This window comes from Bombina bombina, chromosome 4 (genome assembly GCF_027579735.1).
Source record: "Bombina bombina isolate aBomBom1 chromosome 4, aBomBom1.pri, whole genome shotgun sequence".
Lineage (NCBI taxonomy): Eukaryota > Metazoa > Chordata > Amphibia > Anura > Bombinatoridae > Bombina > Bombina bombina.
This window is the reverse complement of record NC_069502.1, coordinates 976,001,015-976,073,103: the sequence shown is the minus strand read 5'-3', so window position 1 is coordinate 976,073,103 and position 72,089 is coordinate 976,001,015.

The window sequence follows — 72,089 nt, the reverse complement described above, 5'->3', positions numbered from 1 at the left end:
TATCCTTTGCCAGTGGCTAAATTAGAGTTTTGGGAAACAATCCCTGAGGTTGATGGGGCTATTTCTACTCTTGCTACTAATGAGGGTAAATTTAAGGTGAAAATCATTGATATAGATAAGGTCCCTTTAAGAGGTGGAAATAAGTATAAAATCTTTGATAAAAGAGAGCTATACTGGATTTACCAACTTAAAACCAGAATACCCAATGGCCTTAATTTAGAATGGGATATAAGTTATTTTGTGTAAACAACCCCTGATATACAGGGAGTGCAGAATTATTAGGCAAGTTGTATTTTTGAGGATTAATTTTATTATTGAACAACAACCATGTTCTCAATGAACCCAAAAAACTCATTAATATCAAAGCTGAATAGTTTTGGAAGTAGTTTTTAGTTTGTTTTTAGTTATAGCTATTTAGGGGGATATCTGTGTGTGCAGGTGACTATTGCTGTGCATAATTATTAGGCAACTTAACAAAAAACAAAAATATACCCATTTCAATTATTTATTTTTACCAGTGAAACCAATATAACATCTCAACATTCACAAATATACATTTCTGACATTCAAAAACAAATCAGTGACCAATATAGCCACCTTTCTTTGCAAGGACACTCAAAAGCCTGCCATTCATGGATTCTGTCAGTGTTTTGATCTGTTCACCATCAACATTGCGTGCAGCAGCAACCACAGCCTCCCAGACACTGTTCAGAGAGGTGTACTGTTTTCCCTCCTTGTAAATCTCACATTTGATGATGGACCACAGGTTCTCAATGGGGTTCAGATCAGGTGAACAAGGAGGCCATGCCATTAGATTTTCTTCTTTTATACCCTTTCTTGCCAGCCACGCTGTTGAGTACTTGGACGCGTGTGATGGAGCATTGTCCTGCATGAAAATCATGTTTTTCTTGAAGGATGCAGACTTCTTCCTGTACCACAGTTTGAAGAAGGTGTCTTCCAGAAACTGGCAGTAGGACTGGGAGTTGAGCTTGACTCCATCCTCAACCCGAAAAGGCCCCACAAGCTCATCTTTGGTGATACCAGCCCAAACCAGTACTCCACCTCCACCTTGCTGGCGTCTGAGTCGGACTGGAGTTCTCTGCCCTTTACCAATCCAGCCACGGGCCCATCCATCTGGCCCATCAAGACTCACTCTCATTTCATCAGTCCATAAAACCTTAGAAAAATCAGTCTTGAGATATTTCTTGGCCCAGTCTTGACGTTTCAGCTTGTGTGTCTTGTTCAGTGGTGGTCGTCTTTCAGCCTTTCTTACCTTGGCCATGTCTCTGAGTATTGCACACCTTGTGCTTTTGGGCACTCCAGTGATGTTGCAGCTCTGAAATATGGCCAAACTGGTGGCAAGTGGCATCTTGGCAGCTGCACGCTTGACTTTTCTCAGTTCATGGGCAGTTATTTTGCGCCTTGGTTTTTCCACACGCTTCTTGCGATCCTGTTGACTATTTTGATTGAAACGCTTGATTGTTCGATGATCACGCTTCAGAAGCTTTGCAATTTTAAGAGTGCTGCATCCCTCTGCAAGATATCTCACTATTTTTGACTTTTCTGAGCCTGTCAAGTCCTTCTTTTGACCCATTTTGCCAAAGGAAAGGAAGTTGCCTAATAATTATGCACACCTGATATAGGGTGTTGATGTCATTAGACCACACCCCTTCTCATAACAGAGATGCACATCACCTAATATGCTTAATTGGTAGTAGGCTTTCGAGCCTATACAGCTTGGAGTAAGACAACATGCATAAAGAGGATGATGTGGTCAAAATACTCATTTGCCTAATAATTCTGCACTCCCTGTACACTTAGAATAGTATGAACATAGACATACAGGTTCCATTTCTTGTATGTGTATGTGTATAGATTCAGTTAAATGGTGTGTCATTATATTTTAAATCTGGTGAGGATAGTTAACTTTACAGTATATATATTCTAAAACTGATGTTTATTATGTTTCAAAATTAGTGCTCATTTTGATCCTAGTATTGACATGATTGACAATTGCAGGTCCTTTAGAGTCAAGATACATGCATAGGTAGTGCTGTATTTAGGACCAGTATATTTTATATAGCTCCATTATGGGATAGCCAAGGTACAATCGGTTGGGATATATTGTGCTTAATATTTTAGCATGTTTGACTCAGCATTAATTGAAATTTACTAAGCGATAAGATTTACTTTACAAGTGTTCCCAAAAATCATTTATGTCTCATATCTTTTTTCTTCCTTTCCTTGACATGCTTTATTATGAGAGCATAAAATAATACATACTGTGGCATATTTTATGTTTGCATATACTTTTAGCGTTTAATGATGTTTGTTTGTAATGTGACATTAAAGGGTTAAATATGTATCCGCCCATGACCTGAGTATAAGAGGGCCATGGCTTGAGCACCTGTAGTCTCTGATGAAACACCACTAGGGGGCGTGAAACACGTCAGACGTTTATTCCATTTTATACCTGTATGCCTTAAGTGAAGAATAAAGTTTTCTGATTTTTTATTGCTATTTGCTGCCGGACCTCTCTTCTTTGTTTGGATTCTTATGGCAATCGATTAGTTGCCTTTCGGGCATTGCACCCTGTCACCGTGAGTATCCAAGTATAGCTGATATTACGGAAGCGTCTGTGACGTCATCCTCTTGAGCCTGCAACCGGACACCGACCAGAGAGCTTGGAGCGGCCGCTCCTGTACTATGTGCCTAAGATTGATGGGGCTATTTCTACTCTTGCTAAATGTACTACTAATCCTATGGAAGATAGTAATTTTTTAAGGATCCTTTAGATAGGAAAATGGAATCTTATCTAAGGAAAGCTTATTTACATTCTGGCTATATTCTCAGACCTGTTATTTCTATGGCTGATGTTGCGGCTGCATCAACTTTTTGGTTGGATAGCTTAGCACAATGGTAAAAAGATTATGATTTGTATAGCATTGTTCGTTTGCTTCAACATGCTAATCATTTTATCTGTGAGGCTATTTTTGATATCATCAAGACTGATGTTAAAGGGACACTGAACCCACATTTTTTTCTTTCGTGATTCAGATAGAGCATGCAATTTTAAGCAACTTTCTAATTTACTCCTACTAGCAAATTTTCTTCATTCTCTTTGTATCTTTATTTGAAAAGCAAGAATGTAAGTTTAGATGCCGGCCCATTTTTTGTAAACAACCTGGGTTGTCCTTGCTGATTGGACAGCACAAATAAACAATTGCTGTCCAGGGAGCTGAACCAACAATTGGCTTGCTCCTTAGCTTAGATGCCTTCTTTTTCAAATAAAGATAGCAAGAGAACGAAGAAAAATTGATAATAGGAGTAAATTAGAAAGTTGCTTAAAATTGCATGCTCTATATGAATCACGAAAGAAAGAATTTGGGTTCAGTGTCCCTTTAAATCTATGTCTTTGGCTATTTTAGCTAGAAGAGCTTTATGGCTCAAATCATGGAATACTGACATGGTATCTAAATCTAGGTTGCTATCTCTATCATTCCAGGGTAATAATTTATTTGGTTCCCAATTGGATTCTATTATTTCCACTATTACTGGAGGGAAGGGAGTTTTTGCCCCAAGATAAAAAGTCTAAGGGTGAATCTAAAGCTTCTAATCGATTTTGTTCCTTTCGTCAGAATAGAGAACAAAAAAACACTCCTTCCTCTAAGGACTCTGGCTCAAATTGGAAGCCATCTTCCAGTTGGAATAAATCCAAGCATTATAAGAAGCAAAAGCCAGCCCCCAAGACTGCATGAAGGTGCGGCACTCAATCCAGTTCCACTGGTGGGGGGCAGATTGAAATTATTTCAAGACGTTTGGGCAGGTTCCATTCAGAATCCTTGGATTCAGAATATTGTTTCTCAGGGGTATCGAATAGGTTTCAGAATAAGACCTCCTGTGATGAGATTTTTTCTCTCTCACGTTCCATGAAATCCTGTGAAAGCTCAGGCCTTTCTGAGGTGTGTTTCAGATATGGAGCTTTCAGGGGTAATTGTACCAGTTCCACTTCTGGAACAGGGTCTTGGTTTTTATTCAAATCTATTCATTGTCCCGAAGAAGGAAAATTCATTCAGACCAGTTCTGGATCTGAAGTTTTTGAATTAATTTGTAAGGGTGCCAACTTTGAAGATGGTGACTATAAGGACTATTCTGCCGTTTGTTCAGCAAGGTAATTACACGTCCCCAATAGACTTACAGGATGCATATCTTCACATTACGATTCATTCAGACCACTATCGGTTTCTGAGATTCCCTTTTCTAGACAAGTATTACCAATTTGTCGCTCTTCCATTTGGCCTAACGACAGCTCCAATAATCTTTTTGAAGGTTCTAGGTGCCCTTCTATATGTAATCAGAGAGCAGGGTATTGCGGTATTTCCTTATTTGGACGATATCTTGATACTTGCTCAATCTTTTCATTTAGCAGAATCTCACATGAATCAACTTGTGTTGTTTCTTCAAAGACATGGTTGGAGGATCAATTTACCAAAGAGTTTCTTGATTCCTCAGACAAGAGTCACCTTTTTAGGTTTCCAGATAGATTCCGTGTCCATAACTCTGTCTTTAACAGACAAGAGACGAATGAAATTGGTTTCTGCCTGTCGAAACCTTCAGTCTCGATCATTCCCTTCAGTGGCTATATGCATGGAAGTTTCAGTTCTCATGACTGCAGCATCAAACGCGATCCCCTTTGCTCGTTTTTATATGAGACCTCTTCAGCTTTGCATGCTGAATTAATGGTGCAGGGATTATACTCGGATATCACAATTGATTTCCTTAGATCCGAACACTCAACTCTCTCTGACTTGGTGGTTAGACTATTGTCGGATTATTCAAGGGGCCTCTTTTGTTCGCCCTTCCTGGACTGTGATTTCAACAGATGCAAGTCTCACAGGTTGGGGAGCTGTTTGGGGGTCTCTGACAGGACAAGGAGTTTGGAATCCTCATGAGGCGAGGTTACTAATCAATATTTTAGAACTCTGTGCTATTTTCAGGGCTCTTCAGGCTTGGCCTCTATTAAAGAGAGAATCATTCATTCGTTTTCAGACAGACAATATCACAACTGTGGCATATGTCAATCATCAGGGTGGGACTCGCAGTCCTTTAGCGATGAAATAAGTATCTCAGGTACTTTTTGGGTGGAATTCAACTCCTGTCTAATTTCTGCGATACATATCCCAGGTGTAGACAATTGGGAAGCGGATTATCTCAGTCGTCAGTCTTTACATCCGGGGGAGTGGTCTCTCCATCCAGATGTATAATGTCAGATGGTACAGATGTGGGGTCTTCCCAAAATAGATCTGATGGCTTCCCATCTAAACAAAAAGCTTCCCAGGTACCTCTCCAGGTCCAGGGATCCTCAGGCGGAGATGGTGAATGCATTAGCAGTTCCTTGTTTTTACCAACCTGATTACATTTTTCCGCCTCTGGTTCTTCTTCCAAGGGTGATCTCCAAGATCATAATGGAACAATCGCATGTGTTTATGATAGCACCAGCATAGCCGCACAGGTTTTGGTATGCAGATCTTGTTCGGATGTTCAGTTGCCAACCTTGGCCACTTCCTTTAAGGCCAGACCTTCTGTCTCAAAAGCCGTTTTTTCATCAGGATCTTAAATCGCTAAATTTGAAGGTATGGAAATTGAAAGCTTAGTGCTCATTCATAGAGGTTTCTCGGACTCAGTGATTAATACTATGCTACAGGCTCATAAGTCTGTTTCTATGAAGATTTATTATCGGGTTTGGAAAACCTATATTTCATAGTGTTCTTCTCATAAATTCTCTTGGTATTCTTTTCGAATTCCTAGAATTTTACAGTTTCTTCAGGATGGTTTGGATAAAGGTTTGTCTGCAAGTACTTTGAAGGGACAAATCTCTACTCTTTCTGTTTTATTTCATAGAAAGATTGCTAATCTCCCAGACATTCACGGTTTTGTTCAGGCTTTGGTTTGTATCAAGTCTGTTATTAAAACAATTTCTCCTCCTTGGAGTCTTAATTTGGTTTAAAAGGCTTTGGAGGCTCCTCCGTTTGAGCCTATGCATTCTCTGGATATTTAACTACTTTCTTGGAAAGTATTGTTCCTTTTGGCTATCTCTTCAGCTAGAATAGTTTCTGAATTGTCTGCTCTCTCTTGTGAGTCTCCTTATGTGATTTTCCATCAGGATAAGGCTGTTTTACAGACTTCGTTTACATTTCTTCCTAAGGTTGTGAATTCTAACAACATTAGCAGGGAAATTGTTGTTCCTTCCTTGTGTCCTAATCCTAAGAATACTCTTAAAAGATCTTTACAGTCTTTGGATGTTGTAAGAGCTTTGAAATATTATGTCGAAGCTACTAAAGATTTCAGGAAGACTTCTAGTCTATTTGTTGTTTTTTCTGGTCCTAGGAAAGGTCAGAAAGCCTTTGCCATTTCTTTGGCATCTTGGTTAAAGCTTTTGATTCGCAAGGCTTATTTGGAGGTGGGACAGTCTCCGCCTCAGAAAATTACAGCTCATTCTACTAGATCAGTCTCCACTTCTTGGGCTTTTAAGAATGAAGCTTCGGTTGATCAGATTTGCAACGCAACAGCTTGGTCTTCTTTGCATACATTTAGTGAATTTTACCATTTTGATGTATTTGCTTCTTCTGAAGCAGTCTTTGGTAGAAAAGTTCTTCAGGCAGCTGTCTCAGTTTGATTCTTCTGCTTATGATTTAAGTTTTTTCATTGAAATTTATGTGAAATTTAGGAGAAAGACATATTTTTTGTGGATTTAATTTTTTCAGCGGAAAAAGCTGTTTTTATTTTATCCCTCCCTTTCTAGTGACTCTTCTGTGGTCTTCCACATCTTGGGTATTTCTATCCCATACATCACTAGCTCATGGACTCTTGCCAATTACATGAAAGAAAACATAATTTATGTAAGAACTTACCTGATAAATTAATTTCTTTCATATTGGCAAGAGTCCATGAGGCCCACCCTTTTTTGGTGGTTATGATTTAGGTATAAAAGCACAATTATGTTTCCAGTTCCTCTTTTTGTATGCTTTATTACTCCTTATATAATCACACCACTACTTGGGTATTCGTTAAACTGAATTATGTGTCTGGTGAGGGGTGTATTTATAGGCATTTTGAGGTTTGGGAAACTTTGCCCCTCCTGGTAGGATTGTATATCCCATACGTCACTAGCTCATGGACTCTTGCCAATATGAAATTAATTAATTTATCAGGTAAGTTCTTACATAAATTATGTTTTTTTAAATTTTTTTCTTATTTTAGGTTTTAGTGTAAGGCAGGCTAGGTTATATTTCACAGGTAAGCTTGTATTTATTTTAACTAGGTAGTTAGCAAATAGTTAATAACTATTTACTAACTAGTCTACCTAGTTAAAATAAATACAAACTTACCTGTGAAATAAAAGTAAAACCTAAGCTAGCTACAATATAACTATTAGTTATATTGTAGCTAGCTTAGGTTTTATTTCACAGGTAAGTATGTATTTAGTTTTAAATAGGTATTATTTAGTTAATAATTGTAACTTTAATTTAGCTCTATTGTAATTATGTTAAAGTTAGGGGGTGTTAGGGTTAGAGTTACGTTGGGGTTAGGGTTAGGTTTAGGGGTTAATATAGTTTAATTTAGGTTGTTGCGATATGGGGGGCTAGTGGTTTAGGGGTTAATTGGTTTATTTAGTGTAGTGATGTGGGAGGCTAGAGGTTTAGGGGTTAATAGGTTTATTTAGTGGCGGCGATGTTGGGGAGCTGCGAAATAGGGGTTAATAACTTTAATATAGTGGTGGCGATGGGGTGCAATGGAATAGGGGTTAATAACTTTAATATAGTGGTGGCGATATCGGACACGGCAGATTAGGGGTTAATAGATTTATTTAGGTGGCGGCGATATCGGGAGCAGAACATTAGGGGTTAATAACATTATGTAGGTGGCGGCGATGTCGAGGGCAACAGATTAGGGGTGTTTAGATGTGGGGTTTATGTTAGGGTGTTAGGTTTAAACGTAACTTTTATTTTCCCTATAGACATCAATGAGGCTGCGTTACAGAGCTTTTCATTCCGCGATCGCAGGTGTTAGGCTTTTTTTTTGCCCGCTCTACACATTGATGTCTATGGGGTAAGCGTGCACAAGCACGTCAAAACAGCGCTTGTGTGCGGTATGGAGCTCAACGCAACCATATCGCACGCACAAGCCGGCTGTTTGAAAACTTGTAATGGCTGTGCTATAGGGGGTTAAATAACGCAACTTTTGTTGCGTTCGTTAATTTCCCTATAGCGCGCATAACTCGTAATCTAGCTGTCTGTGAACAGATAAGCTTGCCTTATACTTTGGTGTATGTGTAGAGTGATATGATTGCACACCCTAACTATTTTAATTTATATTTTGGTATTACCTTTTTAGAATTATTCCAGTAGTTACATAATTTATTCAAATGATTTACCTAAACTATGACAAATATTTATAACAAAAACAGAAGAGAGACAGAGCGCAACCACCTCTGAGCGTAAAACTGTTTAATACAAACTCTCAGTTAAAAAAGTACAAAGACTAGTGCATAACGAGCACGTACATAAGACAAAAAAAATGCAGTCATAAAAAAATCACCACCATTCCAGATCCTCCTTAAATCTCCAGAGCGTGCTGTTCAATTCCCTTGTTCCACTGCTCGTCTGAGATCCCCAGGAGCGGGTAGCGAGGACAAACCGGGACGCCACCAGAAGTAGTTCAGGTAACTACTACGTCACGGATCCACCGTCCCACTGTCTGAAGCTGTTGATGGCTACTACACTGTAGCCAGGTTCTGAAGTGCACTCTACGCGTTTCGTCGGGTTGCGACCCGACTTTGTCAAGAGATAATTCAATGCTAATAGGCAGTTCCTTTTAAAAGTGGCGGTTTTGACTCGCCTCCAAAATCCAACGATCTGATTGGCTGAATGTCGTAAATCATATAGTCAATAGAGTTCATCCCCAGAGGGTCCAGACAGTGCAGCTTGCTGGGTCCATAATCCAGACATGACAAATATTTGTATAGTTTCTAATTAGGGTTATGGCCCATTGTGACTATATTAATAAATATATTTGTGAAACTTGACTATCTAATTTCCTATGATGTGATTTTAACAGCTTGGCTCAATGCCAAAAAAAAAAAACAATTTTAAATTTTGAAATATAAACTGTAGATTGTTTCCATTCTCTTTCTGTCTTGATAAAAAAAAATATATCACTTTGTGCATTTTTACACTGTGGACTCTCTTTTTCTCTTGTAACTTAGTTAATCTAAGTAATTATTTGTTGTCTACAGTTTATCGCTGGTTATAATTAACCATAGCTATACTATAACTATAATTTAACTCTTTCTCTCCCTATATATTTCTTTCTTAGTATGTATAGGGAGTGCAAGAGAAGCATACATATGGTATACAGTTAAGGTGACCATATTGCCGCTTTAAAAAGGGACACATATGAAAAATACATATGTCAGGGCTGTTTAAAGAAATGTTTTGTATAAGAACCCTGACATATGTATTTTTCATATGTGTCCCTTTTTAAAGTGGTAATATGGTCACCCTATATACAGTCATAGATTGAGTGGGTTGCTTTTCATAAGACGTATGATAAATCTTCAAAGAAGCAGTTTTGCAAATATAAACATACTGCAAAATGTTTTTAATGGAATGTGAAATTCAGTAGTGTGCACAAGTTTCTACTGACTCAAGTAGAAAGTCTAAATATAATGTTTTTGTTTTTTTGTATTCTGTGCACCTGATATATTATAGGCATATTTGTGACTCAGCCTTCAAAAATATCAGTTAAAAATATCATCTGATTTATTTTGTGCATTTTGGTGATTCACTTTAAAGAATAACAATGCCAAGCCTGATTGTCTTCATGTGTGTAAAGAACATTTGCTGAATGAAAATATTGGTTTTGCCTTCTCACTAGTTCTGAATATTGCTAGTTTTATCTTTGTACTTCCACCCCAGAACACTAATATATCAGCAATGTTGCAGTGGTAGATGTTTGAAGTGACGTAAAAGATAGTGATTGCAATATAAGGTCTCCAGCAAAGTTACATGAATAAATAATTTGACATTGATATTAATTCACATTTTACAGGAAAACAGCAGTTTTTCATCATTCACATTTTTCACTCCCTTCATAAAATAAATATTTATGCATAAGAGTGGCTGCACATGCACAGTGGACCACAGGTGTGCGCGCAGTATAGGCCTCCTAATGAGAGAATTACAATTTGTATTCAAAATGTTATCAGAATTTTTTACTCTAGTGATTGAGAAGGACTTAGATTTTTTTTTAAAGAGGCTACAGGGCAGGCCCATAGTCAGCCCATACAGTGTTATTGTGGTGTGTATATGTGGGACCTCCAATTTTGACAGTTTCAAATAGTAACTAGTCACAGTGATGGCATGGCTCTTCAAAGTCTGGCTTTGCTTGAAGCCAACCCTCGGCTCACAGGATGCAATTAGCTATGCTGTTTATAACTATATGGCCTGAATTATTGAGTTCAGATGTTTTAGCCCCACCCATTACTAAAAGGTGCATACAAGCCAGAATTTGAAATCTCCATAGACAAATATTGGCAGTATAATGGGTTGTATAAAAGACAATGTTACTGTCATGAGATATAGGACACATGCAGGACACAGCAAAGATGGTACAACTCTATTTTATTGCAGAGCATGGAAATATACATCTGGTATCATTGATCTCACTAAGTAACTGCGACACAGACAAACGGGCCTAAGCTCCGCCCCCATCCAGTGATGTCACTTCCCACTCTCATCACATCTTCCCCCTTTTCAAAGGACAAGGCATATATTTTTTTTTCCATTTATATACAACAAATATAAAGTATACAAAAAGCATACAACAACAGTTTTGAACAGTATATAACAAGTAACATGTTAAAGAGAATATTTGTATAAACAACATGAATTACATCCTGACTTGAACATCGGGGTAGACTACCCTAGTCCACAGTGACCATGGAATTATTCTGCCCATACTTCCGGTCACTGCTATAACTAATGTTAATCCCGATATTGGGCCAGAAGTTTCACCACTCTTCCGCTTGATGTAACTCTACATGAACTGTCCTCTGATACAGAAGAAGGTGATTGAGAGTCCACTGGAAGCAAAGACATATCCCTGCTGTGATCTTGCTGAGGGGAAGGCACCCGTCTTAAAACAGGGGATCCCACCGGCGGTGGTACTGAGGCATCCAGTTCCAAACTCACAGGTACAGGCTGAAGATGTTTTCAATTTCGACATGTAACTGTCCCTCCATCAGTAAGGACTACATAAGACCTTGGTTCTGGAGAGTGTCCAATTACCATAGCAGGCGTCTTCCATTTCTTCTCATCATCCAGTTTAATTCTGACACTTTGCCCCGCATTTAGCTCCTGCAAGGCCTTTATAGAATGTCTCCTGTCGTAGAAGAATCGATAGCCCCTTTTTGCCTCTTCATCCCTCCTAAGGACTTCGTCCCGAGGAATAGAGCTAATTTGCTGGAAGACACCCACAGAGGGTAAGGTGGTGTGAATCTGGCGTCCTAGCATCAGCTGTGCCGGGCTAAACCCCATGGCTTTAATGAGAGTCGCCCTATAGGACAAGAGGGCCAGGTACAGCTAAGATTGCTTCAAAATGAATTTTGTTGTTTGAACTGCCCTTTCAGCCATTCCATTAGCCTGCGGGTAATGTGGACTTGACGTGGAATGTATAAAATCATATTCTCTGCTGAAAGAACTGAACTCTGTTGAAGCGAACTGCATTCCATTATCACTCACCAACTCCATTGGTATGCCCAACCGGGAGAACAAACTCTTGAGACGAGTGATAACGGGTTGACTTGTGATTTCATTCAAAGGTGCAATTTCCAAATACCTGGAATAGTAGTCGATCACGACTAGGAACTTCATGCAGTTTGCACAAATCAGCAGCTATTTTCTGCCATGGGCCTGCAGGCAGCGGAGTAGAAATCAAGGGCTCCCTTCTCTGAGTAGGCCGGCGTTCCCGGCAAAAGGCACCTTTAGACACATGGCTTGCAATGTCAGAACTTATCTCAAGCCACCATACTGCCATAGCTGCCCTTTCTCTGCACTTTTTAATGCCTAAGTGGCCATCATGAATCCTGTTTAACATCTCCTGCCGCATGCTAACAGGAATAACAATGCGGTCCTGAAACAGCACCAACCAATCCAGCTCCGTGAGCTGGGACCTTTCTGACTGGTAAGAACTTAAAGACATTCAGGCTGCCCGACTCTCGGGCCAACCTTCTTTTATGTACTTTATAACTTCTTGAAGGTCTGTAACTAAATACTGTATGTCTCTTTCTTTATTTGTTCTAGCTTCCCTGAAGAAATGGATTTGGAGGCCAGAACTGAATCTACATACACTTTCACATCTGATTCTGTTGAAGACTCTTCAGCAGCACCCAGCGGGAGCCTAGATAGTGTATCTGACACAACCAGTTGTTTCCCCGGCACATGCACTGCCTGAACGTTGAACCTGAGCAGCCTCATTAGAAGTCTCTGGCATCTTAGGGGTGTTTTGTCAATATCATAGGAGTTGATTAGAGGGACTAGCGGTTTATTATCAGTCTCCAGACTAAATTTCTCTAAACCCACTAGGTAACACTGAAAGCGCTCACAGGCCCAAACTGCAGCCAGGCACTCTTTCTCAATTTGGCGTATTTTGACTCATCAGCTGTACGGGAACAGTAGGCGATGGGCTGTAGTTTGTTTTCATTCAGCTGCAGGAGCGCGGCCCCTAATCCATAACTGCTCGCATCAGCACTAACCACAGTCTTTTTGGAAGGGTCGTAGAACCCCAACACTGGAGCAGACCCCAGTATGGACTTGACCTGCTTAAAAAATTCTTCCTGTGAAGGTCCCAAGACCCAGGCAACATCTTTCTTTAGCAACTCTGTGATAGGGTGTAGTATTGTGGATAAATCTGGAAGGAACCTGCCCAGATAATTTACATTGCCCAATATTTGTCTCAGCTCATGTACATCAGAAGGACTTTTCATCTGTTCAATAGCACTAATTTTCTTGGGATCTGGCTTGATGCCATCCCCACAGATGATATGCCCAAAGTAACATAACTCAGCTTTCCTAAAATGGCATTTCTCTTTGTTTAGCTTCAGCATACAGCTCAATCGCTGATCATGTTCCTCCAATGTAGACCCATACACTAAGATGTCGTCCATGACGACTGCCGTGCCCATGTGGTCTCTTAGGAGAGAATTAATTTCTCTTTGGAAGATTTCAGGAGCAGAGGATATCCTGAAGGGGAGTCTGCAAAAGCAAAACCGACCTACTGGTGTAATGAAGGTAGTCAGATTGCGGCACTTTGGATCTAGAGGTATCTGCCAGAAGCCGCTAGAAGCATCAAATGTAGAGAAGAACTTCGCCCCAGCCAATTTCAGAGCTATGTCTTCAAGCGTCGGCAGCACATATCTCTCTCTCTTCACCGCCTCATTCAGCCTTTTCAAGTCTACGCAGATGCGTACCTTCCCGTTTTTCTTCGCAAAAGGCACAATGGGGGCATACCAGTCATTCATACGCAGAAGCTATTTCTCCACTTGAGGCATTAGCAGGATCGGAATTCTACAGGGAGTGGTAATACTGTATGGGACTGTGTCACCTTTAAGTGATATACGAACTGGGTTGCAATTCAGTAGGCCCAATTCACCAAACATATCTTCTGAGATCTCATTCACTCTGGCTACTAGGCCCAAACCACAGGCTGCTTTTCTGCTTAATAAATTGTTAACACACTGACCTCTAATCACATGCACCCACATGGTGAATTTCCTTTGCTTGTACTCGCAGCTGACAAGAAATTTCCCCGCACAATCAATGCGGCCACCAGGACTATGGACTTTTCTTGTAACTTTCGCCAGCTGGGGCTGTCGAGGCAGTTTTATGAATGCTGCAATAAACATTACCGTGATGTCTGCTCCTGTGTCAATCTTAAAGGCAACTTTGGCTCCCATTACAGTAAGAGTAACACTCCAATCATCTTCTGAACCCGGCCGTTCAACAACAGACCCCACAAAGGACACTTCTTGACCCTCCTGGTCGCTATCCACCTGCATCTCCTTAATATATTCAGTCTTACACACCACTTCAAAATGGCCCATCCTGTTACATTTTCCACATCTTTTGTCTTTAGCAGGGCATATGACACTCTGATCATGGGCACGGTTGCACCGTGTGCATCGGGCATGCTGCGCCCATCCACTTCTAGGCCTATCTGTTGTCTTATGTCTACCGCTCACTCTGTGCCTTTCACTAGCAGCTCTCCTGAACTGCTGCACTTCATTCACAATACTCTCAGACCTCAGATCAGCACTTTGCTTTTTCACCAGTTCACTCTGGCGGGCCATTCTAATAGCCCCATCTAATGTTAAATCAGACTCTAACTGTAGCTTCAGTGAGACTTCAGCATATGCAATTCCTATGACTATTCGGTCTCTGATTTGCTCTTCTTTAGCAACACCAAACTCACAGAATTCAGCTAGTTCATACAGGCTGCACACAAATGACAGATTCTCCCACACGCTGAGCACGTTTGTGAAAACAAGCCCTCTCATGAATCACATTTCTTTTGGGCACAAAGTGGGCACTGAGTTTATTCATAACTATTTCAAAGTCAAATTCTTCTCCTTCTTGGAAAGTAAAGGCATTGAACACTGGCTCCACATCTTTCCCCATAGAGTATAAAAGAGAATTAACTTGTACTTCACCACTCTCCTTGTCCAGCTTGGAAGCAATTCTGAAGCACTGAAAACGCTGACGCCATGTGGGACAAGCTGCAGGCTGAGAGAAATCAAAAGGCTCAGGTGGGGTAAACTTTGACATCGTCATCGATCAGTATACAGAAGCGCAGGCAAGAACTTCTGACACCATGTTATGAGATGCAGGACACATGCAGGACACAGCAAAGATGGTACAACTCTATTTTATTGTAGAGCATGGAAATATACATATGGTAGCATTGATCTCACTAAGTAACTGTGACACAGACAAACGGGCCTAAGTCCCGCCCCCATCCGGTGAAGTCACTTCCCACTCTCATCACAGTTACTTTTGACAGATGTCAGTTTTTTAAATGTCTGTTCTACTAGATATGCCCCAGTCAACTGTAAATTTAATTATTGTGAAGTGGAATCATCTAGGGGTAGCAATAGCTCAGCCACAAAATGGTATACTACCCAAACTCCTAGAGTGTACGTAGAACATAAAAACCACCTATCATCTGTTGAATCACTCACTATAGAGTTCCAGACTACCTCTGGAAGGAACATCAGCACAAGAACTGTGCATTGGAAGCTTCATGAAATGGCTTTCCATAGACGAGCAGGTGTACACATGCCTCACATGCCACTGAAGGGTCATCTTAATGCTACAGGATACAAATACATTTTAGACAATTGGGTGATTCCAACTTTGTAGCAAAGTTTTGGGAAAGCTCTTTCCTGTTCCAGCATTACTGTGCCCCTGTGCACAAAGTGATATCCATAAATACATGGTTTGAGCACTGTCCTCAACCCCACTGAACATCTTTTGGATGAATTGGAATAATGAATTGTGATGCCAACCTTCTCATCCAACATCAGTGCCTGACCCCATAAAAGCTTTTTTGGCTGAATGGCCCCAAATTCCCACCTTCACACTCCAAAATCTTGTGGAAAGCTTTCCAAGAATGCCTATGGTTTTGGAATGGGATTCCAACAAGTTCATATAGGTGTGATGGCCAGATGTCCACATATTTTTGCTCATATAGGGCTAGCTTACAAGTGGAGCGGTATTTAGCACACATAAACCCAATGAGTAATTTACAAATGGAGTAATAGGATCAGCGCTTATGATAGCAAGGGGAATCTAGCAACTAAAAATAATAGATAAAACAGAAGAGTATTTGTAATAGTAAAAAATATATTAATTTATTTAAAACATGCAAGGATATCTAGCTTTAGCAGATAATATACGGTGACCGGTCACTTACACAGTATTAAAACATATATGTTGTAAAATTATTCTTAAAATGACAATAACAATCTTGAACATATGTTTAAAAGCTGCTTTCTATTTTGGAAGTTTTGCGACTAATTTCCAATGTTTAAATATATAGTATGTCTCTGTTTGTAAGAGTCCTTTCTTTGAGGGAGATACTATTTGTGCGTTTGTGTCACCTTTTAAAACACTTTGCCTCTTTCCTCCAATACAGTTCTAGGACGTTGTAATTATACCCGAACTCCTACTTTTAGCAGGTGGAGGACAATATGTAAAATGACAAGTGTCCAATACGGTAGAGGGTAAGTCTCACCTTAGTAAGCTCTCTTCACATCCACAGCGATTTCTGCAGTAGTTGGGTGACAAATGTCCTCTATAGTACAAGATAAGTCTCACCTTAGCAGGCTCTCTTCCCAGCCTCAGCGATTTCTGCTCACAGGTGTTGTGGTTTACCGGACGCCTCCGTGTCTCCTGTGCGGCTCCACGCTGGTCAGTGCTTCCGTGTTCAGTCACGTGTGTTTAAGCAGGCCAATGAGAGTCCTTTTAGCAGCAGGATAATCCAAATTAGTAGTTTTCCTGGGTATTTCGGCAAAATTCACACTGCGCAGAGTAAGCCTGTTTTGTTAGTTATTAGGCTGTTTGTTACAAAATACCAACACTCATCAACATGTTTCGCCTGACTTGCAGGCTTTTTCAAGATATGTGTTGGATTGTTGCACTGCCTTAAATACCCCTCCTCCGGATTGTCATTGGTTCATTCTTTCTGTTGATTTCTGCAAAGGTGGACTTCCTTATTTAAGGTGGATTGTCTGTTGTTCTATGTCAATTCACATTGGTATTGTTATCTTGATCCACTGTGGGATATCTTTTGGTATTGCACAGCTTTAAACATTAATATGTTCTTTTGATCTACTATACATGCCTTATTAAAATACTAATGTACCATTATACATATATAAAAAACGTGTTGGTTTTTGTTAAAGTTTTTAAATACACTTAAAAACTTTTCGTCTTTAACCATTAACTGTTTTATCTTTACATCTTGCCCATATATAATTAAATTAAATTTTCCTCGTGTTAACTTTATACTTTTAAATACTGTTACTATGGTTGTCCCCCTTTTTTTTATTATTATATACGAAATGATCCTTTTTTCATTTGACATACTCCCCTAGTCTCTTACACTCTACTTATATGGTATGTGTACTCGTAATGGTGGGATTACGGAGTTTACCCCTTCCATGTCAAATTGTTACACAAAACTTTTTTCCCACATATGTCCACTTAATCATCATGTTATTTTGATAGTTTAACAATTCTGTGCGGTATTTTATACCATATTATAGCGTGATTCTTGCAGAGGTATACAACACAAGGGTTGGTGTCTTTATCCATTTTTTATGTATGGAGTGTTTAGGATGTCTTTTTTTCAGCATAAAGTGACTTTATACTTCCTTATAAGTGGGTTTTTTGACTAATTTTATTCTAAGACAAAAGGGGATAGATCAAATTCTGAATTTAAACCCGAAGGGTATAATGTTCCTAGTTCGTGGATCATCTCTGCTTCTTATCTCACAATTCGTTTTTCATATTCCCCCCCTCTCCAATTCTTTTTAATCTTTTTAATTGCCCAACAGGTTATATTATTGGTGTTATTGTTATGAACTGTTCTAAAATGATCATAGAGACTTGTCTCTAGTTTTCCGTTCTTGATGTTGTTAATGTGCTCTCTAATCCTGTCTCTGTATGATCTTGTGGTCTCTCCTAAATACTGTAAATTACAGGAACATTGTAGAATGTATAGTATACCTTTGTCGCTGCACCTAATTGTGTCTTTAATTATGTTTTTTGCCAGTACTGGTAGAGATAAAAGTTTTCACCTTTTTATTAAATTCACATGCCTTGCAGCTGTGACATGGGAAAAACCCACTAACCAAGTTTCCTTTTAAATCTCTTTCTTTCTTTTTCACCTTTTCATTTTTAAACTCACTTGGTTTTTCAAATTTGCTGCTTTTCTATATATGAAAACCGGATTTTCCGAAATTTCTTTCCCTAGGAACATGTCTGTTTTTACAATGTGCCAGTGCTTTTTTATTATCTTCTCCATAATTTTGTGTTGTTGATTGTATGTAGTTATAAAGGGGACCCTTATACCTGTTTTTTCTTCCACTACCTGTTTAGTTTTCTTCAGAATTGTTTGTCTGTCTTTATTGTCTACTTCTGTTTTAGCTTTAGTTAAAGTCTCCTTATCATATTCCCTTTCTAGAAACATGTCTTCTAGCACTTTTATCTGTTCTAAATAATCTGAATTTTTTGTACAATTTCTTTTTATCCGTAAGAATTGACCTTTCGGGGTGTTGCTAATCCATCTTTTGAGATGGCAGCTTTTTGAGTGAATGAGATTGTTGGCATCCACTTCCTTAAAGTGATTCTTTGTGATAAGTGAATTATTCTCTACTATTATGTCTAGATCTAGGAACGTTATGACTTCTTTACTGAAATTATATGTAAATTGCAATCCTACATTGTTATTATTCATATCTGCAAAAAATCCTTTCAGGCTCTCCTCACTACCTCTCCATACAATGAGAATATCGTTGATATAGCGCATGAAGAGTACAAGGTTTGCGCCCTGCCAATATGGTGCTGTAAAATTTTGTTCCCATTTGCCCATAAATAGATTTGCGTAGCTGGGCGCAAACCTCGTACCCATCGCTGTACCTCTTTTCTGTAAATACATTTTTCCCATCAAATACAAAGACATTATTATTAAGGATAAATTTGATTCTTTCAATTATAAATTGATCTGAGATATCCAGCTTTGTTTTATTCCCTTTTAAAAAATGCTCTATTGCTTCGATTCCTTTTTTGTGTTTTATACAAGTATAAAGTGATGTAACATCGCATGTTGCTATTATATATTCATTATCCCATGGGAAGTTGTCTAGTACATTAATAATATTTGTGGTGTCTTTTATATAAGAGGGTAGCTCCTTTACGTACTCTTGTAATTTAAGGTCCACAAATTCTGAGAGATTCACAGTCAATGAATCTATCCCTGAAATTATGGGCCACCCAGGGGGATTTTTTTTATTTTTATGAACCTTTGGCAGGAAATAGAAGATAGCCATTTTTGGAAATTTTTTAAATAGATATTCATATTCTTTCTTTGTAATAATTTGTTTCTGCTTCATTTAGCATTTTGTTTAAAGTTTTAATGTTTTTTTCAGTAGGGTTCATTTTAATTATCTGGTATGTGGTATTATCTCCTAAAAGGTGGTTAGCCTCTTGCAGATAATAGTCCTTATCCATCACCACTATACCCCCGCCCTTATCGGCGGGTTTGATAACTATGTCTGTGTTATTTTTAAGATTCATTAGCACATTCCTTTCCTTTTTGGTTAGATTATGTTTGATATTTTTATTCGTATACATTTTTGCCAAATCTGCTAATACTAATTTCTCAAAAACATTTAAACTGTTTCCCTTCCCATGGGTGGGATAAAAAGTGGATTTCTTTTTAAGGTTTGTACTTTTTATTTGGTTTTGGATGGGGTTTCTTTCCATTGGATTTTTTAGAAAATATCTCTTTAGAGTTAAACTGGGTTACATGTATGTGCGTCTGAAATTTATTCAGTTTAGCTGTAGGTGCGAAAGAAAGACCTAACTTTAGGACTCTCTTTTCTTCTTCTGATAGTATAGTCTTACTTATATTAAAAATACCTTTATTGTTATCTGTTCTTACTTCCACATTTTTTTTTCTCCTTCCTCCTCTCTTTCCTCTAAGCTTCTTTTTCGTGTTCTTATTTTGCTTATTTTGTTTGCACCTACGTCTAAAAAATGATGGTTATTACCTGAATTGCTAGGTCCAGCAATTTCTTCTCTATTTTGGTTGTCTTCATTTATACTCTCTATTGGGTTAAATCTATTTTGAAGGGGTATTTTCCATTGATTTTTATTCTTATTATGTTTAATGGGGGTGTACTGTCTCTCCTCACCTCTTTCATGTCTAATTCGCTGTCTTTTCTCCTCTATCCCTCCTCTGTAATCAAATTGGTTATCAAACCTGTTATAATATTGTCTATCTTCTCTATCTTCTCTATACATTCCATAATTGGGAATATGTCTCTCCTGTCTTTGTTGATATCTATCTGACTCAAATCCTTCTCTGTTTTGATAATACTGATAGTTATTTCTATTATTATGTCTAAAATGACTCCTTTCTCTATATTCTCTGGGTGCATTAGGTCTATCTCTTGCCCTCCAATTGTCACTATGGGCATAAGTTGTTTGATCATACCCTCTTACAGTTCTTGGTGGGGACCTGTTATGGTTTCTCTTTTCCCTCATTTTGTGACCATTACTTTCATATGATCCTTTATTTCTATTTTTGGAGTCATTTTTATTATCGTTTATATTAGAATTTTTATTAACAGTTCACGTATTTATCTCTGAAATTTCTTCTCTCTATTTGTCTATTGGTTGGGTTTCATAGTCTCCCCTGTCTCTGTTGAATTTCCTAATTTTAGTTTTTTGTAGACTTGAATTTAAGTCTGTTATGTGAGTGATAATTACTTGCTGTTTCTCCTTATATTTCTCACTGTTTTTATGTGTAGAAAGTTGGTCTTTTATTTCATTAATTCTCCCACAAAATGAATCTAATGAAATCCTCCTTGACTTTTTAATTATTTCTATTAGTCCAAATGATGTTTTTTCCAGTACTTGGAACCACTCTCCCTGTAGTGTCTCATTAAGCTGAAAAGTACACTTTTTGTCCAATCTTAGTCCTCTTGGGACCATTCTGTGTTCTATATATTTGTTTAAAAATGCAATTTCCGTTTTTTGTTTTAGTTCTTTAAATAGAATGTTTTCTAATTCTTCCATTAGTTCATCAGTGTCTAATTCTACTTCTTCAGATTGGGTTGTATCTGTATTGATGTTAATATTGGCAAGTAAATTCTCTCTTAGGTTAAATATATCCATATTCGAGAAAATTTCAGGTTATTGTATTTATATTTATATTATATGTATATGTATTAGCTACTATTTAAGTTGGGGTGCTGCTATTTATAAAGGGAGAAGTGACAAAGTATGCAAAAGGTGAATATATAAACAGCGCTACCCTGCAGAAACCTCAAGCTGTTCCTAAAATACAACTCTCCCTAAAGGTTGCATATATAAAAAACAATTTACAAATGGAGTAATAGGATCAGCGCTTATGATAGCAAGGGGAATCTAGCAACTAAAAATAATAGATAAAACAGAAGAGTATTTGTAATAGTAAAAAATATATTAATTTATTTAAAACATGCAAGGATATCTAGCTTTAGCAGATAATATACGGTGACCGGTCACTTACACAGTATTAAAACATATATGTTGTAAAATTATTCTTAAAATGACAATAACAATCTTGAACATATGTTTAAAAGCTGCTTTCTATTTTGGAAGTTTTGCGACTAATTTCCAATGTTTAAATATATAGTATGTCTCTGTTTGTAAGAGTCCTTTCTTTGAGGGAGATACTATTTGTGCGTTTGTGTCACCTTTTAAAACACTTTGCCTCTTTCCTCCAATACAGTTCTAGGACGTTGTAATTATACCCGAACTCCTACTTTTAGCAGGTGGAGGACAATATGTAAAATGACAAGTGTCCAATACGGTAGAGGGTAAGTCTCACCTTAGTAAGCTCTCTTCACATCCACAGTGATTTCTGCAGTAGTTGGGTGACAAATGTCATCTATAGTACAAGATAAGTCTCACCTTAGCAGGCTCTCTTCCCAGCCTCAGCGATTTCTGCTCACAGGTGTTGTGGTTTACCGGACGCCTTCGTGTCTCCTGTGCGGCTCCACGCTGGTCAGTGCTTCCGTGTTCAGTCACGTGTGTTTAAGCAGGCCAATGAGAGTCCTTTTAGCAGCAGGATAATCCAAATTAGTAGTTTTCCTGGGTATTTCGGCAAAATTCACACTGCGCAGAGTAAGCCTGTTTTGTAAGTTATTAGGCTGTTTGTTACAAAATACCAACACTCATCAACATGTTTCGCCTGACTTGCAGGCTTTTTCAAGATATGTGTTGGATTGTTGCACTGCCTTAAATACCCCTCCTCCGGATTGTCATTGGTTCATTCTTTCTGTTGATTTCTGTTAAGGTGGACTTCCTTATTTAAAGTGGATTGTCTGTTGTTCTATGTCAATTCACATTGGTATTGTTATCTTGATCCACTGTGGGATATCTTTTGGTATTGCACAGCTTTAAACATTAATATGTTCTTTTGATCTACTATACATGCCTTATTAAAATACTAATGTACCATTATACATATATAAAAAACGCTAATTCTTCATGTTTGCTAGCCTGACATGAGTTATTTTAAGGTGCGTTAAGTATTAATTAAATATACAATATTGAAAAATAGTAATAATTCATGTACATAATTATTATAGATGTCCTTAAAATTTCTAAAAAAACATTTGAATAAATATGTATATTTTTAAGTAACTATAATAATTAGTAGAAAATATACAAAGAGAAGGCACCCATAGCGTAGTAGGTTCAAAAAATGACAAAGTATGATACAAAGTGGTAGAAGTGCACTCACATTTATGAAAGCACTATCAAGTGCTGTACAGGCAGGCCAGGAATTCTAGAGTATGAAGGCTTACTCTCTCTCTCTCAATGGCAACAGCTTATATGGAGTTATTTCTTCCTTAGAATGAATCGAAAACAAACTACCATAGCGTAATATGTTTATGCATATAAAGATGTAAGATAGGAATATTCAACTCACATTTGGTGATGCACTACCAAGTGCTATAAATGCAGGCCAGATATTCAGGAGTAGTCTGGCTAACTTATTCACTGTGTCAGGAACATCAGTAGAAAGTGTCTCAATCTTAGGTGCAATAGGATCCACACAATTGTCAAAGGTTGTTCAAATAATTGTAATGCCAAAAGCAGGATTGCCATAAAAATGTGTATTAAGCTCAGTCTTGATAAAAAATGATAAAATACTTTAATATCAAAAGCTAAGATACAGCGACGCGTTTCTCACTGATACACTGTTTCATCAGGCTGATGAATATTCCTATCTTACATCTTTATATGCATAAACATATTATGCTATGGTAGTTTGTTTTTTATTTATTTATTCTAAGGAAGAAATAACTCCATATAAGCTGTTGCCATTGAGAGAGAGAGTAAGCCAGCATACTCTAGAATTCCTGGCCTGCCTGTACAGCACTTGATAGTGCTTTCCTAAATGTGAGTACACTTCTACCACTTTGTATCATACTTTGTCATTTTTTTAACCTACTATGCTATGGGTGCCTTCTCTTTGTATATTTTCTTATAGGTTTACCATCATAGTGAGTAGCCATCTCACTTTATGAAGAGCTGCCTGTGAATTATCTTTGTATACAGTCTGGGACCATTTAACAGCTAAAGAAGGAATAAAGAGACACTAGTTTCTACCATTTGGCCTACCACACATACATTCACCTAAATTTAGAGTTTTGCGTTAGAAGGGGTGCTTTAGCTACGCGTGTTTTTTTTCCCCCGCACCTTTTAAACAACGCTGGTATTTAGAGTTCTCTGAAGGGCTGCATTAGGCTCCAAAAAGGGAGCGTAGAGCATAATTTACAGCCACTGCAACTCTAAATACCAGCGTTGCTTACGGACGCGGCCAGCTTCAAAAACGTGCTCGTGCACTATATCCCCATAGGAAACAATGGGGCAGTTTGAGCTGAAAAAAAACCTAACACCTGCAAAAAAGCAGTGTCCAGCTCCTAACGCAGCCCCATTGTTTCCTATGGGGAAACACTTCCTAAGTCTGCACCTAACACCCTAACATGTACCCAGAGTCTAAACACCCCTAACCTTACACTTATTAACCCCTAATCTGCCGCCCCCGCTATCGCTGACCCCTGCATTTTATTATTAACCCCTAATCTGCCGCTCCGTGCACCGCCGCAACCTACATTATCCCTATGTACCCCTAATCTGCTGCCCCTAACATTGCCGACCCCTATATTATATTTATTACCCCCTAATCTGCCGCCCCAACGTCGCCGCTACCTACCTACACTTATTAACCCCTAATCTGCCAACTGGACCTCGCCGCCACTATAATAAATGTATTAACCCCTAAACCGCCTCACTCCCGCATCAAAAACCCTATAATAAATAGTATTAACCCCTAATCTGCCCTAAACTCGCCGACACCTAACTTCAAGTATTAATCCCTAATCTGCTGACCGGACCTCGCCGCTACTATAATAAATGTATTAACCCCTAAAGCTAAGTCTAACCCTAACACTAACACCCCCCCTAAATTAAATATAATTTTTATCTAACGAAATAAATTAACTCTTATTAAATAAATTAATCCTATTTAAAGCTACATACTTACCTGTAAAATAAACCCTAATATAGCTACAATATAATGAATAATTATATTGTAGCTATTTAAGGATTTATATTTATTTTACATCACCGATCCGTCCAGAAGAGGGTCCGAAGTCTTCATCCTATCTGGCAAGAAGAGGTCCAGAAGAGGGTCCAAAGTCTTCATCCTATCCGGCAAGAAGAGGACATCTGTACCGGTAGACATGTTCATCCAGGTGGTGTCTTCTATCTTCATCCATCTGGCGTGGAGTGGGACCATCTTGAAGCAGCTGATGCGGATCCATCCTCTTCTTCCGGCGACTCCCGACGAATGAAGGTTCCTTTAAGTGACGTCATCCAAGATGGCGTCCCTCGAATTCCGATTGGCTGATAGGATTCTATCAGACAATCGGAATTAAGGTAGGAAAAATCTGATTGGCTGATTGAATCAGCCAATCAGATTCAAGTTCAATCCGATTGGCTGATCCAATCAGCCAATCAGATTGAGCTCGCATTCTATTGGCTGATCCTATCCTATCCTATCCTATCAGCCAATCGGCATTCGAGGGACGCCATCTTGGATGACGTCACTTAAAGGAACCTTCATTCGTCGGGAGTCACCGGAAGAAGAGGATGGATCCGCGTCGGCTGCTTCAAGATGGTCCCGCTCCACGCCGGATGGATGAAGATAGAAGACGCTGCCTGGATGAACATGTCTACTGGTCCGGATGTCCTCTTCTTGCCGGATAGGATGAAGACTTCAGACCCTCTTCTGGACCTCTTCTTGCCAGATAGGATGAAGACTTCGGACCCTCTTCTGGACGGATCGGTGATACCCAGCGTGGTGAAGATAAGGTAGGGAGATCTTCAGGGGCTTAGTGTTAGGTTTTATAAGGTGTGTTTGGGTTAGATTAGTGGTATGTGGGTGGTGGGTTGTAATGTTGGGGGGGTATTGTATATTTATTTAAATGCAAAAGAGCTGTTTTCTTTGGGGCATGCCCCGCAAAAGGTCCTTTTAAGGGCTGGTAAGGTAAAAGAGCTGTTAACGTTTTATTTTAAAATAGGGTAGGGCATTTTTTTATTTTGGGGGGCTTTGTTATTTTTTTAGGGGGCTTAGAGTAGGTGTAATTAGTTTAAAATTCTTGTAATCTTTTTTTATTTTTTGTAATTTAGTGGGTTTTTTTTTTTTGTAATTTAGTTTAGTTGATTTAATTGTAGATAATTGTAGATAGTGTAGTTAATTAATTTATTGATAGTGTAGTGTTAGGTTTAATTGTAACTTAGGTTAGGATTTATTTTACAGGTAATTTTGTAATTATTTAAACTAGGTAGCTATTAAATAGTTATTAACTATTTAATAGCTATTGTACCTAGTTAAAATAAATACAAAGTTGCCTGTAAAATAAATGCTAAAATAGCTACAATATAATTATTCGTTATATTGTAGCTATATTAGGGTTTATTTTACAGGTAAGTATCGAGCTTTAAATAGGATTTATTTATTTAATAAGAGTTAATTTATTTCGTTAGATAAAAATTATATTTAACTTAGGGGGGTGTTAGTGTTAGGGTTAGACTTAGCTTTAGGGGTTAATACATTTATTATAGTAGCGGTGAGGTCCGGTCGGCAGATTAGGGGTTAATACTTGAAGTTAGGTGTCGGCGAGGTTAGGGAGGGCAGATTAGGGGTTAATACTATTTATTATAGGGTTTTTGAGGCGGGAGTGAGGCGGTTTAGGGGTTAATACATGTATTATAGTGGCGGCAAGGTCCGGTCGGCAGATTAGGGGTTAATAAGTGTAGGTAGGTAGTGGCAACGTGGGGGGGGCAAATTAGGGGGTAATAAATATAATATAGGGGTCGGCGATGTTAGGGGCAGCAGATTAGGGGTACATAGGGATAATATAGGTTACGGCAGTGTGCGTTCGGCAGATTAGGGGTTAAAATTTTTTATTAGAGTGGCGGCGATGTGGGGGGACCTCGGTTTAGGGGTACATAGGTAGTTTATGGGTGTTAGTGTACTTTAGAGCACAGTAGTTAGGAGCTTTATAAACCGGCGTTAGCCCATAAAGCTCTTAACTCCTGACTTTTTTTCTGCGGCTGGAGTTTTGTCGTTAGAGTTCTAACGCTCACTTCAGCCAAGACTCTAAATACCAGCGTTAGAAAGATCCCATTGAAAAGATAGGATACGCAATTGACGTAAGGGGATCTGCGGTATGGAAAAGTCGCGGCTGGAAAGTGAGCGTTAGACCCTTTCCTGACTGACTCTAAATACCAGCGGGCGGCCAAAACAAGCGTTAGGACCCCCTAACGCTGGTTTGGATGGCTAACGCAGAACTCTAAATCTAGGCGATTGTGTTTTAATTGTGTTGAAATTGTGTTTTATACGCAATTTTTTCATTACTTAGTTTCAATTTTTTTTTTTTTACCGATATTCATATACCACCTTTGGCGCACCTATCCACTCTTCCTAGTCTTGGTAGAGCTAGTTTTTTCTATAATAATTATTACTATTTTTCAATATTTTATATTTAATTATTATATAACACTCCTTAAGATTGCTAACACCACGCAAGACCTACAGCATGAAACCCGAAAATGGTTATGCATATTTTACATTCAAATGTTCTTGACATACAGGAAAATTTTCTTTTTCTTTTTAAAGGGACACTGAACCAAAAAATTGTCTTTCGTGATTCAGGTAGAGCATGCAATTTTAAGCAATTTTCTAATTTACTCCTATTATCAATTTTTCTTTGTTCTCTTGCTAACGTTTATTTGAAAAAGAAGGCATCTAAGCTAAGGAGCCAGGCAATTTTTGGTTCAGAACTATGGACAGCACTTGTTTATTGGTGAGTGAATTTATCCACCAATCAGCAAGAACAACCCAGGTTGTTCACCAAAAATGGGCCGGCATCTAAACTTACATTCTTACTTTTCAAATAAAGATACCAAGAGAATGAAGAAAATTTGATAATAGGAGTAAATTAGAAAATTGCTTAAAATTGCATGCTCTATCTGAATCACGAAAAAAAAAATTTGGGTTTAGTGTCTCTTTAAATATGTATTTATATATATATATATATATATATATATATATAAAATGATTTTATTGTAAAATATATATGTATACCTATATGAATATATACAGGTATAGGTACAGTATATATAGGAATATCTATTTAAAAATATAAAGAATATTTTCCTGTATGTGAAGAACATTAATATGTACATTAACTGCATAGTAAAGCACATTATGAAATATAAAAAATGTTTAAAAATGCTTTATGCCGTTTTAAGGTATTTGAGTGGAAAGGGCTCCAAAGTGTATATATGTGTGTATATGTATTTATATATGTATGCATATACATATAAACATATATGAAAACATAAATACATATGTAAATATATATATATATATATATATATACTGTATATATATATATATATATATACCCACATACACCTTGTAAAAAAAACATATACCTTTCAACCCTTATATAAATATATATATAAATGAGTTTAACCGTTTATTTCAATGTATTTATGTTGTTTGGTGGACAATTGTTTTAACCCCTTACCCTTTACGTGAGGCCTTCAGTCACTCTAACCTGACAAGTGCAAATTTAGTTTGTAGTTCAGCGGCTGCTTTTACTTTCCTCTTGTAATATTGAAGTTAGGGCGGTCACAATACTGTTATCATATTTCACGCTAATGATAGCATGCCACTTGTAATCTATCCCATAGTGTATATATAATTTTTTTTGGGGGGACACTTACACTGGGTGCACACCGTAATGCAACATAATGGTTATCCAGCACCTATGCCCAGGACTTTGCTGCTCCCATAGAGCTCACACCTACTCGTTAAATATTAAAATTAAGCATTAACAGTTTAACCCCCCCCCCCCCCCTCCACAAATCCACAAACTTTAAATATGGGTCTGTCCCTTGTTGGCAATACTGAAAACTTGATAAGGACCATCTGACCCTGAGCCGCATAAACAATGCCATTCATGGCACAACATGAATTTAATTCCAGTTACCAGTTTATGATGTGAAGGTTCAGCAAAGGCTCATACCTTTTCTATGTTAAATGTAAACAGAAAAAACTAAGAACAATTCTTAACACCATACAACTAACAGTCTTTGAAAGGGTTGGCGTGTTTGAACACTGAATAGATGTTTTGAGCTTTATTTATTCAAGGTTAGTACACGTAGAGACAGTTCCATTTTTGTATACAAGATAGCCTGGAGTGTGTGAGACAGTTTGCTGTGTACAGCTCAAACATGGAAGAGAAGCTCTTCTCAGCAGTATGAATCTGAAGGCTGACACCTTTTTGGATGTCCTGAATGGTGCAGGGAAGCAATAGCATAAAAAAATATCAGTGAAAGCTGAAACTTAGCTGCAAGGATAAAACTGTGATGAATGGCTCTAAACACCCAGCAAGCATGGGCCACATAACTCTGACTGCCTATTCCCTCTACTACTCTACTCTACTACTCTACTACTACTACTCTTAGTGCTAGTGAATTCTGAAGGGTAGTAGTGGAGGGTGATGAAGGAGTGGTAAGAGATACATCTATTTTCTTTACCATTTCATTAGCTCCCAGCTTGATCAGTACACAGGAAACCTTCAGGTAAAATGTCTAATTCACACTTTCACACTGATTGTAGCTCATTCAAATCCATTACATCTTACTGTCCATTAGATCCATTATTGAGTGTACTTTTGTTGGACCAATCAGGTACTGTTTTACTTTTCTTTGTACAGACTGGAATGCTGTTGACCATTGGAAGCTCTTTGCACAGGTATATTTTTAGATGAAGAGGTTGTGGCAGAGGTGCTTTGGGTTGGATATTTAGAAAGAAATATTTGTAAATTTATATTTGAAAAACCTTGCTCCATTGTTTCAGTTAATACTGTGATTATCTTAATTGATTTAGAAGAAGTTTCTAAGGTTGCTAATAATTTGCTCTTAAACCATATGACCACCTGATAATAGATATTTGTCTATAGAAGGGATTTATGTAGCTTTTACCTAACAACATTTTATTCATAGTCAGATATATTTTGTGTCCTTTGTTATGCATTGTCCTCCTGGGTTGTAGCTCTGTTGTATTTTCACTGTCTTCGATGAGACTTACAGAAATATTACAGGAACATTTTTTATGATTAAATACTTAAAAATGTCAACACGAGTAATTCTTGTCATTATTTTAACTGTAGGTCCAAAACATGAATTGTTTTTTTAGTTAAAAGCATGAGAACTTACCTTAGTGAAAAAGACCCAATACTCCTGTCTGAGAGACAAAGGCCTAGATTTAGAGTTCGGCGGTAGCCGTAAAAACCAGCGTTAGAGGCTCCTAACGCGGGTTTCTTACGCACTCCGGTATTTAGAGTTTATTTACCGCCACTCAAAATACACCTAACGCTCACCTTTCTACCGCCACCTCAGACCCAGTAGTAAACATATACCGACAAAAAAAACATCCACGAATCACAAAACAAATATTACACAAAGTACACTTACACTCATACAAACACGACACTATCTTTATTTTTCATATTTTATTTTTTTTCGTTAAAATACAAAGGATTAAAGTTGCGAGATCTCTGGTGTTTGAAAAAAATCCACACAAATCCATTTTCCCATTGACTTACATGGACATACGGGAAAAGACCCTCATATACCTACATCTAACGAATAACATTATCACAAACATACACTCATCGATGCATACAAACAATATACAACACATGACATACACAAAATATTTATTTATTACAAAAAGAACACGATTTAGCGACTTTTTCACACAAGATCATGACGTCACTCAATTTACGAGGAAAACCAGTCTTAGAAAAAAAAATTAGAAATCTTTTGAGCCTCCATTGACTTCTATTGGGAAGACGTGCTCGTGCACGCGAAACCCTCATTTCCCTAACGCACGCAAATAGCGTAGACTGAAAAACTCCAAATACCAGCGCTAGAAAAGACATGATTTCATGCGTTAGACCCAGCTATGATAAATAGATAAAGAAATGACTATTTCCCTATGGTGGACTTATGGTTTTTAATTATTAAATATTCACCACACCATAAATATTTTTCACACTTTTAGATTACATCAACTACAAATCCACATCACTAGTAACACATTATTATTTAAATAAAATTACATTTACAATTAAAATAAAATTCAATACACATTTCTGGATTCCCAAACACTACACAATGGGAAACATCTCTCATTTACCTTTATTATTGCATTTCAGTTATTCAACTCATATGCTTGCAGCAACTGCATATCTACATAGGCTTAACACATAATCACTCATGGATGCACATATATTACTTTTAACATTCACTCATACATGTGCATTCAAATGATGGGGGACAAACACATTACATTCTCTACAGGAATCACAAAACACAACATATGGATTTGACTGTACTTGTAACATCATGATTCCATCACCAGAAACCATTAGGAATTACGTACAACACGAACATCATTACACCAGATTACAGATGTCACTTTATGGGAAGGAACAACAATGCCACACCGCTATATAGAAGTCAGCATATGTGGGACACAATCACAATATATACGTACATGTATATAACACGCATCACCCATCACGCAACCACAAAGCACACATTTATATTTTATTCAGCACACAATAACAATGTAGCACAATACAACAACACAATGAGGATTTCACAACTACATAGGCAGGTTAATAATATCATGACGTCATTAGAAGATTCAACCATACACATCACAGATTCACCACTGTACCGCCCCTTTAGGAACTTTAACACTCAATACTACAATACAACATATACGTAAACCACACTTTGGAACAACATTATTATGGAGATTTCAATGGGACAATTAAGAAATATTGTCAGATCGCAAATCACTTATATATACAATACTACAGATGACAGCCGGAAGTTATTCAGTATTAGTGCGATTTGAAAGGGACGCGTACAATATTGACTGCTCGGAAATCACTTATATATACAATACTACAGATGACAGCCGGAAGTTATTCAGTATTAGTGCGATTTGAAAGGGACGCGTACAATATTGACTGCTCGGAAATCACTTATATATACAATACTACAGATGACAGCCGGAAGTTATTCAGTATTAGTGCGATTTGAAAGGGACGCATACAATATTGACTGCTCGGCAATCACTTATATATACAATACTACAGATGACAGCCGGAAGTTATTCAGTATTAGTGCGATTTGAAAGGGACGCATACAATATTGACATCTCGGCAATCACTTATATATACAATACTACAGATGACAGCCGGAAGTTATTCAGTATTAGTGCGATTTGAAAGGGACGCATACAATATTGACATCTCGGAAATCACTTATATATACAATACTACAGATGACAGCCGGAAGTTATTCAGTATTAGTGCGATTTGAAAGGGACGCATACAATATTGACATCTCGGCAATCACTTATATATACAATACTACAGATGACAGCCGGAAGTTATTCAGTATTAGTGCGATTTGAAAGGGACGCATACAATATTGACATCTCGGCAATCACTTATATATACAATACTACAGATGACAGACGGGAAGTTCTGAATTCTTATTTCGATTTGAATGGGACGCATACAATATTGACATCTCGGCAATCACTTATATATACAATACTACAGATGACAGCCGGAAGTTCTGAATTATTATTGCGATTTTAAAGGGACGCGTACAATATTGACAGCTCGGCAATCACTTATATATACAATACTACAGATGGCAGACGGGAAGTTCTGAATTATTATTGCGATTTTAAAGGGACGCGTACAATATTGACAGCTCGGCAATCACTTATATACACAATACTACAGATGGCAGACGGGAAGTTCTGAATTATTATTGCGATTTTAAAGGGACGCGTACAATATTGACAGCTCGGCAATCACTTATATACACAATACTACAGATGGCAGACGGGAAGTTCTGAATTCTTATTGCGATTTGAAAGGGACGCATACAATATTGACATCTAGCTAATCACGTATAGATACAATACTACAGATGGCAGATGCTACTTTATCGTTTACAAACAATATTGCAGCAACATTGATCGATCACATTCGATGCACATTATACACAACTATGCACTTTCATTCATGTTAGCGTGGACGTGTGCTTGTTACTATAAGATCGCGTTTAACAAATATTGATTACGCATATGAGCAAACATTACAAACATGCACTGTATGTGTGATATTTGACACTTTCACATTGAGATTCATTGGGGGAAAACAACATTTCAGCAAACAACAAAAAAAACGCCCACTGTGAAAGCATTCGCGCCGCTCACATACCAACAGGTGAATACAATCAGCAATCATTACAAACTCACTACCATTGGACTAATTGTACTATAAATCCCCCAAACAACATGGCCAATGCATCACTTGTGATCCACATCAGATCAAGTGCTTACCTTGTTACGCTGTTTTGAAAGATGGATGACGATGACATGGTAGACGCTGCTGGTGGTGCTATTGGCGAACTAGCTGTTGGTCGAATCAGGCAGCCTCGGCGGCTCAGACCGAGACGAAGGGGTCGTCTGGTTCGAGGTCCTCGTGTCTACAGGGTGAGACCCACCTTGGAAAACATGAGCGACTTTGAGGTTTTTGATAAGTATCGGCTCGATCGCGAACAGCTCATTGGCCTTTACGATCTTCTTAAACCTCATTTGGAGCCACGTATACAAATAAGGACTGCTGTTCCCCCCATGAGTAAGATGCTAAGTTGTCTATACGTCCTGGCCTCCGGGAGTTTTCAATCCGGAGAACTGTACATGCATGGCCTGGCTCAAGGTACATTCTCTGTGGTGTTTGATAACTTTCTGGACGCCATGGTACGTATCAGTAAGCAATACATAGGATTCCCACAGAATGATGGTGATTGGAGGCGCCTGAAGCGGGAATTCTTTGATATTGCTCAATTGCCCTATGTCTTGGGAGCCATTGATTGTACCCACATTGCGCTGCGTGCTCCAATTGATGACTTGCCCTTCAGAAATCGCAAACATTTTCATAGCCTCAACGTGCAGTATGTTTGTGACGCACGGATGAGGATTATGCATGTGTATGCGAATTTTGGAGGGGCTTGTCATGATGCCCGCATCCTCTCTCTGTCGTCCCTGTGGAGACAGTTTGAGGAAAGACAAATGCCCCCTGGTTATCTCGTTGGTGAGTATTTGTGCTCAACATGGTTAATTATTTTGACAATTGCCCCTGTATTTTTTAACTGTTAGCGTCATGTTCAGCTATAGGATTAAATTTAACCATTTCTTATTTACCGACGCTAATGTCTAGTTTTATTGAAAAGCAGATATGTAGCATGTCTTACCTTAAGTGTTCAGATAGAGAATGCAATGTAACCATGTAGTTAGCATTTTACACAAGGTTTGTTTTAGGAGAAATACGCATATGTAGCATGTCTTAGATGAAATGGCAAGATATTATCTCATGCAATTTAACGCTGTCATTGTCTTTTTCCGCTAATGTCTAGTTTTATTGAAAAGCAGATATGTAGCATGTCTTACCTTAAGTGTTCAGATAGAGAATGCAATGTAACCATGTAGTTAGCATTTTACACAAGGTTTGTTTTAGGAGAAATACGCATATGTAGCATGTCTTAGATGAAATGGCAAGATATAATCTCATGCAATTTAACGCTGTCATTGTCTTTTTCCGCTAATGTCTAGTTTTATTGAAAAGCAGATATGTAGCATGTCTTACCTTAAGTGTTCAGATAGAGAATGCAATGTAACCATGTAGTTAGCATTTTACACAAGGTTTGTTTTAGGAGAAATACGCATATGTAGCATGTCTTAGATGAAATGGCAAGATATAATCTCATGCAATTTAACGCTGTCATTGTCTTTTTCCGCTAATGTCTAGTTTTATTGAAAATCAGATATGTAGCATGTCTTACCTTAAGTGTTCAGATAGAGAATGCAATGTAACCATGTAGTTAGCATTTTACACAAGGTTTGTTTTAGGAGAAATACGCATATGTAGCATGTCTTAGATGAAATGGCAAGATATTATCTCATGCAATTTAACGCTGTCATTGTCTTTTTCCGCTAATGTCTAGTTTTATTGAAAATCAGATATGTAGCATGTCTTACCTTAAGTGTTCAGATAGAGAATGCAATGTAACCATGTAGTTAGCATTTTACACAAGGTTTGTTTTAGGAGAAATACGCATATGTAGCATGTCTTAGATGAAATGGCAAGATATTATCTCATGCAATTTAACGCTGTCATTGTCTTTTTCCGCTAATGTCTAGTTTTATTGAAATGCAGATATGTAGCATGTCTTACCTTAAGTGTTCAGATAGAGAATGCAATGTAACCATGTAGTTAGCATTTTACACAAGGTTTGTTTTAGGAGAAATACGCATATGTAGCATGTCTTAGATGAAATGGCAAGATATTATCTCATGCAATTTAACGCTGTCATTGTCTTTTTCCGCTAATGTCTAGTTTTATTGAAAAGCAGATATGTAGCATGTCTTACCTTAAGTGTTCAGATAGAGAATGCAATGTAACCATGTAGTTAGCATTTTACACAAGGTTTGTTTTAGGAGAAATACGCATATGTAGCATGTCTTAGATGAAATGGCAAGATATAATCTCATGCAATTTAACGCTGTCATTGTCTTTTTCCGCTAATGTCTAGTTTTATTGAAAAGCAGATATGTAGCATGTCTTACCTTAAGTGTTCAGATAGAGAATGCAATGTAACCATGTAGTTAGCATTTTACACAAGGTTTGTTTTAGGAGAAATACGCATATGTAGCATGTCTTAGATGAAATGGCAAGATAAAATCTCATGCAATTTAACGCTGTCATTGTCTTTTTCCGCTAATGTCTAGTTTTATTGAAAATCAGATATGTAGCATGTCTTACCTTAAGTGTTCAGATAGAGAATGCAATGTAACCATGTAGTTAGCATTTTACACAAGGTTTGTTTTAGGAGAAATACGCATATGTAGCATGTCTTAGATGAAATGGCAAGATATTATCTCATGCAATTTAACGCTGTCATTGTCTTTTTCCGCTAATGTCTAGTTTTATTGAAAATCAGATATGTAGCATGTCTTACCTTAAGTGTTCAGATAGAGAATGCAATGTAACCATGTAGTTAGCATTTTACACAAGGTTTGTTTTAGGAGAAATACGCATATGTAGCATGTCTTAGATGAAATGGCAAGATATTATCTCATGCAATTTAACGCTGTCATTGTCTTTTTCCGCTAATGTCTAGTTTTATTGAAATGCAGATATGTAGCATGTCTTACCTTAAGTGTTCAGATAGAGAATGCAATGTAACCATGTAGTTAGCATTTTACACAAGGTTTGTTTTAGGAGAAATACGCATATGTAGCATGTCTTAGATGAAATGGCAAGATACAGAATTATATATAAATTTATTTCTTTTTTTTAATGTTTCTGACAACTTTTAATATGGATTATGTTTTTTAAAAAATATATTTCTACAACAATATACTAGTTTAAGTATTCTGTTTGAATTATGTTCTGTTCTAAATTTATAGGTGATTCTGGGTACATGAGCCGGCCTTGGCTCATTACCCCCTTGCGTAGCCCAACTGATGTGTCTGAGGAGCGCTACAATAGGGCTCATAAGAGAACCAGGGCGGTGGTTGAAAGGATGTTCGGGCTCCTGAAGATGAGATTCAGGTGCCTGGACCGTTCTGGAGGAGCACTCCAGTACAACCCAAAGAAGGTGGCTAAGATCGTTGTAGCCTGTAGCGTCCTGCATAATATTGCACAGCGGGCTGGGATGCTGCAGGCCGTCCCGGTGGACAGAGACCTCCTCAGAGATGAGGAGGATGATCCTGTTCTAGAGGGGGAATTCCAGGACGAGGGACTTGATGTCAGAGCAGACGTCATCATCCGCCACTTTAGACGGTAAAGAATAGAAGTTACACTGGAGTATTTTCAATAGATGTGAACTCTATGGAAATGACAAGTAGAGAATTGTGCAAACATGTTAGTATTGATCAAATGTTAGAATAATCTTTATTTTTCATAATATAGGTGATGCTCTGGGCATTGGGTCCTATAGCGAGTCTTTGCCACCTGGTTTTTAAAGAGGACATCAGATGGTAAGTAGAAATGTATGGACTGTTGCTGGCATGATTTGTACACAAATACATCATATGGCATACATTTTAAAAAATATAATTTTGTTTACACATTACTTAAAATGTACATAATCAGAAAGGGATACTCTAGAATGACTATGGTTCAATGTCACACAGAGGTTTGTTCTGCTCAATATGACTCATCTTCACACTTGATAGAAAATAACACAGGTTCATACACAGGCTTAGTAAGCTAGTGATAGATATTTATTATGAAATGGGGGGTGGGAGAGGGGTACAGAACTGATTCACACACTTGTATGAAATCTTTATATATAATTTCTTACATTAGGGAGATGACTTAATCTAAAGACTGAAAGGGAACAATTTGAAGCCTGACAGTGAAGATTTCCAAGACTGACAGTGGGGAAAAAGCCAAGATTGAAATTGAAGTATACCAATGGGATCATGTCTGGCATTATATTTCAATTCTGCTGACCTTGAAAACCATACAAATACATGTTCACATGGTAAGTGCAAACTATTTGATAGAATAAGGCTGTGGAGACATCCTATTGGAGACACTTAGATGATTTTCTATTTTGTAGATGGTATTTCCCAGTCCTCTATTTAATGAACTGATGAATAATACACCTATTGAAGATCAACTGTTTACCCCTGAATTGACTTTCAAAGACCATGCATTGTCCAGGTTGGTGTACCAATGCATGCTAGTGAAGACTGTAGAATATTAGTAGCTTACATACATTAGTCATATTTAGTTCTTAATGAGATATTTAGGGATCACAATCAGAAAAAGGAATACATATTATAGTTGATATAGAGGTATTTGAATGGACATGAAATATTACATTTAGGTTCATCATACATATATTGTTTACATGTGATATACATTATTATGTATAATTTTAATTTTTGATATTTAAATATAATTTTTAATCAACAATATAATGGTGTATGTATTTAATTAATTTAAAATCAATGTAATGATTATCTTTAAAAAATGTTGATCAAAGTTAGAGCATAGACACCATATGATTTTAAATGTATTTTATGAATATTTTACAACGTGTGTATTAACTTTGTTCCATTTTTATTATTTGTCATTTCAGATTGGCATCTGATGACTTCCTGGAATATTTAATTATTTTCTATTAAATATATGTTTATTTTTAACAGATTCTAATATATATCAATATAATCTGTAAATAAAACTTGGACTCCCTTGACTGGTAGTTGGCTATTTGACAAGCACATGCATAAGAGAAAATAATGCATTAATAGTAGAAAATAAAAATCTTACGAGAATATTAAAATATATCTTTTAACATTAATTGGGGAGTCAGATTCTTCAATGCTTTTATATAGAAAAAGTATATATTAAAAATATTTAGGATATGTAGTAATATTATGATTGTTTTAACATTTAATAAGGTGAAGTGGTTCAATTACATGAAAGTGACAGTGTTGTTGAATGTAAAAAGAATTGTATAAGATCATGTATCTTCCTTAGGTATCTCAAAACATTATTAGAAAATATTTTACAATTATTACATTTATAAATGGTAGGTCATTTAACTTGATATTTTTAACAAATAAGTTATTGGATGCCAGGTTAATCTATGTAATTTTCTAGTGGAGTCATTTAACTATACTTAGTAATATTATGTATTTATTACAATCTTACCTCTTGGGTTAGACATCAAATATCTATATAGAATGTAATTTCCCCTTTAGTTTATTTTGTCAATGTTAAATCAAAATACAATATGTTTGGGTCCTTAAAGGGGTCATTCAAAATGTATATTTTGTATAGATTGTTACAAATATCATACAAGAATTTAAACATATTTAGAATGTACTATAGAATTACATTCAGTCTTTAAATATACTTGTTAAAATAAAAATAAATGCACATATCTTAGTCAATGATATAAGGCATCTATATGCAAACAACAATCAGCATCAAAATAGCCTATGTAGAGATGTATTTAATCCACGAATATATATAATTACAATATAATGATTGAATAACAAAACATATTAAGTTGGTCAAATATAAGATTATTATACAAAATGCATACATAACATATAGCTTAATGTCCCTCTACGCTGAAGGCTAAAAAAGACCTCATTTAATAAATATATTTCAGTCAGTGTGTAAAACAATCTAGAAGTTAATCTAAATTTGCTTTACTCATATGTTAGACTCATTTAGCAAAAGGAAGGTGCCTAGGTTTATGATATATTAAGCATTATTGTGAAATGTTTATTTAAAGGGACATGAACTCAAAATATACTTAAAGGTAGACAGTTAAAAAATGAATGATTTATACATTCTGAATGAGTATTCTATTTTAATCAACTTTAAAACTTGTCTCATATTATGAATGCTCATTGTGATGTTGCTATCATTACTTTAAAAATAAGGCAGTAAATAGCTAATTTATTTGCTTCAGTACTCTGGACAGAACTTTATTGTTTGGAATAATTGATGCAACAATCGTCAAGGACAACCCAGGTTTTTATTAAACAATTGTCCGTAATATAAAATATCATTATTGATTTGCAAAGAAACATAACAAGATAACTGTTAACATTTGATAATCGGATTAAATAATAAAGTTGATTAACATTTCATGCTCAATCACCAATGTTAAATTTGTTTGGACAGTGTCCCTTTAAGAGATTTAAAGAGTGTATTTACTTCTCTTCCTATCTTGACATACTTTGCTTGAAAAGCATATCGAGATAGGCTCAGTAGATGAAGATTGGTGGATGCACAGAGATGCTTTATGTGATTGTCTCAACCATGTGCATTTAAATTTCTTCTGTTGAGGATATATAAATACTAAGAGAAAATGATTTACATTTTAAAGTCTAAACAATCTTCTATCTCTACAAATCATTTGATACAATTGTTTGTAATGTCTCTTTAAAACTAAAGACGCCATTGCACAATAACATATATGAGCACTTCAGACAAATACAAGCTAGAGGTTTATTTGAGAATAACAAATCTGTAGTTTAACATTTATAAACAGATTATCCAAGTTACTGACATTCTAACCGGAATTTTAACATTAATAAATATTGCATGGGAAACGCATCTTCAAACACCAGATTAGCATATTTAAACATTGTGTGCTATTGCGTGACATTAGACTCTAATCAATGTGCATTATAAATACATTTAATAGAGCAATGTCAATACTTCACAATAAATTTATTTAAAGAACAATAAAGACATACAATATTAAATGTGTATCAAAGAAACAGACCGTTATTAAAACGAGAAATGTCTACAACATTAATAATGTGACAGTATTAGATTTTAAAGAGTATTTAATCATTAATATTTCACGGATCACGGATATTAAATCTGCGTCACACATATTCGCATGACAGGCCCATGAGTTACAAATAAGTCTACATGAAAAATGAAGTTACAGCACCACCAAGCGGTATGTGTAAGGAAGTTACTAAGATATGAAACATTAAGGAACGGCCAATCAGAGTTCATCACACAAACACAACTTGAGTCAGGATGGTCTCACAGACATTATAACAATATTTCAAACTTTTATCCAATCAGATGTACAGATAAATTGTCCCATGGTGCATCTCATGTTTACTTCACCATATAAAAGTCCATTACACGTTGCCATCTTTGTCAGTTCTCTAATGCCTGCAGGCAGTATATATTATAATATATTTTTTGCAAAACCCAGCAGGCATGTCAGTTCCCAGGTTCACCAAGGAGGAGAGCGCTGCACTGGTCCACGCCGTCAAGGACTTTTATCCCCAGCTGTTTGGGAACAAGAGGAGCTCGACAGATGCGCCTGTTAAGAAGGCCCTCTGGGAGTCTATCACCAATGCGGTTAGATTGATGTGTGACGTCCAGAGGACCCAGGATCAGATCATGAGGAGATTCGGAGATATGAGGTTGCGTTTATCGAAAAAAGTCAACCTCATAAGGGACTGGGTACAAGCCCGTAAGAGAGGGGGCCAAAGAAAGGCCCCGCGGAAACTGTACCTACTCCCTTATGAGGTGACTTTATGCGAGCTCCTCAATCTCCGGGTCCCCAAAAGATTTAGATCCTCGCCATCCTCGGCCTCCTCTTCTTCCCTCCCAGCTGCGGGATCTGAAAGTCCTGACGCGGGGGACAGGGCAGATGCTTCTCCGTCCGGTGGCCTGGGAGGAGCCGATAGAGAATCTGAACCAGGTAATTATCCAACTTCATATAATATTATTTATTTTAAAAATCAAATATGTGTATTTAGTCAGATACTAAACCTATACAGATCTCACAACATACACTACATATGATGTTTAGATATCTGATTTTAGATTATTGACACATGAAATAGGAATGATGTTTCTTGCGCTCTACAGAATATGCGTCACAGAGCGGAAATGTAATTTCGCATCCACGTTAACATGGGTTTGCGGAAAGTGGCATTGCTTTATACATGTTGTTCAAATGACGGATGCGTAATTCCGCTTGGAATCATTGCGCAATGATCGCGAAAATGGCATTTCTCATCCACGTTAACATGGGTTTGCGGAAAGTGGCATTGCTTTATACATGTTGTTATAAATTAAATGGAAATTCTTAGATTAGTGAAGAATACAGTATTCTTATTTTAAATATTATAGCTAATAAAAAACGAATAATACAAATAAATTATAACATATGGCCATCAATTGATGATTATGTAATAACAAGCAGATATTCTTAAAGATACAGTAAACAACACAACTGATTGAAAATAAGAGTCCAGGATATATTTATCATTAATTTAATTGCGGAAACTATTAACTCATGGGACTACCAAAGGATTAATATTTTTCAATTGATTTGTTATTAATGTAAATTTTTTAAACATGGCATGATTAGTATTAATGATATGCAATCCTCATTTAATATATTACAGATATGGATGTGGCTGCTGGATCCTCAAGCCAGGGCTTGTCACAGTATGGTATGTCTCTTTTTAATTGACATTTGTCTTCGAAACATGGACTGAACATTACATACTAAATACACATTGTTCAATATTTATATGTAATGTCTATTTAATAGATGAAAATTAAATAATTATTCGGATATCCTTAAATAACATATTATATTTTAATTGCATGCTCAATACCATTCATGACATCAACATATGGAGTAGATAATTCATTAACAAACAACAACATTGTGGAATCTATTTAATTTTAGATTAAAGGGATACTGAGCTACAATTATTAATATTGTCTTTCACATACAGTATGCAATATTAATAAACATAAAATATAATACTATCATCATATGTGACATATTCTATTGCTAAATGTATTTTAAAATAAAGAAAGTACGTTTATGTGCATCTATATTTTTGTTGACCAACCTGGGTTTTTATTGATGATTGGTGGATACCTTCAACAAACAATATTTATTGAATCCAATATTCCTTATCTGCCTTTATGATTAATATCGAGCAACATTCTAATTATAATAGGAGTCAATGTTAAATCATTTTTTACAGTTTGAACATAGAAATCAATTATTTAAATTAATCATGTCAGTGTCCCTTTAAGACAAAATAGATTCATTCATCTTTACATTCTTTTTATTAAAAACTATTGAGATATAAATCTAATTATCTGTTGGAGTTACTTTATAGATATCTGCATACTCTAACAGCACCATGATTACATATTTGTAATAATCAATTTGGTTATGTATTGTGATAAATATGTGTTGTGTCCTAAACAAGATTACTGTACATTGAAAAAATGGGTCGATGTGACACATGTTTGTTTAGATTTGTCAACAGATGTTCCGCAATATGTGGTTTGTGTGTATTCTTGTAACTTCTTAAGGACATATGACGGAATTATTCCGTCATAAAACAATTGAGCTAAGTGAAAGCTGTGTCCTTAAAGGGTTAAGAACATTGATCATTGGGTATATTTAGATATGCAATAGCAGCATCTGAGATTAATTTGATGTCTAATGTAGTCTGACATTAAACATATGTTCAATACAGATATGTTTACAGAATCCCCTTGATTCAATCAAGCATTTTCTGGTGTAATGACTGCTCTATTCTTCACATTTTAAAGTTGATTAATGTTAAAATTCTAGACAGATGTGATTTAGTGATATCCAAAATGTGTTTAATAATATATATCTATATCATTCATAGAGAGAGTTGGTGTGGGGAGCCCACAGGAATCCAGCAGTGACATAGAGCCGCCTTTGCGGTCTCCTGGTAAGTCCATTGACTCATTTATATGTAATTGAAGGTGTATTGCTAATCAATATTATGATCATGATTCCGATGAAGCATAACATTATAAAATATCAAAAAATTTATCTTCTGATTATATATTTTTTTTTTTCTATTGAGCGATTAATAATTTCAACTTTATTAGTCTACACATTTGTTATTCATAAGATGTATAACATATGTTTTTTTCAATTTGATTTTTTGACAACAGTCATCAAGTGATACACACATGAGAAATCTTAAATGTTCTATGTACTATGCTTTTATGAATTTAACATTAAGACAAACAATACATTAAAATTCTGATTTATTGACAATAACAAATCTATTGTCATTTGTATGCTCCATCAAAATGATGTAAATCATAACTTTGTGTGTGTATATCTTTAATGCAACATTGATGTGCGTATTTGAGCAACAGTAACATATGTTATAATATCTGATCTTAAGGTGTACACAACATGTTATGTTTTACAGAGATTGATGTCACATGTGGGATGGAGGAGGAAGAGGCTGCCTTGGAGTCTGATGGTATGTGAAATATATCTATCATGTTTCCAACATGTTTATTTTTTGGAAATCATTTTATTGAAGACATTCAAAGTCTACAGCTTTTTCCCTTTAAAAAGGAATATTATTTGTCTGTTCAAATACACTACTGCCCCCTTTCTATATCAGGCAGCATGAAAATCTGCTTGTATATTTTTTTTTAAGAATATATAATTCATGCCATCATTATGTCACATGCATATTCCATGCCAAAACACAATAATAAGTTTCAAATTGTACAGACAGTCATTGAGATTCATCTGAGTGCCTATATAGATACCATATCCTCATTTCAGAATAGTTTACAGATTCAAACACACTTCGAAGTATATTGAAAACATAATCAATTTGAAATGCGTTGATTTGATGTCAGGATGTATGAGATGTTAATATATTTTCTTTACATTTTCAGATGGATCCACCACTTCTGGTCATCTGGTTTCCGTCCCTGCCCAGTCACAAACCCCTCCCCATGCACACACCCCTGACCATGGCCACACCCCTGCACAGACCCAGAGCCCTTCCCATGACCAAACTCATGTCCATGCCCCGACCACTGCCAGCCCTTCCCATATTTCATATCCTGTCCCTCCCAAAAAACGCCCATACACCCCCCTTCGCCGCTCTCCCCGTATTCTGGCCCGTACAGCTGCCCAGACCCAAACTCCCCACTCCCCAGCTGTACGGCCTACCCCGGAGCGGCAGCTCACCACTCCCCAAGCCATTCCCATCCCTCCCCAAGCCAATCCCATCCCTCCCCCCTGTCTCAACCTTCATTGTCCTGGGTGTCAGATTGTCCTTCCCAGGCACAGCTGTAAGTATCATTCTAAATACACTTTATAAGATACTTAAAGGTACAGTGAAGTTAAATTGGTTAAATTGTGATTCAAATCCAGCATGCAATGTTAATCCAATGTATAATTTAATACTCTTATGAATTATTCGTCATTCTCTTGATATATTTTTTGAAAAAAAAGTGATTCCTATAATTAGTTTAAACAATAAAATAAATCTGGCCATCATTTCTTTATTGTTGGATGAATGTATCCATCAACCAGCATGCACAAACAAAGTTCATAAACAAATATTGGCTTCCATAAAAAGCAACATTCTTGCATTCAAAATATAGCTTGAGAATTAAAACATATAATGAATATGTGTAATTTCTAAAGATTTGTCATGTCATGCTCTATCTGAATCAGTCCATTAAATATTTAGGTTCAGTGTCCCTTTAATTGGATATCACTACATATACCAAACACCACTACTTGGATCCAAAATTTTATGTACAAATGTGGATACATTATCTCTTGTCTAACCCAGTGGGAATGTAATTTCTTCTGGTTGCTATGTTTACACAGCTTGTCCTCAATGCCAAAATGTTTAAGGATAGGTGTGCCTACCACAGTCTAAATTGATTTTTTAAATTGCTGATGTAAGTACAATGTAAATCCTTTAACAACATTTGATACACTCAAGCTGTATAAGTGGATCATCTAAAACCAATTAAAGGGGACAACATGTTTGCGTAACATGAGCCTTTAATGATTTCTGTCTGTCTGAATAACCTAATTCATGTGTAAAGAATATCTGAAAATTAATTTTTGTAAATAATTATTTGTCTTTATGATGACAATGTATGTATAAAAATGTTTTATTCTGTTGTGTAATTATCCTTAATATTTAATTTTATTTTATTTTAGGCTGTGACTCAGCATGGCTCATGCTAGAAGGGATAGCAAGAGTAGAGCAGGCCGTGTTGAGGAACGCAGCTGTCCTGAGAGGGATGAACGACACCATGCAGGCCCAGCTCCGGGTTCAGGACTTGACTCTGCGTGAAATTATGCAATTACGTTCAAGGCCTGAATCTGGAGCTGGACATGCACAGGACAATGAAGAGGATGACCAGTAAGTGGAGGATCTGGATATGCTCCATGGTGGCAGATAATAATCCTCCGTCCACATGTTGAATTTGTATTTATATTGTTGCCATTTGGCCTTTTTATCAGTTTATTGTTGTGCCTGTTGCACTCTTTTACCTTGTCATGTGTCTCCAATGGGGCTATGCTGGCCCTTGGCAACTCTCTTCATGGACTGTGATGCACTGTGTTACCTTGTCATGTGTCTCCAATGGGGCTATGCTGGCCCTTGGCAACTCTCTTCATGGACTGTGATGCACTGTGTTACCTTGTCATGTGTCTCCAATGGGGCTATGCTGGCCCTTGGCAACTCTCTTCATGGACTGTGATGCACTGTGTTACCTTGTCATGTGTCTCCAATGGGGCTATGCTGGCCCTTGGCAACTCTCTTCATGGACTGTGATGCACTGTGTTACCTTGCCATGTGTCTCCAATGGGGCTATGCTGGCCCTTGGCAACTCTCTTCATGGACTGTGATGCACTGTGTTACCTTGCCATGTGTCTCCAATGGGGCTATGATGGCCCTTGGCAACTCTCTTCATGGACTGTGATGCACTGTGTTACCTTGCCATGTGTCTCCAATGGGGCTATGCTGGCCCTTGGCAACTCTCTTCATGGACTGTGATGCACTGTGTTACCTTGCCATGTGTCTCCAATGGGGCTATGATGGCCCTTGGAAACTCTCTTCATGGACTGTGATGCACTGTGTTACCTTGCCATGTGTCTCCAATGGGGCTATGATGGCCCTTGGAAACTCTCTTCATGGACTGTGATGCACTGTGTTACCTTGTCATATGGCTCATATATTCCTTATTTTTACAAGATTATTTATAAACGTTTTGTATGTTTTCTTACATACTAATAAAATACATTTTATTTCACAAATCTTTGTCCTCATTCTTCCTGTTATTTTTTGAAAGCTCTAGTTTATGCTGTTGATCCTTAAAGGGACCTACCAAATATATTTGTTATAATGAAATCATATATGTAAGACAATAGTAAATGACTTTAAGATTAACATCTCCAATGTAATCTTATTATTTGTGTTTATATTATTTTCTCTTAGCTCTATCATTGCCTGATTATGATTAGCAGAGTAATTTCTTTATATATGTATATATATTTGTATTTGTGTATATATGTATATTGAAATGTTCTGATCCATGTGTGTATTTATAAACTCTGCATGAATTGATGCACCTTTACCAAATGATCTGAGTATTGATACAATGATATAATCCCTGTAAAGTGTTCATTTTATTTAAATAGTATTGACTATGTGTATGCTCTTTTTAAAAACAAAATTATGTCCCTTTAAGTGATGTTGATCACAATTGTTAATGAATGTATTTCCATTTGTAAAGCGTTTTTGTCCTTTTTACAAGAACAAGGACATATATTTTTATTAATAAACAATCTTATTGTAATGTTGACAGCACCTGTATTTCATTTTCAAATCTATATTATTGTCAAAGTGTAACCAAATAAATCTCTGTGTGTAATGCAAATAATGTGGATGATGAATATTAGTTAACTAATATGTTAACTAAATACATCTCCTCCCATTTATGGCTATAGGTAGGCTGACAATAATTAAACTTGAATAAATGACACGTTTAATCAATCCATGTATAACTATTGTTATTCAACAACAATCCAAACATATCTTAAAACATCAATGGCATATGTATTTCTCATGTGTATCTTTTAAATGTTAAAGATATACACCATAGCTATAGTTCAAGGGACAGTCAAGTCCGAAAAGATGATTCTGGATTTGTTGTCATTCCTAGATAGCAATCTACACACATACTAGTTCCTAAAATATAAATACGTTTCTTAGTGATATGCCAAGATGTCACTGAGTCCTTGTATTGTCTGCGGTTTTTCAGCGATCTCGGATGCGCCATGTTGCTTAAGACGTCACCTGCCAGGCTGTCCAATGATTCCTTGTATTGACTGACGTTCTTACGTGATCAGGAATATGCCTTTTATTGGATTGCGTTTTGACGCGATCAAGGATGCGCCTTTTTTTATGGGCGTTCTTACGTGATCAATAATGTGCCTTTCATTGGATGGCGTTCTTACGTGATCAATAATGTGCCTTTCATTGGATGGCGTTCTTACGTGATCAAGGAAGCGCCATGTTAAGACGGCACATGTAAAGGTAAAAAAACGTCTGATTGGATTGCGTAGTCCCGCAATATTTGTGCACGTTAAAAACGTTTGTGACTGCATGCAATTTTAAAAAGCTTGCGAATATGTATTATTTGCATCATGTTACATTGTTGACCCGTAGCTGATAAAGACCACCACATTCTCTTTTGCTGGATGTCTGGTTGAATCAACGAACGAAAGCAAAATGTTTTCATGCATAGGATATTTATAGGCAAGTGCAAATCTCTACAGTCCATGTTTAATATGTTTGTCAACAATGTTCCTTTTTCTTAAAAATTACTGTTGTGTTTAATGTTGAACATATCTAATTAATAAATATGCGCTATTGTGTTTGAATAAAGTAATCAATATGCATTTATCATATGCTAAATATATGATGCCGACTTCTTCTAAATGTAATTTCGTTGTATATTTTATTAAAGGTTCATTATACACTCACATTATAAATCAAAATCTTGGATTTTGTCTCTAGTTAGATAGTCCATTGTTTAACCAATAGGTTTATTTTGTCTTGTGTTGTAAGAAAATGTAAGTAATTTTCTTACTCCTCGCAAAGCCTCTGAGTTTCATGTGAGTACCATCTCCAGCTTTGTCCAGTTTGTGTAAAGGGTCTTTTCATATGTTAATGATGGTGTATTGTGTTGTTTTACGGTTGTAATGGTGGTTCATCTATATTTTCAATATAGCTAACCCTATTTTATTTGCAAGTGTTTGAAGCTTTTTAATATTGATATCAGTATATGTTAATCTTGTTGTTTGTAGTAGTGTCTATTACATACAGTTATGTAAAAAATATAGGATACTGTCCCTTGAATGCAAATGTTGTTTTTTGTATCATGTATGAGATCCACATAGTTTAATCTTCAAATATATTTTTGTTAGCATATTTCCCCCCCCACACACTCCTAAAAGGACTTTAAACCATATTCATTGTTAAAATAAAAATATTTACAATAAAATATTAACACAATAATGTCTCTTAAAGAAAATAGACTTTATTTAACACGTCAATATAAATGTGATTTTAAAAATAATTTTTTGACAAAGTACATGTAGATATACCAACAAGCTTAAAATATGTGTTAGCATATGTAATGTTGTTAAAGGGACAGTTTAGAAAAATTTTATTTTTTAAAATTATTCGAAAAGTCAATTCTGTAATATCAAGGATATAAAATGTTTCTCAACAATTGAACATTTGTCTGTGTTTATTTAAATTTGCTATCTAAACCTATGAGGTTGGTGTGCTCATTTCTTCAATCTTGAAGAGTGCTTGTAATCATTATACAATTTGAGCACTAGAGGGCATTTGGATAGCATTTGTATATGTAAAACCTTGTGCTCATACAGCATATTATTGACCATGTATTGATAATTGATATCTAAAATGTTGTTATGTCAGAACAACAAATAAGTGGTCATTTTTCATAGTCATAGATACAAGGGTAAGCACATAAGTCACACATGTATTTCTCCATTTTTTGTTGTTTCCAACTTTATAATGCGTAATACAGTTTTTTCTTTGTAATCAATAATTTTCTGACTGTCCCTTTAAGCTGTGTTATTGGCATTCAAACAGTAATATGCCATCATGGATAATTGTTATGGTAATTTAGTTAGCGATTCGGGAAACAGTTTGGACATCACATCACAGAAACCAATCAATATCATGAACAAGGATAGGTATGTGATGATGTGGTTTTCACACACTTATAACCCACACTCTGCAAACAATCTTCCTCCATGGACCCGGTCCCATAGAAGTCGATTATATACAGAGTGTGGTCCACAAGTGTATGAAAACCACATCATCACATACCTATCCATTACACATTACATAAAAAAATAATTTGAAGATGGAAAAAAATACTTACTTCCTCTTCCTTCCCCTCTTCCCACGGGGCTGAGGCTCTGGGAGAGGCAACTGCCGACTCCGAAGAGTCCTCCTTGGAGCTGTTGTGGGAGGAGTGGAAGGAAGAGTACTGGGACGACCAAGGTGAGGAGTAGATGGCTGAGGAGGAGAAGATGGATGAGGAGGAGAAGATGGCTGAGGAGGAGGAGGAGTAGATGGCTGAGGAGGAGGAGGAGGAGTAGATGGCTGAGGAGGAGTATGAGATGGGCCGGCAGGAGGAGATGGCCCAGCAGCAAGAGGCCCAGCAACAAGAGGCCCAGCAACAGGAGGTAGACCAGCATGCGCCTCCCGGAAAAAAGTGAACATTTCTTGATGAAGCTGAAACATTCTTGTTTGTCCTTCTTGTATTCTATTCAGTATGCTGATTATTTCATTTTGTCCTTGAATAATTTGATTCTGGCCATCAAGTATTCTGCGTCGTCCTTCTATGTTTTCTATCCGGGAGGTACGCATCTGGTCTATGTACTCCAGTAGAACCCGCACCTCCGCTATTTCCTCTTGTTGTGCCTGTTGAACCCGTGCACGGCGGGGTGCCCGTGCACGGCGGAGTGCGGGTCTTTGAGGGACCTCGGGTTCCGCGGGTTCCGCGGGTTCAGCGGGATCCTCCTGTGCTTCCGGGGCCTCTTCATCATCTCCCGTGCGCTGTTCCTCACGGGGGGCCTCTTCCCTCCGAAGTGGGAATTCCTCACCACCACTCTCATCCCGGGGAGATGCAGGAGGCTGTGCTGCCTCGTCCCCAGACTCTGTATATAAAAAAATAAAAAATAAAAAATATATATATATATTAGCATATTTGCAAATAAAGGTTTAAATGACTTAGCTTACGATACAATTACAAATGCAGAATCATTAATCCACTTTGAAATCTAACAAACAATCAATACGATTTCCGCTTTTTCTAAACCGTGTTTGTGATATCTGTGGTCAATGTGAATGTTTTAGCGTTTGTTTTCAGTCTGTTTAAATGCACACCTAACCTATAGCCTAGATACTGATGTAACCGCAAAGTAATAGAATGCGTGTAAACAGCGTAATAGCATTAATCTGATCCTTAACACATGAAACCCAATGTTTGATCTTTCATGATTTAGAAGCATACATTTAGTATCAACTTTCGAATGTACTTTTCTTATCTAATTAGCTTCATTCTCTGGATATTCTTTGCTGAAAAGCATATATAAATATGCTTCTAAGATGCTGATTGTTAGGTGAATATAGCTGCCTCCTGTGATTGTTTCACCGTGTGCATGGCTATTTCTTCATTAAAATATATCTCAAGAATGAATCTAATTAGGTAATTTAAGTACATTTGAATGTTTTGTCAAATTGTATTCGCTACCTCAATCATGACAGTAAATGTTTGCGTATAGTGTCCATTGAAATACATTCGTATGTGAAATTATTGTTCAATGAGCTTACCGTCAGATGAGAGTGGCAGGTTCCCGGTATCGATTCCTCCGATACCGACTACTTCCACCTCGGAGATGCTGGGCCGCAACATTTCCTCCCATCGGCAGTACTCCATTTCAAGGGCAGGGCCGCCACCGGTCCCTGCGGCATGTCGGGCCTCCAGGCTTAACTTTTTTTTAAGTTCAAGTTTACAGTCCCGGTACCGATGTTTGATAGAATCCATATCCCGGTTCCGGCCACCCACTGCATTGACTGCATTCCTAATCTCGTTCCAGAGCCTCCTCTTGTCAGTCGGGGTGGTCTTTTGGTGCTGCAGCATCCTATGCCTGGCCATATAGGCCTCTACGAGGGCCTCCTTCTCCTCCATCGTAAACCTCGCCTCCCTAGTCGCCTTGGCCTTCCCCTGTGACGATGCCCTCTGTTTCCCGGACTGTGAAGCCCTACTCTGACCGCCACTGGGCCCAGCCACTTGGTCATCTTGAACCAAGTGGCTGGGTCCACCCACCGCTTCCACCCCCGCTTCCTGCCCCCCTTCCTGCCCCCCTTCCTGCCCTGTTCCTCTCCCCCTCCCTCTACTCCCCCCTCTACCTGTCCCCTGCCTGGCCTCCATCTCCTCCCTAAACTAAACCCCAAATAATCAAACAAAAAGTGAGTGTGATGAAATGAAAGGGGCTCAAAATAAAGAACTAAAAAGACAAAAAAGGTGCTTAAAGTGTGAGGGATGTAAAAAAACAAAGAGGGTAAGGAGTATTTAAATAAACGAAAAGAATAAGACTAAAAGGAGGATATGTAAACTAAATGTAACTAGGGGATGGGTATGGGATGGGTATGGGGTATGGGATAAGAGTAAATGGGATGAAAGGGAATGGGACTACAAGGAATGGGGTATGGAGTGTAGTATGAGGGGGTAGGGGGTATGGAGTGTATGTAGTGTTATTGATAAGTGTATGTATGTATTGAATGTGTTTGCGTGTAAATGTGTTAAGTGTACAGATAAATCACTCGCTCGCTAACTCACACTACTTCTAATTCTCACTAACAAACACTCCCACTAACGCTCACTAACTACCACTAACTGACGCTCCCACTAACAACTCTCACTAATAACTCCCACTAACTCACTCACGCTCCCACTAACAGACTCTCTCCCACTCCCACTAACTCCCACTAACTCACTCACTCTCTCACGCTAACACTACCAACTGACTCTCTCACGCTAACACTACCAACTGACTCTCTCACGCTAACACTAACTCACTCTCAAAAATTCGCTAACTCTCTATTCTTAAACCTCCAATCTCCAAAGACCCAACAGCAACACAGTCAAAGAAGCCATGCTTGTGTGGTGCTTATATACCCTGTGTAAATGTTTAATGATGTCCCAATTTCCATTGTAATTAGTGTTCAGGTGTGCTTTATTAGCAATTAATATTATTGCAATGTGTATTAGGTGTGTGAATTTGCGCATGCTCATTTCGAGTTGGTATTTGTGGAATGTGTAGAATGCGATGATGTCATAGTGTTCGTTTTAGCTTTCATTGTCCAAAAGTATTCTTATTAAATGTGAATTTGCGATGGTGTGTTCTTCGTGAAGTGTTGTATATGTATGTTTTTCATAATATATAATGATATTGAATGCGATTTTGTTTCTAGTGTATGTATCTCTTTTTTAATCCTTGTTGTTATTGTGCGATTTTCCGCATCTTAAAGTATATGCGTATTCCCCGTATAAATAGTATTAAAACTTCCCCCGCTTGTGAATGTGTAATGCTTGTGTGCTTTGTTGAGTGATTGTTGTTGTGACATTTGCGGCGTGTTATTGTTGTGCATGATGTGGTATGCGTCATATGACCGAGCTGTGCGTATTCTCGCGAGATCGAGTGTTAGATTAAAAAAGGCAATTTTTTTGCTTTCCCATTGATCTCTATGGGAGACTGTCTAACGCGGGCAGGATTACGCGTGTGACATACACGCGTTAGGAGCATCGTTAGATGGTCTTATCTTAACTCTAAATACCGGAGTCAAACATTGACGTGCGTTAGACATAAAACACGCGTGGCGTTAACAGCCCATCTACCGCCGAACTCCAAATCTAGCCGAAAGTATGGTTAGCATTGGGAACTCGTAAGTTGTTATTGGGGTAGTGTCTTAAGAAATCTTGCAAGGATTAAGTTACGGGATCTGAGTTGGGTGGTAGGAGAAAGGCAGGGTATTCTCAGCATAAAGGAGCAGTGAGCAAATATTTTAACACTCAGGATAAGGAGATGCAACATATAAGAATACAGAGAAGGGGGGAGAATTTGTGTGTCCTGATTTTGCACGCTGTTTATTTAAAATGACATTTTTTGAAAAATAATTTATAGTGGCAAAAAACTAAAACATTCTAATTATTCTATCATCAAATATACTTTGTTCCTTCTGTATCCTTTGTTTAAAAGCAAGTAGATAGACTCAGGAGCATACACATGTCTGGAGCACTATATGGCAGCAGTTTTGGAGTATTTTTTTAACTATGCTATTCAGTGCTCAAAATTTTCATATTATTAAAAAGTAGTTTTCCAGACACATGCATGCTACCTACTTAGGTATGCTCTTCAACAATGCCAGCTATACATACAAAAGATACAACATTTTCCATAATCATATTGTAAACAATACATTTTTTACTGCTTTTACCTTTTTTGAAGTAGAGTAAATTAAGACAAAGGCATCTATTTATCATGCCGTCAACCGCAAATACGCTGGAATTCCACAGCGTATTTGTGGCAAGCCTGATTCCCCTTAGTTATCAAACCCTACAGACCAGCAAAAGTAGAATTTAGTGACCTAACATACGATCTGCTGGACTCAGTCCGACACAGATCGATGCTTACGTCATTACAGATGTTCCGAATGCAAATTCGGCACAATCTGACTACTTTTGCTGGTTAACAAACTACTACCAGATACGCTCGCCACTATTCCGGCCCAGCGTACCAGGTTTTCAATCCGCCACCTTGGAGGAGGCGGATGCCATAGGAATCAATGGGAGTCTGAAAGCAGCGAAAGCTCATGTTCGCTGCTGCCCGATGTCCCATTGATTCCTATGGTAATGTTTACACCTAACACCCTAACATGTACCCCAAGTCTAAACACCCCTAATCTGCCCATTCCCTACACTGCCGCCACCTAAATAAAAGTTATTAACCCCTATCCTGCCGCTCCCGGACCCTGCTGCAACTAAATAAACTTATTAACCCCAATACAGCCGCTCCAGGAGCCCACCGCCACCTACATTATACTTATTAACCCCTAATCTTCCACCCCCTACACCGCCGCCACCTACATTATACTTATTAACCCCTAATCTGCCCCCCTACACCGCCACGAACTACATTATATTTATTAACCCCTAATCTGCCTCATTAAATAAAGCTTGCATTCTATTGGCTGATTCGATCAGCCAATAGGATTGAACTTCAATCCTATTGGCTGATTGCATCAGCTGATAGGATTTTTCCTACCTTAATTCCGCTTGGCTGATAGAATTCTATCAGCCAATCGGAATTGAAGGGACGCCATCTTGGATGACGTCACTTAAAGGAACCGCCATTGTTTAAGAAGACATCATCAGAAGAGGATGCTCCGCGTCGGATGTCTTAAAGAAGGAGCCGCTCCGCGCCAGATGGATGAAGATAGAAGATGCCGTCTGGATGAAGACTTCTGCCCATCTGGAGGACGGTTGGGTGAATACTTCTCAAGGTAAGGTGATCTTCAAGGGGTTAGTGTTAGGTTTTTTTAAGGGGGGATTGGGTGGGTTTTAGAGTAGGGTCGGTTGTGTGGATGGTGGGTTTTAATGTTGGGGGGGTTGTAATTTTTTTTTACAGGTAAAAGAGCTGATTACTTTGGGGCAATGCCCCGCAAAAGGCCCTTTAAAGGGCTATTTGTAATTTAGTGTAGGGTAGGGCTTTTATTATTTTGGGAGGGCTTTTTTATTTCGTTAGGGGGATTAGATTAGGTGTAATTAGTTTAAAAATCTCGTAATTTGTTTTTTATTTTCTGTAATTTAGTGTTTTGTTTTTTTTGTACTTTAGATAATTTTATGTAATTTTATTTAATTGTATTAGTTTAGGGAATTAAGTTAATTATAGTGTAGTGCTAGGTGTAATTGTAACTTAGTTTTTTTTTTTTATAGGTATATTTGTATTTATTTTAGCTAGGTAGTTATTAAATAGTTAATAACTATTTAATAACTATTTTACCTAGTTAAAATAAATGCAAACTTGCCTGTAAAATAAAAATAAACCCTAAGCTAGCTACAATGCAACTATTAGTATTTAGTTTTAAATAGGAATAATTTATTTAATGATAGTAATATTTATTTTGATTTATTTAAATTATATTTACATTAGGGGTTAGGGTTAGACTTAGGTTTAGGGGTTAATAAATTTAATATAGTGGCGGCGACGTTGGGGGCGGCAAATTAGGGTTTAATAAATGTAGGTAGGTGGTGGCGGTTTAGGGGGGGGGCAGATTAGGGTTTAATAAGTATAATGTAGGTGGCGGCGGTGTAGGGGGGGCAGATTAGGGGTTAATAAGTATAATGTAGGTGGCAGCGGTGTAGGGGGGGCAGATTAGGGGTTAATAAGTAGAATGTAGGTGTCGGCGGTGTAGGGGGGCAGATTAGGGGTTAATAAGTATAATGTAGGTGGCGGTGGGCTCCGGGTGTGGTGGTTTAGGGGTTAAACACTTTATTTAGTTGCGGCGGGGTCCCTGAGTGGCGGTTTAGGGGTTAAACACTTTATTTAGTTGCGGCAGGGTCTGTGAGCGGCGGTTTAGGGGTTAAACACTTTATTTAGTTGCGGCGGGGTCCATGAGCGCCGGTTTAGGGGTAAACAGTATAGTATAGTGTGGGTGTTTAGTGACAGGGTACTAAGAAAGCTGTAAAAAAATCCGAAGAGCAGCGAGATCGATAACTGTTAGTTAACAACAGTCCGCTGCTCATCGCACCGTACTTGGTGCGTGGCTTTTTGACAGCTTTTTTTATAATTTTGGAGAACGTATTCAGGTCCGCGGCAGCGATGTTAGGCGATCTTAGGCTAGCGTATTGGTGCCGTCAAATGCAAGTAAGTTAATGGCTTGATAAATAGATGCCAAATTCTTCACTTCTTTGAATTTGCTTGAAATGGTCAAGATTTTTAGTAACATAGCAAGATAGTAGATGAGGTTGAAAGAAGGCAGAACCAATTAAGTTCAACCTATATATAGACTACCTGATCTACACTAAAGAAGCTGACAATTGAACTTACATTAAAAAGTTAGAAGGCTGATACATTTAACACAACCAATCATATCCCTGAATTCTATTTTTAGCTAGAAATATTTCTAAGCCATTTTAAAATGTACTGTATCTATATTTGTAGCAGTCAATACTTCCTTGGGCAAGATGTTCCAACACTTGATTGCTCTCACTGTGAAAAAACATTTATGTTACTGGACAAATAATCTTCTTTCCTCTAGCCTTAAATTGAATAAACAGCTCTTCCACCAACTCTATATATGGGCCTTGAATATATTATATAAAGTTATCATATCACCTCTCAAGGTATCCTATCTTCATAGTGTAAATCCTCCATCCCCCTTATTAATTTGTGGCCCATCTCTGAACTTTTTCTAATTCTGCAATGTTCCTTGTTAAAATTGGTCCCCAGAACTGTACTTCATACTCAATACTCCATACTAGGGATTTACACAGCAACATCATTATTCTTTTTTTTATTGCATTTATGCCTCTTTTAAAACATGCTAGTATACTTAGAAGTTGCTGTTTTGCTAAGCCTAGTAACATTTAAATAATTGGTAGTCTGCAAATAATTTTATCTAAATTTTTGGTTGGTTAGCAAGGATTCTTTTGTTCTGGGGGACAGGAAAATCAATGAAATGAATAAACATAAAACAATATACTCATTTGACAAAATAAAGTTGCAGTTTTCATTGCAAAATTAATCTCAGATATGAAGATTCAAAATCATGTAGTTTACAATTTGTGTTTAGTGGTCCTTTAATGATTTCAGACTTACTGGTCAATAGCTTTCTGGATCATACCTGTTCCCTTTTTAAAAAGTGGCACTACATCAGCTTTATGCCAGTCCTGTGGATAATAAGTCTTGAAAAATTAAGAGCAGAGGTTTAGCTATGACTTAAGTTCCTTGAGAACCCTGGAGGAATATAAGCAAGACTAATCCTAAAATTCTGTACATGGGCCAAAACGCCCATCCACTTGGATCCCCTCTCCCTCCCTCCTTCACCTTCCATACTGCTCTCAACTTTTTTTTTTCTTTAGTACAGCAGTCCCACACGCTTGCGGTCCCCCTAGCTCCCGCCCCCCCCCCCTCTCTGCTGTTTGATCCTCACTAACTGATCCTTCCTTATGGCCAGGTATGTTTGTCTCGCGCCGCAGTTTCTACAGCACTTGACTGCATCGGACAAACATTCCTGGCTTTTTATAATATAGGATAGGAAGAGGCAATAGCACAATTTCTTTAAAATGGACTTAAAGGGACAGACAAGTACAAGAAAACTTTCATAATTCAATTAGGGCATGTAATTTTAAACAACTTTCCAATTTACTTTTATCACCTATTTTGCTTTGTTCTTTTGGTATTCTTAGTTGAAAGCTAAACCTAGGCGTTGCATATGCTAATTTCTTAGACCCTGAAGGCCGCCTCCAATCTAAACCTAAATTAGACAGTTTTTCACCACTAGAGGGCATTAGTTCATGTATTTCATATAGATAACATTAAGCTCCTGCACGTGAATTTACAGAGGAGTGAGCAATGATTGGCTAAAATTCAAGTCTGTCAAAAGAACTGAAATAAGGGGGCAGTTTGCAGAGGCTTAGATACAAGGTAATTGCAGAGGTAAAACGTGTATTATTATAACTGTGCTGGTTATGCAAAACTGAGGAATGGGTAATTAAGGGATTATATATCTTTTAAAACAACACTTCTGGTGTTGACTGTCCCTTAAAAGTCCTTTTATTTTACTGTGACAATGCATAGAGTTGGGATGTTTCCGGGCTAAAGACAAACCCTTATTCATGCTATCTTGATTATGTCCAGTTTTTTCCCTGTGTCATCTAGAGATACCCCAGTTATTGCCATGGGCTTGTATGTTCTAGTTTGTTTCAATGTCTCTCCCATTGTTTCCTCTCTTGTGTATATTGTAGTAAAGATATGCTTTCCCCGGTCACTGATAATCATGCCATACTTCTCACAATTTAAAGGGACACTGAACCCAAATTTTTTCTCTTGTGATTCAGATAGAGCATGGAATTTTAAGCAACTTTCTAATTTACTCCTATTATAAAATTTTCTTCATTCTCTTGGAATCTTTATTTGAAATGCAAGAATGTAAGTTTAGATGCCGGCCCATTTTTGGTGAACAACCTGGGTTTTTCTTGCTGATTGGTGGATAAATTCATCCCCCAATAAAAAAGTGCTGTCCAGAGTCTGAACAAAAAAAAGCTCAGAAGCCTTCTTTTTCAAATAAAGATAGCAAGATAATGAAGAAAAATTGATAATAGGAGTAAATTAGAAAGTTGCTTAAAATTGCATGCTCAGCTTCTTAGCACGTATAATAATGGACTGGATCTTCACTAAGAATTATATTCTTAATAATGAACTTGAACTTAATATCTGTGAACCATATTTTCCAGTGGCCTTAATCCATTGTCTGCCAAAGAAGCTCCCAGAAAAAATCAAAAGATTTAAAACTATATATAATCCTATAAAAGCATGGTGGAAAGTAACTAAAATCTTGGCAATAACCAGTACTGTTTCAAATTATCTTCCCATGATAGGAAACCCACAATTCCAAGCAGGGATAAATTCCGCTGTCTTTAATCGATGGCACAACAACGGCCTGGTTAAGATCTCCTCTCTGATAGATAGCGAAAGAAAGTGTATTAAGTCTTTTGAGGAATTGAAGATTGAATTTAATCTTGTTAATAAAGATTTCTTTGCATATTTGCAAATAAGACATTATACCGCTGAACTAGTTAGAGAAGCCGACTGGTGCTGGGCGCTAGGTAAGTTGGAAAATTGGCTAACTTTAGCCAAAAATGGCTTTATGTCTATTGCTCCGTGTTATCGCATACTCAGTGCCAGTAAAGCCACCCCTACTTTGGAAGGGTTGGCAACGGTCTGGACCTCCCTAATACCTCAAAGTAATATTGTATCAAAAACTCTTCAGTTATAGATCAACAAAGTCGCATCTACCACCATTTCGGCTACCTGGCGAGAGGCGCATCTTAGGCTCCTTCATAGGGCCTATTTCACCCCGGAGAGAGGCCTCAGAGTGCATAACCAACAATTCAATAAATGCCCCAAATGTTACTGCCCTGCAGCAGATTTGATACATATGTTCTGGCAGTGCCCCAAGATTAGAAGATTTTGGAATAAATTGGAATACTGGCTTAAAAATGTCTTGAAAATTGAAATAACCACTCTATCACTATATCAAATTATTCTATGTTTAAATATTAACAGTAGCGCTCGGAGTAATGAAAAACTAGTAAATCTCTCTATTTTGGCCTCTAGATACTTGATCTGTAAAAAATGGAAAATGAGAACTCTGCCAACCATTATCGAAGTCAAGAATTATCTAAAAAAACAATGCATACTAGAACAAAAAGATACAAATATTGACAAAGAACCGGATATAAGAACATTTTTTAATAAATGGGCAGTTTTTATAAAAACATTTCAAGAAAGGGAAATTGATTTCTTGATTTTCCCATTTAAGAACTCAGAAATAGTTCTTCTTGGCATTTGGTAACTGGAGATAGAGAGCGGTGAATAAAAATCCCCCTCTCTCTAGTCCTTTTCCTCCCTTTTTTTTTTTTTTTTTTTTTGGTTTTGTGTGGCTGCATGTTGTATGGTGTATTGTTATGGCCTGTCTTAATTAGTGGTGACTACTGCCACATCACCAGTCTAGACCTTGACTATAAAATTTGACCTAATACCTAGATTTGGATAAGGAATTCACTATGATAATTGGAAGAATAGGGAACATCTTAGAGTATATATAAAAGTGATCCTGCTGCGAGATCTCAAAGTTCTCAGTTATCATAGATGAATCCTGGTCTGCCTCTGTTACAGAGGTGGGTATCGACTATTAGCCCTTACATTCACATAATATCAAGTCTTTTTTTCTTTTTTTTCTCTCTTTCTTCTTCTTTCTCCTTTTCCACTTATATATTGTAAAGGTCATAATGATTGCGAATATTATATACAGGGAGGCCTTAATGATTGAGAAATTGTTAGGATAGGAAGTTACAAAAAAAAAAAAGAAGGAAAAATCCTCCTGCAGAGTATACAATGTAATTTAGAGAAACCATGTTTATATTGATAAATATTTCTGTTGGCAATTTCATTTGATTTCTCTGCTGTTTGTTTTGGGCCCTGCGTGGCGCCAATTATGTTTTTTCTTTTTCTCTCTGTATGCACTGCTGGATATAAATAAAAGTTTAAAAAAAAAAAAAAATTGCATGCTCTATCACGAACCACGAAAGAAAAAATTTGGGCTCAGTGTCCCTTTAATGCACCTATATTATTTTTAGATTTTTTTTACCATTTATAAAATAAAAATACCTTTTCGAGTTTGTCTTAAAATCCTTTACAATAACCCTTTCATTTTAATTTTTGGCTAATTTGATCACTGCTTATCATATTTTGTACATTTTTTATATATTGGGTATGAAGAGTCCATACTATTTTATTTAAGCAATTTAAATCCCCTTCATTTTTTTCCTAATTTCTCTTAACACATTGCATTTATCCACATTGGGTTGGATTTATTTATTTTACTTTTATAGTTATGTGGTATGTGTTGATGTTTATATTTATTTAACACAGTTTTAAATGTTCTCCATTTATATGTGGTTTTATTTGTCCCAGTTTATGCTATTTAATGATTTCCTTCAGGGAAGTTAAAGTATCCCATAATTACAACACTATTTAATAGCAACCTTTTCTATTTGCATTAGCAGTTCCGTTTCCTCCATGATTTCCCAGTTCCCGTTTAGAGAGATAGCACAGCAGTGAGTGACTCTGGGAAAACTATTTGTTGAAATTGCAGCGCTGGCTCAAGGGGCAAAAAAATGAAGTGTCTACAACTTCTCCAGTCCCACTAATGTTCACAAATGCTGGCCCCTCTAATAAAAAATATATGCATCTCTACATTGTATTGCTTTGAATTACTGGGGGGGGGGGCTTGTAGCATGTACCTAATAATATTTTTATGGAATTTTTTTACTGCTAAGAGCTCCATCCTCAACCCTCCCCATTTTATTAGTCATGCTTCTTGCATTTGTTGTCATACATTTAATTTTCTTGTGCTTTCTGTTGCTTTTTGTGCTCTTCCCGCAAAATGTTCTTATGTGTTATTTCCTAAGTGTTCCCTTCCATGACCCAAGCTTTGAGATATTGCAGATATATCATATTCACAGACTAATCTGTCAGATCTATTATGTTTGGACTGACCCTCCCCCTACCCTAGATCAATATATTCTCCAAATGTATTTACACCCTCTCCCCCAACACACCTGCACCTACTGTATATCATTAAGGTGAAAACCACCCTTACTGTAGAAACTGTACACAAGTGAAACGTCAGCCCAGTGCTCTAAAAAGTTCAAAGCCCTAATTTTTACACCAAGTTTTTAACCAGGAATTAATTGCCTTTTGCTCCTTCTGCCTTAATGGGTTATCATAAAGCACTGGTAATATACCAGAAAATACTACCTTGGATGCCCTTGTCTTAAGTTTGCTTCCTTACTCCCTGAAGTCATGTTTAAGGACACGCCATCTCCTGGACTCTGGCATTAGTGCCAATATGTACCATGACTGCTGGATCAAACCAAGATCCCTCTAACAACGTATCAATATGATCCACAATATGCCTAACATGAGTTCTGGAAGATAGACAACTATTCTATTTAAGGGATCTGGATGAAATTTTACCCTATCAACCTTCCTTACAATAGATTCTCCTATGACCAGCAACTTGAGCCCAGCCTTGTATACCCCTCTTCTGTTACTGGAGGACTGTAAAACAGCCAGTAATCATGTCTTGAGAAAGGCCCTTTGCGGACGGAAACGCGTTGACTACTACATAAGGAGGCTTGTAATTCTTCCCTGGTGAGTTAATTCCCTATTTTACTCACTTTATTAGACGGTTTTTGTATTTGTTTTTATCTTTATTTTTACAGGCTGATCATAGCCAGGTCCCACGATTACTGGCTGTTTTACCAAGGCTGTTGCGTCCCTATTAAGGACACCCTCTTAGGATATTATTTCAGGATTTTCAGGATCCTTTTACTTCATTCATTTTTTCAAGGACAGACTATCATTGTGGATATTAAAGATACTTATTTTTGCACACTTATTTTTTATAATTTTTATTTTATTTTAAACTATTTTTAATTTTTTTTTTTTTTTTTTCCATTTTTCTACCATTTTTGTACCTATACATTTTTGCCCCAGGAGGGGCGCTTATTTACTTGGGTACCCAATCATATTGTACTACTGTATAATCTGTCATACATTTGTAACTCACTTTATTTGGCACTTATCATTTGCACCTTTAGGTGTTACACATTTAGGGTATTGTTCACAGATTCACAAGGTCAATATTCTATCTGTTTATGTTTTGCCTGATTGAGCTAATTGTACATTAAATTTATTGTTTTTATATTTTATATTTGCCATTTCGATTTGTCAGATAGGTCACCATTTTTTAGTGGCCCACTGCAATTATCTCTGCTGCAGGTTTATGTTAGCCCTGATAGTAGAGTTAAGCCTTTGGCGCTCCTATTCTGCATCTTTTCCCATGTAGTTAGTCGGGACCTTTGTTAGCAGGTCCCTTTATAGTGAGCCTGTTTACAATCCCAGGCGCAGCCAATTACTCTTCCTTTTTTTGTTACTTCAAACTCTTTACTTACTCAGAGAAATTCACTTGCAGCATTAAAACATTTCTTTGCAGGGAAGGATCCAATGTCCTCAAATAAATAGAGAATTTTTCCATAAAAATCTATTTGAAGGGTCTACTTTCATCATATCATATCTCTCAATAATTTCTTGTCACCTGATCTCCCTCTTTACAGCTTTTATAGTTAGTTTACATTTAAATATCCATAGTTTTAAAATGCCTTTTCTAGCTAAAATAATAATCATTATTATAAATTATTAGCTTTGGCAAATGCTTAATTTGATAAATTAAATACAATATAGAGGGACAGTATACTATAAAATTGTTTTTCCCTTAATGTGTTTCCAATTTAATTTTTTTTACCCGCTGCAGAGTATAAAATGTATGAAATTTGCTTTTTTTAAGGTTTATTTGTGTATATGAATTAGCTGATTTTGTGTTTTGAAGCCATAACCTAATAAAATGGGTTGAGCTTGTAGGTATAATCAGATCTCATTACTGTATCACATTGTGTAAATATACCTGCTTCTTTATCTTATATCTGTCCGTAAACCAATCACCAATACTTGTAGAGAACAATAGAAAATTAACATTGTATTACCTTATCTCTTCTATAACCCACTGGGAGTGTAATTTCTTCTACTGGCTGTGTTAATACAGCTGGGCCTTGTGGCCAAAAACTTTCAGGATGGGTGGGGATACAACAGGCTAAATAAACTTATTCAAATGCCAATATAAGGTTAATGGAAATACTTGTAAACAATTTATTACACTCCAGCAGATAAAGTGAAAGGTTGGGAACAAATTCAAGGGGAGAACATTTTTGAGTAAACTGTCTCTTTAAGCTAATTTTTTTCCTCTAAGCTTTTAGAAGAGGAAAGATCTGGCTTCAAAATTGGTTAATCAGCAGAAAATAACATAAATAATAAATCACATCTGGATTTTGGTAAGAGCGCTTTGGGCATATTACTAAAGCACTGTTTCCCCATTGAGTAATTCTTGTCATTGTTAAATAGTCCTTGTGATTCTCTAAGCTCTAAAGCTAATGTAATAATATCAAATTATTTATCTAAAAAAATTCCCTTAGACATTAATGTTGATAATCATTTGCTAAATGTTACTTAGTGATTGTGAAAAAAAACCTTAGTTCCTTTAGAGGGACACTAAAGTTAAAGTTTAACTTTCATGATGCAGATAGAGCTCACAATTCAAAACAACTTTCTAATTCACTTCTATTATCTAAATGTACACAATCTTTTTCTATGAACACTTTCTGAGGCACCAGCACCTACTGAGCATGTGCAAGTAATTCATAGAATATACATATATGCATTTTGTGATTGGCTGATGGCTGTCACATGATGCAATGGGAAGGAAAATAGAACTAACTTATACATTCGTTAGAACAAAATCTATTTCTCATTTGAAATTCAAACTAAGTGCTTTTGCATTCTCTATTTATGATGCATTTATTAATTATGCTATTCTACTGTGTGTAGTGGTCCTTTAACAATTTGTAAACTATACATGAAAATATTGCCATTGATTTGGTTGTCCAAAGTATTTTGCCAAGATTCGATTAACCCAAAGCTCCAAATCAGCTTCTACTGCTTAATAAATGGAGCCCAATATGATGAATTATATTTCAAATTGAATTGTTCAGTGCTAGTTAGTTACCTCTTTATTAGTATAAATACACTGATAAAGGCACCATTAATGCACGCACCCTATTATTTAATATTTAGTAACATTTATGTGCCCTTGAAATACCACTTAATATACAGGTTACATTAGTTGAATTATGTTTATCTATGGAGTAGTATCCTGCATCTAATTTATCTGATAGAAAAAAATGAAAACAAAAATCCAAAAAAGAAATGCAATAAGAGCAATCAGTGTTCACAAGGAAAATAAAATATATGAAAAAAATCTCAAATGAAGATTAACATATGCTTGTAACTGAACAAATGTATAATTAATAAAATTATTACTATAATATACTCACTGGGGCCATGTAAGGTAGTTAATGTATAGGTTCCATAGGAATACAAAAAAGTAAACAGCAATACTGTGCAATTGGCTGCACTAGCTGGAGTGATTCTATCACATTATAATTTCACATTGTAAAGATCTAAATGTAACAAGTATGCTGTGAATAAAGCAAGCTAACATTCACCTAGATTACGAGTCTTGCATTAGCCTTAAAAAGCAGCGTTGAGAGGTCCCAACGCTGCTTTTTTCCTACTACTGGTATTACGAGCCTTCCAGGTACAGGTGTACCGCTCACTGTTTTGATCAGACTCGAAAATACCGCAAATCCACTTACGTCAATTGCGTATCCTATATTTTCAATGGGACTTGCATAACGCCGGTATTACGAGTCTTCAAAAAAGTGAGCGGTACAGCCTCTCCTGTCAAGACTGATACCGCATTTAAAAGTCAGTAGTTAAGAGTTTTATGGGCTAACGTTGTAGAATAAAACTCTTAACTAAAGTGCTAAAAAGTACACTAACACCCATAAACTACCTATTAACCCCTAAACCGAGCCCCCCCCCCACATCGCAAACACTTAAAAAAAAATTTAACCCCTAATCTGCCGAACCGTACATCGCCGCCACTATAATAAATATATTAACCCCTAAACCGCCGCACTCCCGCATCGCAAACACTAGTTCAATTTTATTAACCCCTAATCTGCCGTCCCTAACATCGCCGCCACCTACCTACATTTATTAACCCCTAATCTGCCACCCCCAACGTTGCTGCAACTATATTAAAGTTATTAACCCCTAAATCTAAGTCTAACCCTAACCCTAACACCCCCCCTAACTTAAATATAATTTAAATAAATCTAAATAAAATAACTATCATTAACTAAATTATTGCTATTTAAAACTAAATACTTACCTATAAAATAAACCCTAAAATAGCTACAATATAACTAATAGTTACATTGTAGCTATCTTAGGGTTATTTTTATTTTACAGGCAACATATTTATTTTAACTAGGTAGAATAGTTATTAAATAGTTATTAACTAATTAATAACTTCCTAATTAAAATAAATACAAATTTACCTGTGAAATAAATCCTAACCTAAGTTACAATTACACCTAACACTACACTATAATTAAATTAATTACCTAAACTAAATACAATTAAATACAATTTAAAAAAAATATCTAAAGTACGAAAAAAAACACTAAATTACAGAAATTAATAAAATAATTACAAGTTTTTTAAACTAATTACACCTAATCTAATCCCCCTAATAAAATAAAAAAGCCCCCCAAAATAATAAAAAGCCCTACCCTATACTAAATTACAAATAGCCCTTAAAAGGACCTTTTGCGGGGCATTGCCCCAAAGTAATCAGGGTGGTGGGTTTTAATGTTGGGGGGTATTGTACTTTTTTTTTACAGGTAATAGAGATGATTACCTTGGGGCAATGCCCAGCAAAAGGCCCTTTTAAGGGCAATTTGTAATTTAGTATAGGGTAGGGGTTTTTATTATTTTGGGGGGCTTTTTTATTTTATTAGGGGGATTAGATTAGGTCTAATTAGTTTAAAAAACTTGTAATTATTTTATTATTTTCTGTAATTTAGTGTTTTGGTTTTTTGTACTTTAGATTTTTTTTTTAAATTGTATTTAATTGTATTTAGTTTAGGTAATTAATTTAATTATAATGTAGTGTTAGGTGTAATTGTAACTTAGGTTAGGATTTATTTTACATGTAAATTTGTCTTTATTTTAACTAGGTAGCTATTAAATAGTTAATAACTATTTAATAACTATTGTACCTAGTTAAAATAAATACAAAGTTGCCTGTAAAATAAAAATAAATCCTAAGCTAGCTACAATGTAACTATTAGTTATATTGTAGCTATTTTAGGGTTTATTTTATAGGTAAGTATTTAGTTTTAAATAGGAATCATTTAGTTAATTGTAGTTATTTTATTTAGATTTATTTAAATTATATTTAAGTTAGGGGGTTGTTAGGTTTAGGGTTAGACTTAGATTTAGGGGTTCATAAATTAAATATAGTGGTGGCGACGTTGTGGGCGCAGATTACGGGTTAATAAATGTAGTTAGGTTGCGGCGACATTGGGGGTGGCAGATTAGGGGTTAATAAATATAATGTAGGGTTCGGCGATGTTGGGGGCAGCAGATTAGGGGTTCATAAGTATAATGTAGGTGGTGGCGCTGTCCGGAGCTGCAGATTAGGGGTTAATAATATAATGCAGGTTGCGCCGATGTCGGGGACGGCAGATTAGGGGTTAATAAATGTAAGATTAGGGGTGTTTAGACTCGGGGTTCATGTTAGGTTGTTAGGTGTAGACATAAAAAGTATCTCCCCATAGGAATCAATGGGGCTGCATTAGGAGCTTTACGCTGCTTTTTTGCAGGTGTTTTTCAGCCGGCTCTCCCCCATTGATTCCTATGGGGAAATCGTGCACGAGCACGTTTTGCCAGCTCACTGCTACCATAAGCAGCGCTGGTATTGAGGTGAGATATGGAGATAAATTTTGCTCTATGCTCACTTTTTGCGGCTAACGCTGGGTTTCTAAAAACCCGTAATACCAGCGTTGTCTGTAGGTGAGCGGTGAGGGAAAACTGCTTGTTAGCACCGCAGAGCCTTACCGACAAAACTCGTAATCTAGGCGACTGTTACTATAACATAGCTATCAGATTCACAAAAGGTTAAAGGACCAGCGAACACAGTAGATTTGCATAATCAACAAGACAATGCAATAGCTCTTAGTCTGAACTTCAAATGAGTAGTAGATTTTTTTCTGACAGTTTTAAAAGTTATGTCTATTTCCACTCCCCCCTGTACTATGTGACAGCCATCAGCCAATCACAAATGCATACACATTTATTCTATAAATTCTTGCACATGCTCAGTAGGAGCTGGTGACTCAAAAAGTTTAAAATAAAAAGACTGTGCACATGTTGTTAAAGGGCCATGATACCCAAATGTTGAAACACTTTAAAGTGATGCAGCATAGCTGTAAAAAGCTGTCTAGAAAATATCACCTGAACATCTCTATGTAAAAAAGAAAGATATTTTACCTCAAAAATTCCTCCGTAGCCACATCCCATTGTAAACGACTTCTAAGCAGCAAATCACGTGCACACTCATCTTATTTCCCTATTCAGTTTAAGGAAGTTTACTATGAAATCTCATGAGAGTTAAGTCAAATCTCATGAGATCACAGTAAAGATCAAATCTCATGAGATCACAGTAAAAGAGTTCATGACCTCAGCACTGCTGATGCTGATTGGCTGCTGTTCATTTCTTCATTATTTATTTATTTATTTTTACCTGCAGCTGAGCAACAGCTGGGGCCCGATCCGATATGCAGCGTCGCCCGCAAAAGCCGGCGACGCCGAAATTTGCGCTGGTTTGGTATCCTATATACGGCGTAACCTAGAAGTTACGCCCGTATATTTCTGCCTTCGCCCGTAGTTTTTTGGGCCATAGGCAGGTATACCAAACCAGCGCAGTTTGGTATCCAATATACAGTATAAGGACTTACGTGGCGAAAATGGAGAAATCTTACTCCATTTTCACCTTGCCATAAAATGCAGCCGTAGTAAGCCTAAACCGCCGCTCCCGGACCCCGCCACCAGCTATATTAAATCTATAACCCCCTAATGTGAGCCCCTACCCCACCGCCATCTACCTTACCTACCCCCTAAAGTGAGCCCCTACCCCGCCGCCATCTATCTTACCTACCCCCTAAAGTGAGCCCCTACCCCGCCGTCATCTATCTTACCTACCCCCTAAAGTGAGCCCCTACCCCGCCGCCATCTATTTTAAAAATATTAACCCCTAATTTAATCCCCCTACACCGCCGCCGCCTATATTAAACACATTAACCCCTAATCTAATCCCCCTACACCGCCGCCAGCTATATTAACTATATTAAACCTAATTATATTAGGGTTAATATAGTTAATATAGTTATTATATTATATATATTAACTATATTAACCCTAATTATATTAGGGTTAATATAGTTAATATCGTTATTATATTATATATATGTTAAGTATAATAACCCTATCTAACTCTTACATCCCTAACTAAATTCTTATTAAAATAAATCTAATTAATATTAATGTTATTAATTAAAATATTCCTATTTAAATCTAAATACTTACCTATAAAATAAACCCTAAGATAGCTACAATGTAATTAATAATTACATTCTAACTATTTTAGGGTTTATATTTATTTTACAGGTAACTTGGTATTTATTTTAACTAGGTACAATAGCTATTAAATAGTTAATAACTATTTAATAGCTACCTAGTTAAAATAATTACCAATTTACCTGTAAAATAAATCCTAACCTAAGTTCCAAATACACCTACACTATCAATAAATTAAATAAACTACAAATATCTAAACTAAAATACAATAAAATAAACTAAACTAAATTACAAAAAAAAAAAACACTAAATTACAAAAAATAAAAAAAATATTACAAGATTTTTAAGCTAATTATACCTATTCTAAGCCCCCTAATAAAATAATAAAGCCCCCCAAAATAAAAAAATTTCCCTACCCTATTCTAAATTTAAAAAGTTCACAGCTCTTTTACCTTATCAGCCCTTAAAAGGGCCTTTTGCGGGGCATGCCCCAAAGAATTCAGCTCTTTTGCATTGAAATAAACATACAATACCCCCCCAACATTACAACCCACCACCCACATACCCCTATTCTAAACCCACCCAAATCCCCCTTAAAAAAAACCTAACACTACCCCCCTGAAGGTCTCCCTACCTTGTCTTCACCCAGCCGGGCAGAACTCTTCATCCGATCCGGGCGATGTCCAATCAAGCGGCAGTGAAGTCTTCTTCCATCCGGCGATGTCTTCAATCAAGCGGCAGTGAAGTCTTCTTCCATCCGGCGATGTCTTCAATCAAGCGGCAGTGAAGTCTTCTTCCATCCGGCGATGTCTTCAAGCAAAGCGGCATCTTCAATCTTCTTTCTTCGCTCCTCCGCTGCGGAGCATCCATCCTGAACGAAGACTGAACGTGGAATGAGGTACCTTTAAATGACGTCATCCAAGATGGCGTCTGTCGAATTCCGATTGGCTGATAGGATTCTATCAGCCAATCGGAATTAAGGTAGAAAAATCTGATTGGCTGATTGAATCAGCCAATCAGATTCAAGTTCAATCCCATTGGCAGATTTTTCTACCTTAATTCCGATTGGCTGATAGAATCCTATCAGCCAATCGGAATTCGACGGACGCCATCTTGGATGACGTCATTTAAAGGTACCTCATTCCACGTTCAGTCTTCGTTCAGGATGGATGCTCCGCAGCGGAGGAGCAAAGAAAGAAGATTGAAGATGCCGCTTTGCTTGAAGACATCGCCGGATGGAAGAAGACTTCACTGCCGCTTGATTGAAGACATCGCCGGATGGAAGAAGACTTCACTGCCGCTTGATTGGACATCGCCCGGATCGGATGAAGAGTTCTGCCTGGCTGGGTGAAGACAAGGTAGGGAGATCTTCAGGGGGGTAGTGTTAGGTTTTTTTAAAGGGGGTTTGGGTGGGTTTAGAATAGGGGTATATGGGTGGTGGGTTGTAATGTTGGGGGGGGGTATTGTATGTTTATTTCAATGCAAAAGAGCTGAATTCTTTGGGGAATGCCCCGTAAAAGGCCCTTTTAAGGGCTGGTAAGGTAAAAGAGCTGTGAACTTTTTAAATTTAGAATAGGGTAGGGATTTTTTTTTATTTTGGGGGGCTTTATTATTTTATTAGGGGGCTTAGAATAGGTGTAATTAGCTTAAAAATCTTTTAATTTTTTTTTATTTTTTGTAATTTAGTGTTTTTTTTTTGTAATTTAGTTTAGTTTATTTTATTGTATTTTAGTTTAGATATTTGTAGTTTATTTAATTTATTGATAGTGTAGGTGTATTTGGAACTTAGGTTAGGATTTATTTTACAGGTAAATTGGTAATTATTTTAACTAGGTAGCTATTAAATAGTTATTAACTATTTAATAGCTATTGTACCTAGTAAAAATAAATACCAAGTTACCTGTAAAATAAATATAAACCCTAAAATAGTTAGAATGTAATTATTAATTACATTGTAGCTATCTTAGGGTTTATTTTATAGGTAAGTATTTAGATTTAAATAGGAATATTTTAATTAATAACATTAATATTAATTAGATTTATTTTAATAAGAATTTAGTTAGGGATGTTAGAGTTAGATAGGGTTATTATACTTAATATATATATAATATAATAACGATATTAACTATATTAACCCTAATATAATTAGGGTTAATATAGTTAATATATATAATATAATAACTATATTAACTATATTAACCCTAATATAATTAGGGTTAATATAGTTATTATAGCTGGCGGCGGTGTAGGGGGATTAGATTAGGGGTTAATGTGTTTACTATAGGCGGTGGCGGTGTAGGGGGGTTAAATTAGGGGTTAATATTTTTAAAATAGATGGCGGCGGGGTAGGGGCTCACTTTAGGGGGTAGGTAAGATAGATGGAGGCGGGGTAGGGGCTCACTTTAGGGGGTAGGTAAGATAGATGGCGGCGGGGTAGGGGCTAACTTTAGGGGGTAGGTAAGGTAGATGGCGGTGGGGTAGGGGCTCACATTAGGGGGTTATAGATTTAATATAGCTGGTGGCGGGGTCCGGGAGCGGCGGTTTAGGGGTTAATACATGTTTTATTGTTAGGATAGTGAGGGGGGATAGCGGATAGAGGGTTAGACGTGTCGGGCTATGTTTGGGAGGCGTTTTTTTGACAGTACGGGAGATTTAATAACTTTAGTCAGGTTTTGTAGGCGCCGGCAGTTTCTAAAGTGCCGTAAGTCACTGGCGACTCCAGAAATTTGTACTTACGCAGATTTCGGGACATCGCTGGTTTGTGAGACTTACGGCACTTTAGCCTCTGACGGCGCCGTATATAGGATAGCTCGAGTTGCGTGCTGAAACTGCGGGTGGCGGGGGTTCCCTCGCTTGCGCCGCAAACTACGATCTTTATCAGATCGCGCCCCTGAAGTATAACTTTTTACACAGAACTTACTCTGCTGAGCTGAGGAGATTGTGAGGAAAAATATCTTCTTTTTTTACATAGAGATGCTCAGGTGATATTTTCCTGTCAGCTTTTACACTGTTACACTGCATCAGTTTCAAGTGATTTAGCATATGAGTATTATGTCCCTTTAATGGAAGTAAATTGGAAAGTGGTTTAAA